Source organism: Lepidochelys olivacea (genome assembly GCF_965140295.1).
Source record: "Lepidochelys olivacea isolate rLepOli2 genome assembly, chromosome: 2".
Lineage (NCBI taxonomy): Eukaryota > Metazoa > Chordata > Testudines > Cheloniidae > Lepidochelys > Lepidochelys olivacea.
Genome location: NC_140412.1, coordinates 57407052 through 57470913, shown reverse-complemented (window position 1 = coordinate 57470913; position 63862 = coordinate 57407052). Strand labels below are relative to the sequence as shown.

Sequence of the window (63862 nt, the reverse complement as noted above, 5' to 3'; positions counted from 1 at the left end):
GGGATTTATGCTCCTAAGTGACTTTGCCTAAATCCTAATGGATCATAGACTCCTAAGTCACTTGGACGCTTCTGTAAATATTACCTGTGGTTCATATGCCAAAAGCACTGACAATCTGAAGGGTATACAGCAGGATAAAATGGAGAGATTCTTACAACTCTAACCTAAATCTGCTGGCTTATCAAGTTAGAAATAGAATGAGATGCTTAACAGATGGGTCTTGCTTTCAATCTTAGTATTAAGTTGATGTTTAAATTACAGCTGCATGGAGTTGGCATTGAACTCCATCTTTTTTGCCATTGTCATACATGTTTCTATCAGACATGGTCTAGATCACAGTTCTGTGCTCCATTTGTATTATTCCTCTGAGGATGTTAGGTTAACTTTACTATCTTTTTCATTCCCCACTGCAGCAAACCACCTGGCTTTGTTAGGAAATACGGCATTACTTGTGGCACTCATTCTCTGCTAGTCACGGCCATGTTTGTATGACACTGATTTAATACTGATTAAATACTGGATTAATTTACTGGATTAATTCACTAACATTTTTTTCAATTATTTTTCTTTGTATTTTCATACTAAATTCAGAGGTCAGAAAGAGTCTAATTTTAAACAAGAGCAATGCAATCTAAGGCATTTTTCCCTAGGGTGTTCATTATACATTTTTACCTTGCTTTGTGCTTCCCCTAATCTTCAAGACATTGTTCATTGTGGCCATGGAAGACTATCAACAACCACTCCTCACTTACCTGGAGAGGTTGATGTTGACCAGCCCAAGGCCCCGTCTTCTCACCAGCGCTGCATGAACCATCATCACAGCCCTTCTAGGAGGTATTTTAATCTTCTATATTAGCCTGATTTCCCTAATCTTATCTCAACAAACAGGAAATGATGTTATCCAGTCCTTGTTAGCTTCAGGGCAGGGAAGATGACCTTGGAGGAAGTGACTGATTGGAAGGGATAGGAAGAAGGGCATTTTCCTCAGTTCTGCTGTTTTTCCACGGGTAAACTAAGTATCTTATAGTCACATGAGTTTAAAATAATTTACTGTGTGTAAATTGGGCACATACAAACTGTTAAGAGCAGGTTAGTGTGTAGGACAATGAAGTTCGAGACACCAGACTATACAGTCAGAATGTAGAAAAGTGAATATACATTGTGGAGTGTGTGAAGGACTGTGTGTCCTGTTATATGCAGAAAAATGCATACAGAGTTTAGTAATGGCATAGCCAGACAAACTTTTTATACGTGGTGATCAAAGACTTTCTTCCAAAGGAAGAATAACAAAGGATTGGCCTTCCTGTTTTACCGAGTGGGTCCAGCTTTTCCAAAGGAAATTCTTGGTCTTCCTTGTGTATTTCCTCACCACTTCCTTCTAGCCCACACTGTTTTAAAAATGAAGTCTGTGGAACAAATTACCTACTTAATAATGAAATAAGTGCTTCACGGTTGAATAAGAAAGAGTTACATACTAGTGTCGGTGTGTATTTTAATTATGAATAGAACACCAATGTTTACCGTATGAGGTAGGGGTTGCTATGGTACGTATCCATGTTTATTAAATAGTAAATAGCTGAGCACTTTTTTGGAATTGTCTCCCTCTGGGAGATGCTTATTTTCGTAAAAGGTCAAACTGCACAGTGTTGAATGCATATATTAAAGTGTAATTACACGCCAGCTTCTGTGGAAAAGTATGTAATATTTATTCAGTAATAAAGAGGTAAGAAAAATTCCAAAATATTCTTAATAGAAATGGCATATATCCTTTTCATACTTTAACATCTGATTAACTCTGCGGAAGCTGGCCCCGAGCTCACAGGAAAAAGGAGGAGGCTTGGCTATAAGGTAGTCCCTCACTCTGTAAATTCAATTACTACCTAAATGATAGTGTGATGGTACATTAGTGTGATGGTACACCCATACAGGTGTAAAAGGGGTAAATCCCAAGTGTGAGCAGTGGAGGTGAGACCTCCAAGCAGCCTAGAGAGGCTGCATTGGGCACAACCAATCAGGGCCCATTGGACTCACATAAAACAAGCTGCTGGGATGGAAGTGGGCAGTGGCTGCTGGGAGCTCAGGAGTCAGGAATGTGTCTCTAGCAGGCTGAGAGTCCTGTGGCACCATGGACAGAGCAGTTGCTAGCAGGGGAGCAAGAGGGAGTTACTGGCTGGCTGCTAGGACTGACATGCTGAGGTCCTGAGGTAAGGGTGAAGAAGGTGCTGGGGATGTGGGGAAGTGGCTCAGGGAAACCTATTGAGCAGTTGGAGGGGACACAGCATGTGGTTGCCATCTACACGTCTGGGCTAAAACCCGGAGTAGTGGGTGGGCCTGGGTCTCCCCCATCACCACTGGAGAAGTGACTGGATTATTAGACTGCAATACTAACCCCCAGAAGGCGAGAACACAGATGTTGACACAGCTAGAGGGCTGAGTCGTGAAAAGGGCACTGCGGTTCCTGGTGCTGTGAGAGGGGCTGCAGTCAAACGCAGACAAGGAGTGACAGTGTGCAAGCTGCAGACAGGGGCACCAGACTCTAGCTAATCCCCAGACTGACCAGGAGGAGGTGCCAATCTGGTGGTGAGAGAGGTGCCCCGTGACAGATAGTGCTACGAGAAGCTGATCTGGGTTCGGACTAAGAGACTGTTATCTGACTGAATAAAGAAGAGCAAGCAAACCTGAAAAGAAGCTCTGTACTTAGGGTTTAATCCTGCAAATCCATACTCATGAATGTGTTCCCATGAGACTATCTGTGCAAGGGCTTACAGGGTTGGGCTCTGATGAAGTTAGTACTCGCTTCCAAGGAAAGAATGAGATCACGCTTCTGGATGGCTCTAGGGTTTGGTAATATGATACACAGCCTTTCACCTGTAGACCACTGCTTTGAATCTGTCACAGATGATTGAAAGTCTTTGCTATAAAAAATTTCATACAAAAAGTCCCAAACCATGTTGGAAGAACAGTTACGTACTTAAGTTAGGAAACGCCAAAATTAAGGTTAAAAGAAGTACTTGTGGCACCTTAGAGACTAACAATTTATTTGAGCATAAGCTTTTGTGAGCTACAGCTCACTTCATCGGATGCATTCAGTGAAAAATACAGTGGGGAGATTTATATACATAGAGAACATGAAACAATAGGTGTTACCATACACACTGCAACGAGAGTGATCACTTAAGGTGAGCTATTACCAGCAGGAAGGTAGGGGTGGGGTGGGGGAAAACCTTTTGTAGTGATAATCAAGGTGGGCCATTTCCAGCAGTTGACAAGAACGTCTGAGGAACAGTGGCGGGTGGAGCGGGGGAATAAACATGGGGAAATAATTTTACTTTGTGTAATGACCCATCCACTCCCAGTCTCTATTCAAGCCTAAATTAATTGTATCCAGTTTGCAAATTAATTCCAATTCAGCAGTCTCTCATTGGAGTCTGTTTTTGAAGTGTTTTTGTTGAAGAATTGTAACTTTTAGGTCTGTAATCGAGTGACCAGAGAGATTGAAAAATGTAGAGACTGTCCAGTTTGACAAATGTACATGGCAGAGGGGCATTGCTGGTACATGATGGCATATATCACATTGGTAGATGTGCAGGTGAACGAGCCTCTGATAGTGTGGCTGATGTGATTAGGTCCTATGATGGTGTCCCCTGAATAGATATGTGGACACAGTTGGCAACGGGTTTGTTGCAAGGATAGGTTCCTGGGTTAGTGGTTCTGTTGTGCGGTTGCTGGTGAGTATTTGCTTTAGGTTGGGGGTCTGTCTGTAGGCAAGGACTGGCCTGTCTCCCAAGATCGGAGAGAGTGGTGGGTCGTCCTTCAGGATAGGTTGTAGATCCTTGATGATGCATTGGAGAGGTTTTAGTTGGGGGCTGAAGGTGATGGCTAGTGGCGTTCTGTTATTTTCTTTGTTGGGCCTGTCCTGTAGTAGGTGACTTCTGGGTACTCTTCTGGCTCTGTCAATCTGTTTCTTCACTTCAGCAGGTGGGTACTGTAATTGTAAGAATGCTTGATAGAGATCTTGTAGGTGTTTGTCTCTGTCTGAGGGGTTGGAGCAAATGCGGTTGTATCGCAGAGCTTGGCTGTAGACGATGGATCATGTGGTGTGGTCAGGGTGAAAGCTGGAGGCATGTAGGTAGGAATAGCGGTCAGTAGGTTTCCGGTATAGGGTGGTGTTTATGTGACCATCGCTTATTAGCACTGTCGTGTCCAGGAAGTGGATCTCTTGTGTGGACTGGTCCAGGCTGAGGTTGATGGTGGGATGGAAATTGTTGAAATTGTGGTGGAATTCCTCAAGGGCTTCTTTTCCTTGGGTCCAGATGATGAAGATGTCATCAATGTAGCGCAACTAGAGTAGGGGCATTAGGGGATGAGAGCTGAGGAAGCGTTGTTCTAAGTCAGCCATAAAAATGTTGGCAGACTGTGGGGACACGCGGGTACCCATAGCAGTGCCGCTGATTTGAACGTATACGTTGTCCCCAAATGTGCAATAGTTATGGGTGAGGACAAAGTCTCAAAGTTCAGCCACCAGGTTTGCCATGACATTATCAGGGATACTGTTCCCAACGGCTTGTAGTCCATCTTTGCGTGGAATGTTGGTGTAGAGGGCTTCTACATCCGTAGTGGCCAGGATGGTGTTTTCAGGAAGATCACCGATGGATTGTAGTTTCCTCAGGAGTTTCTATGTAAAAGAATAAATGGACACAAATCAGATGTCAAGAATTAGAACATTCAAAAACCAGTTGGAGAACACTTCAATCTCTCTGGTCACTCAATTACAGACCTAAAAGTTGCAATTCTTCAATAAAAACACTTCAAAAACAGACTCCAAGGAGAGACTGCTGAATTGTAATTAATTTGCAAACTGGATACAATTAACCTAGGCTTGAATAGAGACTGGGAGTGGATGGGTCATTACACAAAGTAAAACTATTTCCCCATGTTTATTCCCCCTCCACCCCCGACTGTTCCTCAGACGTTCTTGTCAACTGCTGGAAATGGCCCACCTTGATTATCACTACAAAAGGTATTTCCCCCCCCCCCACTCTGCTGCTGGTAATAGCTCACCTTAAGTGATCACTCTGGTTACAGTGTGTATGGTAACACCTATTGTTTCATGTTCTGTATGTATATAAATCTCCCCACTGTATTTTTCACTGAATGCATCCGATGAAGTGAGGTGTAGCTCACGAAAGCTTATGCTCAAATAAATTTGTTAGTCTCTAAGGTGCCACAAGTACTCCCTTTTCTTTTTTGTGAATACAGACTAACACTGCTGCTACTGTGAAACCCAAAATTAAGGTTGTCGCTCAACTTTAATTCTGCCCCCTTGTGCCAATGCCTTACAATGAAGTCTTTAATTATGGGATCACATATTACTTCTCAAACAGTACAATATATCAAATGGCTTTTTCATCTGTGACAGGTTTCAGAGTGGGAGCGCTGTTAGTCTGTATCAGCAAAAAGAACGAGGAGTACTTTTGGCACCTTAGAGACTAACAAATTTATTTGAGCATAAGCTTTTGTGGGCTAAAACCCACTTTATCAGATTCATGCAGTGGAAAATACAGTAGGAAGATATATACACACACACAGAACATGAAAAAATGGGTGTTGCCATACACACTATAATGAGAGTGATCAATTAAGGTGAGCTATTATCAGCAGGAGAATGGCCCATTTCCAACAGTTGAAAAGAAGGTGTGAGTAACAGTAGGGGGGGGAAATAAGCATGGGGAAATAGTTTTACTTTGTGTAATGACCCATCCACTCCCAGTCTTTATTCAAGCCTAATTTAATGGTGTCCATTTTGCAAATTAATTCCAATTCAGCAGTCTCTCATTGGAGTCTGTTTTTGAAGTTTTTTTGTTGTAATATTGCAACTTTTAGGTCTGTAATTGAGTGACCAGGGACATTGAAGTGTTCTCCGACTGGTTTTTGAATGTTATAATTCTTGTGATCACATCAGCCACTCTATCAGAGGCTCGTTCACCTGCACAGCTACCAGTGTGATATATGCCCCCCTGCCATGTACACTGGCCAAACCGAACAGTCTCTACGTAAAAGAATAAATGGACAGAAATCAGATGTCAAGAATTATAACGATAATTATATATATCTTCATTGGATCCATGCAGTGGAAAATACATTAGGAAGTGGGTTTTAGCCCATGAAAGCTTATGCTCAAATACATTTGTTAGTCTCTAAGGTGCCACAAGTACTCCTCGTTCTTTTTTCATCTGCAGAAATCGTGCCTTGTTCCACAGGAATCCTATTTCAACCTCTGTGCACCTAAAAAGCTGCACAGGGACTAAGTCTAGGAACCCACAAGCTAAGCAAGTATTTGGCATAGCACATCATGTCATCATGATCAAAATTTAGCTCAGCTGAAAACATCTGTCATGAAACCTGATATATGTGAAAATACCAGACCAAAAAGAATCAGTTTGTATTTGAACTATGGAGAAATTTCAGTGCCTTAAGTAACCTAGAATGAGAATGTTAGTGAATGCTAGTGATGGATGAAACTGTTTAAAAAACAAATAGGCTTCAGAGTGCCATGGGATCAGCTAACCCCTTTCTTAGCATCTGGTGAGTCTTGCCTCAGTGTCCCCTCTTGGATGAATTCATATGCTTCCAGGCATTTCAAAATAACTTTCTCTCTCTTAGAGTCTCATTTATTACATCACAAAACAAATATACATTGACTATTCCTTTGGCTCTTACAGGCTGTGGTACTTCCCCCAATTCTCCCTGTAACACACAATTCCTTTCTGTTTTGCAGCACTGGACATAACAGAACACACTTCTGTCCCAAAGTCAGGTCCTAAAGCCTCCCCTGCAGGTATCTCCCCAGCTCTCTTCACTAGGAGCCACTTGAATCTTGGCAAGCTTCCTTAGCCTACCACTATCCTCGCTAATTTTAGATTCTTCCTGCTCCTTGTAGGTTTCCTCTTCTGAGTGAACAGACAGCCCCTGTACAAGCTGGGATGCTGTCATGTGACCTTGGTCACCTGACTTATGCATAGGCCTGAGTTTTGAAACAGGACACGGAAACATTCACATGAAACCTTGGTCCTTACACTAGTTATGAATAAACCATAAATAATGGATACTAATATACTGAACAAACAGCAGTCCAGTATGAGCCTTCTGTTGGACTAGTAAGGATTCAGGTAACAGATACACTTGTTCTCTGTAATAGTGTTGGATAATAAATAGTATTGGATAATAAAAAGTGTCAGTGAAGCCATATTGTGCGCTCTGAGAAAGAATGTATTTGTAGATTGAGGACAGCCTAAACATCCTATGATTACTTGGACTACAAAAAGCCAGCTAATAGCACCTAAAGCTTTTACAGAATTGTAGCATGTTGGATGGTTGTTTGCTGGCCAACATTTAGAATGGGTTCACCATCCAGTCAGGTTGTTCAGCAAGGAGAGATGACACCTGTAATTCTCTTTGATTAGTGACAGAAGCCCTGATTCAGCAATGTACCACTGAAGTCAATGGGACTGCATGCTTAAAGCTAGGTATGTTTTAAGTACCTTGCTGAACTGGGGCCAGACTGGCTAATGGGGAGAGCAGTGGAGATCCTGCAAAGAAGATTATAACTGAGTAGAGAAGAAGTTATAGAAGATCTAGATTATGTTATGATCTATCTATGATTATACTCATACACAACAGTCAAGAGAATATTAGTGATAGGTATGGAAATGAAAAGTCATCTGCTCCTAAAGATAAGCATGAAAATGTAAAAGGTGCTGAAGATGAGCTGCTCTGCACATGAGTCACTATAGACCCTGGAGCCAGGAGAGGAAACAATTATTCAGTGAAAAGAAAGTGAATAGCCTCCACTGCCTTGGAGCTATTGTTTCCATTTCTGGTAGGGCTGCTCAGGATAACAAAGAAAGCACTAGTAATTATTAAGACAAAAAATTACAAAGAATAATGTGTAGCAATCTAGTGTGCATACAGCGAGAAAGCTTAAGATAACCCAAAGCTGTTCTTGTTGTAAGGGCTAAAAGCTGAAAGAGGAATAAATAAATTGTACAATGGCCATTTAAAAATGAAACTTTAGCATGCAAAGCAATTCCTGTGTTGGAATTTGGAATAAGGCCACTGCTCAGACTGATGCATAAAACACCTGTGACCATAAAGGAGCACATTTTTTTTTTTTTTACCATGAAAGAACTGTAAATATGTCCTCCAGGGTTATGTCTGTGGGATATTATTTTTAAAAGCAACATTGAGTGCCATTCCCTTTTACAGACTATTACAGTAAAACCTCATATTCTCCAACACCTCAGGAATGGAGGTTGTTCGTAACTCTGAACAAAACATTGTGATTGTTCTTTTAAAAGTTTACAACCGAACCTTAATGCAGCTTTGAAACTTTACTATGCAGAAGAAAAATACTGCTTTTAACAATCTTAATTCAAATGAAACACGCACAGAAATGGTTTCCTTATCTTGTTTTAAAAAACTTTCCCTTTATATTTTTAGTAGTTTAAGTTTAATACAGTACTATACTGTATTTGCGGGTTGTTGGTTGTTTTTTTTTTTGGTCGGCTGCTGCTGCCTTATTGTGTACTTCCAGTTCTAAATGAGATGTGTGGCTGATCAGTTAGTTCTTAACTCTGGTGTTTGTAACTCTGAGGTTCTACTGTATTTTAAAAATTTTCCTGGTTTCTGCTGTTATCTTCAGTTACCACCTCCACACCACCTGCATGCCCTTTCACATATTTTTAATTTTTTTTTCAATATTAGCCACAGACTAGTCCTTGAAATGTTTGTCTCTTTAGGTTTTATTTAATACAGTTAAAATAAATTTCTTATACATACAGCTTTTTATGGCAGCTATGTTCATTATGTGTATAATCCTCTTCATCTCTACATTTGACAGATATCTCTATAAAGGAAAACAAAACAAAGCAGAATAAGGAAAAAGGAATTATCTGATCAAAAACATTTTATATGAGAAAACAATTACGTTCAAATAAGAATATTTAATCATGTAAGGTAAAATTCACCCTCTGTGCAGAAAGCCCACATCCGGCCATTTCCTTGTTCATGTGGACCTTCTACACAGGGGTGAATTTCACCCTTAAAGATTAGAGCTAATTTGGTCCTCTCCTAAGTTTCATAAACATGCACAGGGGAGCACCGAGTAGGAAAACAAAGGAAATACATTGGTCAAACTGGACAGTCTGTACGTAAAAGAGTAAATGGACACAAATCAGATGTCAAGAATTATAACATTCATAAACCAGTCGGAGAACACTTCAATGTCTCTGGTCACGCGATTACAGACATGAAAGTCGCTATTTTACAACAAAAAAACTTCAAATCCAGACTCCAGCGAGAAACTGCTGAATTGGAATTCATTTGCAAATTGGATACAATTAACTTAGGCTTGAATAGAGACTGGGAGTGGCTTAGTCATTATGCAAGGTAGCCTATTTCCCCTTGTTTTTTCCTCCCCCCCCCCCCCCCCCCGACGTTCTTGTTAAACCCTGGATTTGTGCTGGAAATGGCCCACCTTGATTATCATACACATTGTAAGGAGAGTGATCACTTTAGATAAGCTATTACCAGCAGGAGAGTGGGGTGGGAGGAGGTATTTTTTTCATGCTTTGTGTGTATATAATAAGATCTTCTAAACTTTCCACAGTATGCATCCGATGAAGTGACCTGTAGCTCACGAAAGCTTATGCTCAAATAAATTGGTTAGTCTCTAAGGTGCCACAAGTACTCCTTTTCTTTTTGCGAATACAGACTAACACGGCTGTTACTCTGAAACCAGTGGAATTAAGGTTACTTCTAATGGAGGACTGAGCATGCAGTGAGAGGTGCTAAGTATCCAGAATTCATAGTGACTGACTCTATTCATAGTGTACTGAAAAATCCTAAGAGCAGATGAAGTCAGTTTATTTTTATATGAACTTTATAGGTCTCAGGTTTTCTCAGAATCAGCCCTTAAGTCTTCTTTTACTGGACAATTGAAACAGCTAACCCTTTTCTAATGTAGTTGTTTTTACAGTTATTGGACAAATTCAGTTGATGACAGTGGGTACAAGTCCACTAATGTCATTTGGACCCATACTATCTTTATGGCTGAACTGTTCTTTCTAACTTGGCTTTTTTGTACAAGATATTTTGGATATGGTTTTTTTTTTTAAATTTGGAAGAGGAGTAAAAATTAATCTAAACTTGCACTAATGGAAAAAATAATCAAAACTGTAATAAAAGTACAACAGTAATAGAAGGGTTTAACTCCATATATTTGAAATACGAATCTCACACTTTTATCACTTGGATACATAATCTTTAATTAATTAACAGCTATAGGACTTCAGTGGAATCTTTTTGCCACTGGAGGATCTCCGTATTTCCCCATGAATGCAGTAGAAATAGTCAGAATGTATAAAATAGTCAGACTAAAATACCAGTTTAAAAATGAACATAAGAGAGGGCTAGAAAGTTCAAGCAGTATGCTTTTTGGGACTATATTCTTAGTCTTGAAATGGTAACTACTTGCCTTCATCACACAGCTCCTCCATAGCTACCAACAGACTTCTTTTTGGCCTTGGCCTATAAAACACCACAGAAGTCCATAACAGTGCCAAGAGCACAATGTAGGCCTGCCAGCCCCCCCGTTCTTCTCCTTTTGGCTGCCAAATGTAGAACCTCCCCATGCATATGTTCGCATGGAAGGCCTGGCCATACCCACCATGCCCAACAACTCACGGGGTTGGGCAGTAGATGAGCGAGCCCCTCTATCCCAGAACCATGGTTAGTTAGAGGATTGTAAGGAAATTTCACTCCTGACTTCCTGCTGCCAGGATTCCTCTCATTGGAAGAGGGGTCTATGGCTCCAGATAGGAGGGTCATCCCCCACTAAGTGAGTTCTTGGGATTGGTTAAAGGCCACCTGATTGACTTTGGGCCAATCAGCTGGCAGAGGGGTGACGCTGAGAGAAGATTATGGGTTTGGCCTAGGGTGATGCTGAGAAAAGATTATGGGATTGGCAGGCTATGCTGGGAGAACATGCTGCTGACATGTTAGTGGAGGGAGTATGCCTAAATGTAGGGTTAAGAGATTGACCCAGGAAGCAGGCTGTGGGTATAGCCTAGGCAGAGCAACCCATGGGTTTGGACACTTGGCTACACAGCAGAGACTGGGATCTGTGATTCTAAGTTCACACTGCATCCAAGCATTAGTGAGCACAGCAATAGCCAGGAGTTATACTGATTTGGGACAGGCCAGGGGGCCTTTGTACTCTTTTAGATAATATAGTATTGTGACAGAGCAAGATATGTCTTTATCAAATTGTGAACTCCATTTTATATTAACAGCTCTATTTTGTATTGTGTGTCGAAACTTGCCAAATGCAAGGTCACTGCACTGCATTCCAGGACAGGACCTTAACACCTCCATTGAAGGTCCTCTCAAAAAGGAAGCCAGAACAGACCAAACTGGGGCTATCCATGCTGAATGACTGTCAATTGCTGGTCCAGTGCCAAGAAACGTTGTTGTTATTCACTCCCCTCTACAGCTGGGGCAAGCCTGCCTTGGGGCTGCGAGGTGGGGAGGCTGGAGCTCACCAGCTGAGAACATGGCTAAAAGGAGACAGAGACTGTACTTAAGAAGGGGTGCTGCTCTGAATGGAGGTAGGAAGAGCAAATGTCACCATGTGGAAACAGGATGTGCAGAAGAAAAGAGAGTATGAGAAACTCTACCTGGCCCAAAATGCAGACAAACACAGAAGGGGTGTTCAGAAGCTCAGATTAAGGGAGGGTGTACCTCAGGACTTTTATTATGTCTCAAAAATTTGTAACTTTTTATGAGTAAAGTGACTGTGCTTAAGAAATTCCTTTGCTAAACCCGTGTTTCCTGCTTTCCTGCCATGTTGTCCCTGAAGGGATTAAACTAGAAGCTCAGAGCCCCCACAGAACAGGTGCAGTTCTGCGGGAGAGTGTGCTCTCAAGAGGTCTGAGGAACTGGTTTCATGATCTAGTGTAGCTGGACTGCAGAGTCCCATGTCCCAAGGAAGGGCATCAGACAAGTGGTCTGAGCTTGGAATTGTACCCTGGAAACAGTGACTAGACTACCCAGACTCACTTGGCTTGGCAACACATGGGACTTGGTGGTTATGAAAGTGCTGACTGTACAGAGGGGGACTGGGCCCCATTGTATGTATAAATATGGACACTCATTTTTGTACTCTTGCTCAGGTGGTATGTGTGGCTCCCTGAAGGAGCTCCTAAATGGTCCCTTTTACTAACTGAACCTTTTTGTCTCTGCATAGATGAAGTATTAGGCATATCTGAATACAGCATTTATATTTTGGAGTTATTTCCAGCCTCACCAAAGGCTGTGGAAAGAAAACAAGAATTTTAGGCCTAGTGGGAGGCACAAAGCTTGGAATTTGGGGATTGCTCAGTGAATGAGGTGTACTCTTCACACTGCTTCTGTGAGGGCTGGATTAGGCTAGGCAGGCCCAATTAGCCGGTTAAGCAGCAAATAAGTGAAATATAGGCTGAGTGGAGAGCCTTGATTAGAAGGAAGCTCACCTGAGCAGAGGTGGGCTGAGCTAGTATAAACCCAGGAGGATGGTTTGTGGTTTAGTAGAGAGAGAAGGTGGGAACCCAGGGAAGGGGTAGGGCCCTGGGGGAAGGGTGTACCCTGAAGAGAGCAGGGTGGTGTAGGGTTGCCAACTTTCTAATCGTACAAAACTGAACACCCCTGCCCTGCCCCGCCCCATCCTTGTGACCCTGCTTCTGCCCTGCCCCATCTCCAAGGCCCTGTCCCCACTCACTGCATCCCCTTTCCCTCTGTTGCTCACTCTCCCCTGCCCTCACTCACTTTGACCTAGCTGGGGCAGGAGGTTGGGGTGAGGGAGGGGAGTGAGGGCTCCAGATGGGGGTGTGGGCTCTGGGATGGAGCCGGGGATGAGGGATTTGGGGTGCAGGAGACGGCTCTGGGCTGGGGGAGGGGGTGAGGACTCAGGGCCTTAGTCCCGGGCCCCCGCTGCACCGCTGACCAGACTTTTAATGGCCCGGTTGGCGGTGCTGACCAGAGCTGCTAGGGTCCCTTTTTGACCGGATGTTTTCTGGTCGAAAACCGGATGCCTGGCAACCCTTGGGTGGAGAAGAGACCCTGCAGGATGCAGAGTAGGAAGCAGCCCAGGGAGTAAGCAGCAAGGTTGGGGACTGAACAGACCCTGGCTGTGTGTTGTAGGATCCCCAGGCTGGAACCCAGAGTCGGGGAACCCAAGCCTGTCCTCTATCAGCCACCGAGGAAGGGGCACCAAGGGGCAGTGAAAGGGAAGACTGCCTGAGGCTGCTGGTGAGAAGGGACTTTGTGTAAGGGGACTGTTGAGCCCTTACTGAAACTTAGTGTGGTTTTTTGGTTGGCCCTCTCCCAGTACCAAAAGAAAGGGTAAAGATGAGAAATCAAGACACTGAGACTGACAGTCCCCAGGGCCAATGGGGAGAGGCCAATGCTCCAAGTCAGCAAGACTGACAGGGCAGGCCGGCCAATGTGGGTGTCAGGAGCCTGGGGTCCCATCCTCCATGTCAGCTGGAGCTGCCTGGGCCACAGCAAGACCAAGATAAGGAGAGAGCAGCAGCCAGAGCCAGAGAGAACTAGAATAGCAGCCTGGGGAGCTGAGCTGGAGGCAGAGTGAAGCTGCGGCTGGAGCAGTCTGGCGTCGGGTGTGGTGAGTAGCTGGGGAAAGCGAGGGGGACCTGGGGCAGCAGGCCCAGCGCAGAGAGATGCCCCCAGCCAAGATACCTTGCAGGCCAGACTTGGAGGTGGATCATAACCCCGACGGGGCACGGGCGACGCTGGGAAGAGGGGTCCTTCCACCTAGAGCCTGAGGGCGTGTGGCCACCGCGAGAGCAAGTGTCCAACCTGCAGCATCCCTGCAGCACAGCCAGGCCCTGGGTAGGAGGCCTGGAACGTGAGGTGCAGACTGAACTTCCCTTACATTCCAGAGACAGCTGTTTGTGGTTCTGCCGTGGCCACAGAGCAGGGTTACATGTTTTCCTTTAACCTTCCCCATTTTTTAAATTGGTTGCTGTTTCATAAATTGTATTTGCTTTGAACTGTATGTAATGATCAGTGGGTCAGGGAAGTGTCCAGTGTGGAGAGAGTACCCTGGAGTGGGGACACCCTAGCCCCCGTCGTAAGTGACCATGACAAGACTGGGGGGTGGTGTTGAGCCCCCAGGAATCCTGGGCCCAACCTTGTTGGGGTTACAAGGACTGCAACACAGAAGAGTGGGAGGGCAGCCCTTGAGGTTAGGCGGGCCTCTGGGTAAAAGGGAGGGGGAAGCGAGGACTCGGATCCTTCTGCTAGCCAATTCCACCAGGGTAGTGGTAAAACACTGGAATGCGTTGCCTAGGGAGGTGGTGGAATCTCCTTCCTTAGAAGTTTTTAAGGTCAGGCTTGACAAAGCCCTGGCTGGGATGATTTAATTGGGTATGGGTCCTGCTTTTGAGCAGGGGGTTGGACTAGATGACCTCCTGAGGTCCCTTCCAACCCTGATATTCTATGATTCTAGTATATAAGCCAGGAATGTTCCCCACAATGGTGGAACCATTCCCCCACTTATATCGTATACACCCCTGGAAGGGGAAACTATGTAGTGACCTGGCCAGGGGGATGAGTCACAAAGAGAAGTGATGCTGTAGCTCACGAAAGCTTATGCTCAAATAAATGTTAGTCTCTAAGGTGCCACAAGTACTCCTTTTCTTAAAGAGAAGGCTGCAGTTCCTGGAACAAGAGAGAAGCTGCAGAGAGGGAAAGAGAGAGAGTGCGACCACCAGAAGGAGCATTGGTCTGGCAGAGCTAATCCCCTGAACTATCAGGAGGCAGTACTGTCCTGCGGTGAGTAGAGTGCCCCATGACCCTACCACACAGGATTTAGATTTATGGCAGCCATTTTACTGGCTCTATCAAAAGACTATATAGCAATGTTAATGCCTCAAAGTGAAACATTTAAAGCAACAAGTGAAGTAATGTTTTCAAAAGGTAGTTAACTGAAATGACATATGGCCAGTGCCTTTGGGGTAACACCTCAAGCACCCTATGGTATAGTTATTAACCAACAGTGGCTAGGATCTCAGTTTTACATCTTGCACAACTCCTCCCTAACACCATTCTGGTATATGGATTCAGTTCTGACTTGGAAGGCAGAGGTGCTGCTAACATTTGGCCTTCAGGTAAAGATGAATTCATTCACTAGGGGTCCTATTTTTCCTCTCATGCTGCTTTTCCACTCCTATGAACTCACTCATTTAAGTGGAGTTACTTATGATTTATGTAGGTTCAAGTGAGGGGACACAGTCAGGCCCATTGAGACCCTTTTAAAACGAAAACCACAACAAATAAGGTAGCTTCTGTCTGGTGTTGACTGAATTTAAATGTCTTCAAACTTCCTTTTGGAATTACAAGATACAAAATGGAACATAACATGATGTGTATCTCACGGAAGCATTTTAAAAAAGGTCCAGGGGCCCAATTTTACCCCCAGCTAGGTACATAGAACTTCCGTTGCTAGAAAAGGGCATTGTGCAATTGTAGATAAGGGAGGAACTGAGTCCTGAGTGAAACCAAAGAACACACACAAACTACTTCTGAAGTTTCTACTTTTTTTTCCCCTTGTTCCCTTTACTATAGGTTTCTTCACTAACAGAGCCATCTTATCAGCCACATAAGAATTGCTGTAAATTTGGACATTCCTTGATTTTCCCCCAACCCCCACATCAAGTGCACTTCATTAGTGTGGAGGTGGCAGTTTTGATTGGATTTGATAATTCCTTTTATGATAGTCTCTCTCCACCTATAATTCCAAGATTCCATCCTATTCAGAATGCAGTTGCTAGATTGAGAACTCTTTGTAATTTAGGCCCTTCAAGGGTAGGATTGAGGGGGCATGGGAAGTGAGAGGGTGGTACTCCTCCAGGCTATACCCACAACCCAAGTTTCACTTAGTTGTGACACCAAGATAGGCTATCATTCACAATAGATCGATCATCATATTATGGTTTTCACTTTTGCCTTGCAGCAATGAAGTATATCAACAATGAAATAACTTTAAATGTGGTCATTAGGCTTCAGAATTATCATCCTTTTGAGATGTACAAGAGCAGTTCACACTTCTTAGAATTATTGTTTTTACTTAGGTTTCCCATCATCATGGTATTAGTTTACACTTACTTTAAAAACAAACAAACAAAAAAACCATATCAGTTAGACTTGTTACAAAGTGAAATCCTGGACTCGACAATAAAAGGTGTCAGCCCATAGGAAAATGTACTAGTTTGAAGAATCAACATAAACTTATCCGCTTAGACCCCTCAATATGACATTGGATTGTTGAGCAGCAAAAGTGCTATTCCCAAGCTGGTCAACTTTCAGAAAGAAAATACATTAAACAACTTTCAGAAACTTGCAAACAAGTCTCTTTTCTCTATTATTTGTAGAGCTAGTCAGAATGGAGTTTAATTGGAAAATGCCGATTCACTGAAAGCACTTCAGGTTTGACTAACTTCCATTGAATTGTGGAAACCTTCCTACAGAGGTGAAAGTAAGCAGGTCCGGTCCAGTATGGCGTACCGGCAAGAGCCAGTACGCTGTGCTGGACCGGACCTGCTTCCCCAGGCGGGCGATTTAAAGGGCCCAGGGCTCTCTGCAGCAGCCGGAGCCCTGGGCCCTTTAAATCACCTCCTGAGCCCCGCTGCCAGAGCCCTGGGGTAGTGGCGGCAGAGCTCTGGCGGTGATTTAAACAGCCTGGAGCTCCGCTGTGATAGCAGCGGCCAGAGCCCCAGGCCCTTTAAATCACCCCTGAGCCCCGGGGCTCTCAGCCGCCTCTGCAGTTGGTAGCTCCAGGGGTGATTTAAAGGGACTGGGGCTCCCAGCCATAGCCTGAGCCCCAGGGCCTTTAAATCTTGATTTAAAGGGCCTGGGTATTTAAAGGCCCCACCTCTTCCAGATGAGGCCACACCTCTTCCGGTTGCAGCTCACGACTCCGGAGTACCAGTAAGTCCTTTAAGTTACTTTCACCCATGCCTTCCTGGTGGGCTGCTGAGGATCCCAGAGCTCCGAGGGTCTGTGGCTTGAGGGCAGTCCTGCCATGTGGACTACCCAGGGCCCTGGGACCTCGGGGCTTCCAGACTCACGGGCCAGCGGGCTCACCAGGTGCCAGAACTATTAAGAGGTGAGCACCTGTGACAGTGTCAAGCATCGTATCAATTTCACTCAGCAGCTGTTGGGTCCTGGAACTTTTGAAAACACCATGGATCAGTGTTCCAAATTTTCTCATTTCAGGAATCTCTGCTTTTGGAAAATTTTGAACCCAAACCAAATTTCAAAATGTTGGGGTTTCCTATTGTCATAAATATAAAGAGAAGGGTAAACACCTTTAAAATCCCTCCTGGCCAGAGGAAAAACCCTTTCACCTGTAAAGGGTTAAGAAGCTAGGATAACCTCGCTGGCACCTGATCAAAATGACCAATGAGGAGACAAGATACTTTCAAAAGCTGGGAGGAGGGAGAAAAACAAAGGGTTTGTGTCTGTCTGTGTGATGCTTTTGCCAGGGACAGAACAGGAATGGAGTCTTAGAACTTAGTAAGTAATCTAGCTAGATATGCGTTAGATTATGATTTCTTTAAATGGCTGAGAAATTAAGTTGTGCTGAATAGAATGAATATTCCTGTCTGTGTCTCTTTTTGTAACTTAAGGTTTTGCCTAGAGGGATTCTCTATGTTTTGAATCTAATTACCCTGTAAGGTATTTACCATCCTGATTTTACAGAGGTGATTCTTTTTTACTTTTTACTACTTCTATTAAAATCCTTCTTTTCAGAAACTGAATGCTTTTTTCATTGTTCTTAAGATCCAAGGGTTTTGGTCTGTGGTCACCTATGCAAATTTACCAAACCTTCCCCATGAAGCGGGGTGCAAGTGTTGGGAGGATTTTGGGGGGGAAAGACGTTTCCAAAGAACGCTTTCCTAATAAATAAACCCAGATAAACGTTTGGTGGTGGCAGTGGAAGTCCAAGGGCATAGGGTAAAATAGTTTGTACCTTGGGGAAGTTTTAACCTAAGCTGGTAAAAGTAAGCTTAGGAGGTTTTCATGCAGGTCCCCACATCTGTACCCTAGAGTTCAGAGTGGAGAAGGAACCTTGACACCTGTATACTAGAAATTCTGAGTCTTCGCAGCTCTAATGATTTGTATTGCTGTAGCACTATACACTCCAATCATTGGCCAGGGCCCCACTGGGCTAGCCCTGTACAAACACCCACACACACACACACTGCCCCTGCCCTGAGGAGCTTCCAGTCTCAATGAGGGCTTGTCTATACAAACAGTGCTACTGCACACTAAAAGTTCCCCAGTGTGTTCTATTACAGGAATGGGTGGATGAAGTTCTGTGGCGTGCAAGTGGTCAGACTAGATAATCATGGTCCCTTCTGGCCTTAAAGTCGGAGCCTGAGACTCACTCTCATTTAAAAGGGGAGTAGATCAAAGCGCTTAAGGCAGCTTTCAGCTTGTGGCAGCAGGGGCCACATGGACAGTGAGTGTGAGGCAGGCTAGTGGATGGTAGGTTTGCACCCCAGCATGCCATACATTAACTGTTTGTACAGACAAACCTTAAGATATTTGTCACAGCAGAGTGCTCTGCTTTATCTTCTCCAGGAGCTAATCTTGCATTATTCTTCCACATGGATATTCTGCTCTTATCTCTCGGGCTTTTCTGATCACTTTGATGTGATGAAGCAGTACAAAAATAGTACAGAGAAGAAAAAAGCAGATTGCCATATTTCTGCTTTTAAATGGAGAGTCACTTTAGTTACTAAAGAACTCTACTAAATGTAGACATAAGATCAATGTTCACATGTATGGCTTAAGTTATCTGTAAATCATTGGGGATTTAGGAATTTCCTAAAAATAAAAATACAGAAAATTACTGGCTTCTCAAATAGCTAAGAGTGCAAAATTTTTATTTCAAAAGTCTGGCTCTCATTTGAAAGGAAAAGGGTTTGCTCTTTCTGTTTTGTTGCTATAACTGTAGCTGTTAGCCAGTTTGCCTCAAAACAGGATCCTGTGTCAGGATCCTGGAAGAACAGGGTATTGAGGGAAGGTAGGGGTGCTTATAATGTTACCCATGTTTGTATATTTTGGATACAAATGCCTGATTTCAAATGGGAAGGCACTTTATTCTAGTTTTAATTTAGCTTTAGGAAACTTATTAATTGAAAGTACTATTCTAATCCCAAACCTTTTATCTCTTCCACAGGTCATGTGCTGCTGTATGCTTTTTTCACTCACTTCTTCCTTCCTTCTCTTCCTGAATGCTGTCCTTATCTAGGAAATTCCCCTTTGCAAAGCCAGACTACAATGCTTCCAGCATGCCATGCATATCTTACATACTGTCCCAAGAGTCAGCTGCAGAATTGCCATTTGTCTATTGTCCAGTCAATGAAAATAGATTTTCAGTCCTCCAAATATGAATAATATCAGTTCTTGAGCTGTGGTTGGCTTGATTAACCTGTTCTGCATGTGCCAGGAGAAAACTGAAGGGATGGAGCTTCAAAAATATGGCTGAAGAGTATGCTGCTGCTGTTAAATGAAATAAACCAGTTCTGAATCCATTCATGGGTTTCAGAGGAAAGCTATCTCTGCCACTGTTAAGCAGAGGCCAAATGCTCCAATTCTCTGCTGTTTAACAAGAATGTTCAGAAGACTGGATGGATGGAGGCATTTTGAGACCTAGCAGTTCTGGGTCTTTGATGGAAATGTCCATGAAGTAGTTGATAACTTCCTCTATTCTTTCCTATTTTCTTTACCGTTCTACTTATTGTAGCATGATGTGTGGCAGTCAGTGGCTCTGAGGATTGGGAAATTCTGGGAGCAGGCAGCAAAAACTCCCCTTCGCTTGCTGTTGCTGAGAAAATTGGTGATGCATTACAGTATGCCTTGTTGTGAAGTATCCTGGCCTTTAGAAATTGTTACCTAATTTAATGGAAAAAGTCAATAGCCATTCTCTGAAATGAAATTTGGTTCACTTTATGTCTTACAGACATTCATATTTAGCTAACTGTTGCTATTGTATTTATGTAAAGGTTATGCCAAGCCTGGAGGAGGGGAGAATGACTTAAGGAATATGGGTTGTAAGAGAAACTAGTAGCACTGTTATGCAAGATCAGTTGCTTAAAGGTATGCTAAATCCAACAGTTTTATATCTGTCACTGATATATAGTTCATGATGATCATATTGGTGTTGATTGTGGATTAATTCCACACTGACTCCTCATCTCCCTCCTTGCTTTTTATCGGCACCTTCTGTGGCTGTTCCTCTTTAACTTTATTCATTATTTGGCAGCGAACATTGTAGTGAAAATGTTGATATAGCTCAGGGGGCTCAAACACATGGCCCGCGGGGTTCTTCCCTGCAGCCTGCCAAGCTTCCCCGCCCCCCCAGTGCACCACGTCCCCAGCCTACCTCCAGGCCAGGGGTGGGCAAACTACGGCCCTGGGCCGCATCCGGCCCACGCATTTGCCAACCCCGTGGTGCTGAGGGCCCCGCACCACTTCCCTGCGGCCCCCGGGGGGGAGGGGGAGCAGAGAACTCCGTGAGCTGTTCTTACCTGTGGTTACCTCCCCTGAAGCTCCCACTGGCCGGGAACACGGGGAAGCATGGCCAATGGGAGCTTCGGGGGAGGTACCCACAGGCAAGAACAGCTCATGGGGCCAGGGCAAGCAGGGAGCCTACACTGGCCTCGATGCACACCCCTGCCACCCCGGAGCCACTCAAGGTAAGTGGTGCTAGGCCAGAAGGGGCGGAGTGATGTGGCCCTTGAGCTAACGTACGAGTCCTCATGTGGCCCTCCTGGGTGATTTGAGTTTGAGACCCCTGATATAGCTCTTGGTGCATTTTCTGCATGTTGCAATTTCTGCACTCACCAGTAAAATAGCATCTGTAGGAAGCAAATATGCAGCCCAATGATAAAAATGGTAACTTGTAGTAGCAAACAACCAACCCCTGGACAACAACCTATAAGGCAATTGATACTATGCATATTAGAGGAGCTTACGTTTACATTATACAGATCAACTGTTTCCAGCATTGTTTGGTGGGGGTGGATGTTCATTTGTCCTATTGCTTTGCTCCTCCTTTTCGTGTCAGATAGGCCCCTCTATATCAGTGATTGGGGCTGCCATGAAAACATTGTATGTGTCAGGGACCCACAGCTGAAACCAGATTCAGCCAATGAACCTGGCCTCCTGATTAGCTGAAGACTTCAGCAGGCACATTCTTAAACCCTGTGGCAGGTGTAGGTTCCTGGCTCCTCACTCGTGTTCCAAGGCTGTAGCTATGTTGCTGGTCTTGCTCTCAGCATGCTCCTGGTCCTTCCTCCTGTCTCTGGTTCCTGCTCCTGACTACTGTCCCTGCCCCTAATCTCCTACTTCTTGCTCCCAGTTCTTGGCTCCAGCTGATACCGTGGTTCTGACCTCTGACTGCTGGCTCACTCCTTGGACTTGGTATGCAGCTTCTGAGCCTGGGCTCTTGACTGTGGCTTGCTCCCTGGACTAAGTAACCCGCTTCTGCTTTGGGTTCTGGCCACTAGGCCTGGTCACTCCTGTTCCAACAATTAGATCAACTTCCTGTGCTAACCATTAGTGAAGGCCTCCCACAGTCTGGACCTTAACATTGTAGCAAAGCCTCACCAGTGCAGCGCCTCCTGCTGGTTATCTCAGAATTGGCTCTTTTTCAGCTCTGGAGTGCCTCCTTCTGGATGGTGTCTTGCCTGCTGCTGCCCCATGTCCCTCCTGGACCCTGGTGCCCTTTTACCTCAGGGTTCTGCCCCAACAGTACACCACAGTCTGGGTCTACCCTCCCAGGGGGAACCCCTAACCCTCTAAACCCACCTTGCCTCAGTGGGTGCTGCCAGTCATCATCTAGCCCCCACTCACTGGGGCAGACTATAGTGTAATGGCCGTTCATCATTGGCAAGCGGTTAGGACCTGCTGCCTTTACCTATCTCCAGGCTGTATCTCTGCAGCCCCAGTACCTTTGATAGGCCTTCAACAAGGCCTGCAGCCTGGGGGTTTACCACGCTGAAGCTTCCCAGGTCACTTTGCCTTCCCCCAGCACTGCTCTCCTTCAGGTACCTTACTCCCAGGCAGCTAGCCCTTCCCACTCTAGGGCTAGAGTGAGACTCACCTCAGCTCAAGGCTCACAGCCCCTTTATAGGGCCAGCTGTGGCCTGATTGAGCTGGCCACACCTGTGGTCTGCCACTCCCTCAGCTGCTTTCACTCTTCTTCCCAGCCCCATCCAGGGCTGCTTTTAACCCCTGTTATGTGGGAGTGGGGCAGCTGCCCCACTACAATCATAGTCTTGTACTCAGATTCTGAGAACATCTACAGCATCTGTTGACTCACAGAGCAAGAGCCCTGTTCATGCTGCTCCCTAATGCTGGGTCTCTGACATGGCAACACAGATTGTAAGTGGAAGCAATGAGTCAACCTATTACTCCAAACTTGTCATGAGCTGTCTCCCCTAAACTGACTCTGACAAAAATTACTTCATTTTCCTATTTACCATCTGATTTGTTTGATATTATTCTTATGAATAAAAGACGTTTTGCATTTTTTTAAACATTAGAACACATTTGTATCAGAATATATGGCTTCATGAAATCATATTTTCGGCATATTGTATATGGTCAAACTACAGCCATATTTAGCAGTTAGTCATTAGTGGGGTAATTCAACTTGGAAGTTAATATTTTAACTAAATTCAGAGTTATCAGAGGGTTTGCTCCTTTCCCCTAAAGTCAATGGAAGGCTTGCTTTTTTAAAAACTTGTTTTATTTTTAAATGTGGAGCAGAATGAGAGCCATAAAGTGGGGGCATATAGGCCAGAATCTTCAAGGGTAGAAAGCATTCTTATCTACCACTAAGAGCAGATGGTGCTTGGCACATTGTGGGGTTAGGCTATAAATCCCAGAACACACAGGAGGATCTTCCTTATTGGTCACATGATGTTGATTTTTTTCCCAGCAAGTAAATGGTTATGAAGAGCTAGTAAAGGCTTTATGGTGTCTGCGGCACAAAATAGCTAAAGTGGAATAAATGATTCACAGCCACTGATATATTTTGTGTATTTAGCTGCCTATTCTGCTCCTGGTATGTTCATAAGCAGAATGTAATTTTTTCAAATTGATTTATTATGCAAGTGTATTTAGGGCCAGATTCTTCCACTTGTATGTCCAGTAGGACCTTACTCTGAGCAGTCCCATTAAAGTCAGTGAGGATACTTCTGAGCATAAATGTGGCAAAATCTGACCCTCAGTGAATCTGTGCAATTTTGCTGCCCTTCTATGGATTGATCATAAACAGTTCACTGTGGTTATTCAGTGCTCAATATTTAGTATTTGAGCCATGTTGATTTGTTTTTTGTCATAGACCTCCAGTTGTCTGACAATCAGAAGGAGACCTGACTAATCATCTGGGGGCTTTGAATTTCTCTGGGGGAGGAAACGGATACGCACAATTTAGAGTACGTTATTTTAGAAAATGTTAAACTCTTTCTTTTCTGAACCAGGCAGGCTTTCCCCAAGGCATAATTCACAGCAAAATAAGACCTGAGTAATATGTATTAGCTGGATGCAGCTTATGTTGCATTCACATAACTTAATTGTATGTGTGGTCCTAGCTATGAAAATCATAGCCGTATCCTTGTCTGGCTAACAATTCCCTGGGTGCCATGGTATTGGCAAGGGCTTTTGAGAATTCTGTCCCCATGCTGCATTAATCAGTGTCTTAATTGAAGAGTGGGATTTTCAGAAGTGCCTAAGTCACTTAGGAATACATGTTCCATTGAACGTCAATGAAACGTACTCACTTTTGACCATCCCACCCAGTCCCTACATCAGAGCCCACCATCTATGAGAACAAAAACATACATGTCTAAAGATTCTTTTATGACCCCTATTACTACAGTATCTGAGCGCCTCAGTTTTTAGTGTATTTAGCCTCACAACATCCCTGTGAAAAAGGAAACTATTGTCCACATTTTACACCTGGAGAACTGCGACACAGAGACTAAGTGACTTGCCTGAAGTCTGTGGCTGAACAGGGAGTTGAACCCAGGTCTCTCAAGTCAGCACCCTCACTACTGGCCCAACCTTCCTCTTTACATGTGAGGGAGAAGCATGATTTATATAAAACATATACTTTTAAACCTCTATCTATGCATTTTGTTTTCTGCTCTCTCCTTTGGGCCCCCCATGCTTGAAATGGGAACTACACTTAGAACTACATAGAAAGATACCAACTAGAGGAAAGCTGAACACTGACTTCATGCTTCCACGTGAAAGCTGCAGAGCTGAGCCTTGAGCTCAGTCCCTCATACTTCAGGAGCAACACTGTGGTGTATGGTTTCAGAGTAACAGCCGTGTTAGTCTGTATTCGCAAAAAGAAAAGGAGTACTTGTGGCACCTTAGAGACTAACCAATTTATTTGAGCATAAGCTTTCGTGAGCTACAGCTCACTTCATCGGATGCACACTGTGGAAACTGCAGCAGACTTTATATATACACAGAGAATATGAAACAATACCTCCTCCCACCCCACTGTCCTGCTGGTGATCATCAGCTATCACCAGCAGGACAGTGGGGTGGGAGGAGGTATTGTTTCATATTCTCTGTGTATATATAAAGTCTGCTGCAGTTTCCACGATATGCATCCGATGAAGTGAGCTGTAGCTCACGAAAGCTTATGCTCAAATAAATTAGTTAGTCTCTAAGGTGCCACAAGTACTCCTTTTCTTACTGTGGTGTATGCCATGCTGCTGAGGAACCGAGAGAGTGATTTTTTTTTCTGCAGTAATGAACCCTGCTGACTTTCCCCTGGAGTGGAATTAGATTCAGGAGGAAGACTTGGGCTGTGGATGTGCTGCTGAGCATTTGCTAAAATCTCCCATGGTTGCTACCCTCAGTTTAGCATCGCTGGGAGTGCCAGTGCAGATAGGTCGGCAAGAAGCTCCCAACAGTCCTTAAAATATTGTTGGTCCCTTCTCTACACTAGTGCTCTCACTATTGCTGTAGCTGATAGGGAATTTTTTGCTAAAAAAGTAGACAAGGCCTTATTTCCATTCTTATTTGTGAGGGAGGGTGTCCTATATGGTGATGCAGAACCTATTTTAAATAAGGAACCAAGGCACGCCTGCTGGATGTCTTTATGCTGTTCCACCTCAGGCTGCAGGAATAAGTGGGAAAAGGGCTGTACTATTACTTTGTACTGCTATATATAGTATTAAATCATTTACAAATACAGGGAAATGTGTGTGGCTTTCACGAATGAGTGTGTGTGGATGAAGCTTTAGAACTGCTGGCAACGTCCTGATTGGATAAACTTTCACCATGGTGGGCAGGTCAAACGGAAGCCAGATAGCAGGCACTGTGGGGGGAGGAGGGGAAATGGGGCTGGTTACCAGAGTCTAAAGATTGAAAGTATCTTAATCAGATGCTTAAACAATTTCATTAAAATCTGAAACATTCTTTTTAATAAGGTTTTTGGGCTTTCTCGAGTGACAGGTAAAAGAAAAACTTACCATGTCCTCTATATGTTGTCCCCCATCTGCATGAGATTACACACCATGATGTCCTGTCAATCATGCAGTGTATGATTTGCGTTGCCAGTGGAATTGTTTGGACACAGATGGGAGATTTAATTAAAGAACAAAATTCCTCCAGGAAAAAAAATGCTCTATATTAGTGTCAAACTGTCTCTTCCCAGTACTACTAAGTATAGGGTGGGAATTAAATATTTAGTTTGATGGAACTGAGTTTATTAAAATCATACAAAAGTAGAGCTATTTAAATTTTTGCCTTCAGGCCCTATGAATTTTGCTCTCTCCTATAATTATATTTCCTCTATACATAATTTGCTTCTCCCTGCTTCTCTCTTGCTACCATCTGTTTCCTCCAACCCTCTAGGGGCTGGATCCTGCAAGCTCTCTCTTTCCCCCCTTTCCCTTCCCCATTAACTTCAGTGGGAGTGCAGGATTGGGTCCTGGAAGATGACATGCTAGGTGAAGACACTTAATTACAACCTTTAGCAAATACTGCATAACAACTGGTGCAAACAGTTACTAAACACCTACTTGTTGCACAGTGGCCCTGGATTCTCAAAAGCTGGTGCTAAAAAAAGATGTGTGGAATATGATCCTGTATGACACCGGAGAACTCAAACATAAGTGGAGTGAGTCTCCTTGCAATGGTCATAGTTAACACATTTGTACAATAAAAAGGAGGTAATGAGAGAAAGCGGATATGCATTTGATGCAGATAGAAACTGTGTGCCTATTTCATTGGCAATACTAGTCAAGAATGATTTGTCCATGGAAAAAACGACAATTGTAATGTAGCCAAGGCCTTTGCAAGCTACAGTGCCAGCTGTGTAGACCTGCCTGGGGCTATAAGGGGACCATCTGAGCAAGCTGCAAGGAAATAGCTGCAACCGTGTTTCATGAATATTAGGCGCTGTGTCTTCTGCCAGAACTCTTTTCATATCAACTATCTATATGATTTCTCATCAGAAGTACTTCGTCCCTCTTCACGCTGATGACCAATTTGTTAAAGATGGCAATACGGGGGAAAATGTCAGCTAGAGAGAGCAAGGGAGAGACTTTTGAAATCATGTCAAGGATGTTTTATCAATGTGAGTGCATCTAAAAACTGTATCAGTCACCATCTAGCCCTTGAGGATTTGGGTTCCCTTTCAACTCGAGGCATATACAAATGCTGGTAATGCTTCCTATTGTTAGAAATACTTCCAAGTTTGTTTAGATGGCAGGAACTTTTAAATTTATATTTGAACCCTCCCTGAAACCTGTGAACCATAATCAAAGGGGTAAGGTCCGGTAGGAAAATACATGAGAAGAAACACTGAAAGATTGTGGGATTCGTTTCACAGTTCAGCAACTTTAATGTCTGTGGTAAGTAGCCAACAGCCACTTCAGTTCAGCACTCTGTACTGTAATTAGCTTTAAAGAGCTCTGACAAGATCAATAATTCATCCATTGATCTTTCACATCCATTATTTTATATCTTGGGGTGCCTGGAATCTAGAATTAATGAGCAAATTACCTAGACTGTGTCCCAAGAGATCATCAGTTCCTTTCTTAAAAGGAAGGAGAACATGATGTCTGTCTTGTTCAGGTTTTAGATAAGTTACTTGTCACCCAACAGGCTGAGGTTGGTAGGGACCAGCTACAGGGAAGTGCGTGTCACCCTCATCACTATTAATTTTAGCCAGCTCTATGCTCTCTTTAGGTACCCACTGATCTGTATAAATCTCAGATGCTGACCTACTCTGTTCTCGGCTTAAAGGCTTTTGGCATGAGTGTGTCTTTCTGAAAGCTTTGTTTGCTGGACAGTGCAGATGAATTGGGGGTGCATGGTGAGGGAGGAGGGGATGGCATATCAATGCTTAATCAGGTCAAGTGAATGACAAAAGGTAGGTGGCAAATCAGACCATAGACTTTTTCTGTGGGAGTCACAGCTGGCTCTCCACACGGCAAAGGTCATAGCTATTGGGGATTTGTTCACACATGGGCAAGTGCACTGCCTCCCATCCAGAGTATGCCCATAGTTTCCTAGACTAGAGTATTTGTGCCATTTCACACAATCTGATCACCAAGCCAGGAGCTACCATTAGGTATATAAATATCTCAGAGTGTGTTAACAAACGGCCGGCTGCAGAAGATAAACAACAAGCCTGTCAGTTTGCCTTAAGGAACCTCAATCCCCTAAACTAACTAGTGCACACTATGGTACATGTTCACCGTGCTTTTAAAAATTTATAAGGCAGCCTCTGATATGGTATCAAGATGCCAATTAAACAATACAATAAGAATTTACCCCATTAGAGAAGTGATTAATATTACTCTTCTATACCAACTCCTACCATCCAGCATACCTCATGTCTTCCCTCAGCCTCCCCCACAAAACCTAAACTAGGGGAATAATTACCAAGAAGAAGAAAATACAAATGCTTTCTCTCTCCCTCCCTGCTCAGAAACACAGAGCCAACAACTAGGATTACTCAGGGCCAAATGCTAATAAATACATGCAGGCATACATGTCTGTAAACCTGAGGGAGTGAGTTTAATTTACACACTGGAATAGCAAATAGTGGATTGTAACAAGAAAAGCTATTACCAGGAGGGTATAAGATAAAGCAGGCCCCTTTTATCACCAGGGACTACTCTTTTACACACACAGGTGCTTTTCTAGTTACAACCCCATCCTTCTGCGTCATCGATGACTAAAGTGCACTCTCTGGACCTGATTCATGCTCTTGGGTGTAGAGTGGATGTAAACTTCCCACAGGGGGAATTTGTGGTAGGAAAAACAACCTACAGGGAGGGCAGTACTTTAAACTAACAAGAGCATATGTGCCTGGAAGCCTATTCCCATTTCCTTCCCAGCCAGCCCTGTCCACTCTCAGGCCTTTTGGGCTCCCTGATGGATGGGATTTATACATAGCTTGTACTGCCATGCTGCAGGTGGACATTCTGCTGCCAAAGGCCCACAGTCTAGTTTCCACCAGCTTCTCTGGGCCATGCTGCAGTCATTTACCAGTGTCACCTTTGAATTTTTCACCCCTGCCCCTTGCACTTCACACTGGAGCTTAACTGCAGAAGCACTTGCCTGTGACACTCTACATCTATGTCTAGCAAAAGATGCCAGACAGGGTATTCATAGGAATCAAATGTCTGTTGTGGAATCTACACTGAAAATTCCTCTCTGAGTTAGATCACAAAGCTTAATCTGAGAAACAGCTTCCTGATTTTGTTACAGAGATGACATCAGTCTATTGTCCATTTCAAGTTTTTCTTTATTCCACTCTTAGGACGACTGGTGAAGTGACATTTCAGTATCTGTTAATATAAGCCCACACAGGTAAAAATAATGTGTGATAACTTAGTATTGAAATAGTTCCTTAAAATGTTCATATATCTGTTTGCTTATGAGGTGGAAAGAACCTAGCTCTACCCCGTGAGGGCGACTACAAAATAACAAACAAAAAATTGTTAATTTTTCCAATGAACTTAATTTGACTGCGTTGGTGTCCCTTCTGTGCTCACTTTCAATAATTTTCTTACAAACCAATTCACTGGCAGCAATATTCATATGGGTGAACATAAAAGGACAGGATTTCTGAAAGGCTAATCTTGCAGGATACTTTTCACACAGGAAATTTCAAACTGATAATCACAAGTACTTGCACTGGAAACTTGATTCTCATATCATGCAAAACTTGGGTTTGGAAATTTTCTACCCAAAGCTACAAAATACCCCTGGTTCACCTGAAAGTTGAGTCAGGTTCACCTATGCTCCAGTTAAAACTGCTCCGACTTTCAGCTAGGAGGGGAGATGTGACATAGTGCGGATTTTCCCTTGTTAATGTTGTATGTGAGTCTTACTGTTTTGCATAAATGCTGTGTGTGCCTCAGTTTCCCTGTGTATTGAACCAGTGTCTAGGTGGTGGGAATAAAGGTGTGTGACTCTTGTGGGGGCTGCTCCAGCTGCCTGCATGGATACAATGGCTGCCCCTTTGTAACCTGGGATGCGACCAGGTGACTCTTGGCCCGGGAAGTGAGACAAAGGCTGGAGGAGGAGCAAGAGGCAGGGAAGGGGCCAGGCAGCTGGAAGCGAGTCTGTCTTGGCTGGCGTGAGGTGCAGGGAGAGGTCCAGAGCCCTGGCTCTGGGCTCCACTCTCCCCAAGATGGGCTTGGTTAAAAGTCACTGATTTCTGTGCTAACAAGTTCTGTCCTATGCTGTGTTCCTGTTGACCAATAAACCTTCTGTTTTACCGGCTGGCTGAGAGTCACATCTGACTGTGGAGTTGGGGTGCAGGGCCCTCTGGCTTCCCCAGGAGGGCTCACTGAGGGAAGCGCACGGTGTGGAAGGGGATGCTGAATGCTCCGAGGTCAGACCCAGTAAGTTCGAAGCTGTGTAAGTTTCTTGCCTTGGAGACAGTATGCTCAGAGAGAGGAGGCATGGTCTCCCAGAGTCCTGGCTGGCTTCGTATGGAGTAGTTTCAGAGCATCACCCTGGTGATTCCGTGACAACTGCTGGTAAAGGTGGGATAAACTACACCATGTGGACAGAGCATCCTGCAGTAAGCAACTGGGGAACAGTAAAACAAAGGGGGATTAGCGAGAGATGGGAGTGCTGAAGGCTCCAAGAAGTGCTGTTCCAGGAGGTGGGGGAGCCTATGTCTTAACCCTGAGAGAGGTGGACCCCCGAGAAGGACTGTCACACTGAGGAGTTTCCTCTCAGGGATCGCGTGGAGTTGAGAAAGCACAGGCCTATGAGTCCATGACCATTTGGGATCAGCCTATAACCATCTCCTTAAGAAGGACATTGTAGAACTGTGCAGAGAGAGAGGGCTGTGCATTGGAAAGTTCACTAAGGCGCAGCTGATTGCTCTGTTGGAAGAGGAGGATCACTCTAAGGAGCTGGTTCCTGACACAGCTGGGGGCGTGAGAAAGCCTGGGAACAGCCAGGCAGCCCCAGAGCCCGCATTGGCTCCTGACCCAGCAGGGGGTGCGAGAGAGGCTGGGAGCAGCCGGGTGTCCCAGTGACCTGGGTCAGCAACCAGGAGGAAGTCTCCACCATGTTCCCTGTTGGTGGATCTGAGACAGATGGAATTGGAGCTGAGATTTAAGGAGTTAGAGGACCATGAGAGACAGGGAAGGCATTAAGCAGAACAGTAGGAGAGATAGAGGCAACATGAACTGGCGATGGCTGAGTTGAGAGGCAGAAGGACCCATCCAGGGGTGAGTGGGGATGGACCCTGGGGTACCAATTCTGCTGGGAACTTCGACACTAAATTGCTGCCCCAGGTTAAGGAGAGGGGAGATATAGATGCCTGTCTTGAGGCCTCTGGGAAGGCTGGCAACTGGAACCAGGCTGGCCAGGCAGAAAGGCTCCGGTGTCTAGCCCCTTTCCTGGGTCCCAAGGCCACAGAGCTCTTTAGCCAGATGGGTGGGGTGGCAGACCGGCTCCCATTCCTGGCCCCAGCATATATGTCTGCCTGGACTCTCCTGGGCTCAGGCCCCTCAGACCCTCAGTGGGAGCAGAAGGTGATGGTCAATGGGGAGACATTCCTGGGATGGCGAGATCCTGGGACAGAGAGAACTGTTGTCAGGCCCCAGGTGGTGCAGCCTCACCAGATGCTAAGGGGCTGTGTGACCTGGGTGAAGGTCCCAGGGATGAAGCCCCTCACTCTGCCTATGGCCCAAATCCCTGTGCAGACACAGGAGGGGTCGGTCTGGCGGGTAGTTGGGGTTTTCCAAGATATCAGCTGTGACCTCCTGTTGGGGAATGACTGTGTCTATTTGGGACAGGATCCAGGCCCTGCTCCTGTAATGGCCAAGAATTTGAATTTGAATCCAGGGAACCACTGGCTGAGACTGAAGTGGTCAGTGAAAATGCAAATGACCTGGCTGGCAGGGGGGAGGAGCTGCTAAGCTCAGGATACCTGTCTGTCTGTAACCAGAGCCCTAGAGCTGAGTGGGACAGAAAGATACTTCCCACCCCCTGGCACACAGGGAAGGCGGCTCACACTGGCTCTGATGCTGTGAGCAAAGCCACAGGTTTGCTGCCTGCCCTCACTGGGACAGCAGGGGCAAAGCTGAGCCCAGGTGGATCGGAGACCCCAGCTGATTGTGGGGAACCACAGCCAGGGTGGGACAGCTGTCAACCAGGGCTACCTTGTCCAGAGGTGCAAAAGGCCCAGGACAAGGGTAAATCAGCCTTGAGACACCTGCCTGTCATAGAGGAGCCTTTTCAGAAGGTAGCCCTGGACTTAGTGAGGGACGAATGGGACAGGAAGGCCTTTCCCAATGGAGAATCAGTGGTGGAGTACGTACTGACTTTCTGGGAAAAGCTCGCTGAGCTCATGGGTCCAGCCATGGAGAACCTAGTCAGGGCCCAAGGGAGGCGGAAAGTCTGGTACGACTGTTCAGCCTATGGCTCTGGGGACCAGGTGAGGGGTCTCAGCCGGGTGAGGAAGAATAAGTTGCAAGCTGCCTGGGTTGAGCCCTTCAAGGTCATCAAGCAGCTGAATGAGGAGAACGATTGGTGGAACTGCCCAACTGGGCTCTCAGCCACCAAGGAGACCAGATCAACATGATGGAGTTGTACTGTGACGGGGAGAGGCTGGTGTGGCCAGTGGGAGAAGTGGGAAGATCCCCTGCGGGGGTCTCTTCTCTAAGACAGGAGACGGCCCCTTGCTGGAATCAATTCCCCTCTATGACCAGTTAACTCCTGCCCAGCAGGCAGAGATCAGAGAGATTCATTCATACCAACAGCTGTTTTCCAACTGGCCTGGGCTCACTAACCGAGCTGTCCACTGGGTAGAGACAGGAGCCGGCCCTCTCATCAGGTGTTCCCCATTCAGATTAACTGGGAACACAGCCCAAGCCCTGGAGGGAGAGGTCAGAGACATGCTGGTTTTCGGGGTGATCCAGCCATCCACCAGCCCCAGGGGCGTCTCCCATGGTGCTGGTCCCCAGGAAGGATGGGTTGATTTGATTGTGTGTGGCCTATCAGAAGCTCAGTGCCATCAACATGTCTGCTGCCTGCCCATGCTTAGGCCTGATGGGATTGTGGATGGGTTGGGAGGGACTCGGTACCCCATGACCAGGGATCTCACCAAAGGCTACTGGCAGGTGCCTTTGGATACAGATGCCAGTTTGAAACCTGCTTTTGTCATCCCTGTAGGGCTGTACAAATCCCTGGTCCTACCTTCCGGCCTCAAGGAGGCACCGGTCAACTGCCAGCGCCAGTGGGATCAGTTACTGAGGGGGAAGGAGAATTTTACCCTAGCCTACATTGATGATATTTGTGCCATTAGCCAGACCTGGGAGGACCATGTGTCCCAGTTGAAGAGGGGGCTGAGTTGCCTCCACAATGCAAGGCTGACTGTAAAAGCTGGGACGTGCAAGGTGGGGATGGCAGAGGTGTCGTACCTGGGCCACAAGGTGGTGAGTGGCTGCCTAAAGCCAGAGCCGGCCAAGGTGGGGATGATCAGAGACTGGCCTGCTCCGCAGACTAAGAAACAGGCCCAGGCCTTTATTGGGATGGCAGTAGTGCCCCACTTTAGTTCTGTACCAGCTCCCGTCACTAAGCTATGGAAGAAGGGTAAGCCAGACAAGCTGGTCTGCACTGGGCAGTGCCAGAGAGCTTTCTGCATGCTGAAGGAGGATCTGGTCAAGTGCCCGGTGCTGGGAAACACACACTTTGACAAGACCTTTATGGTGTTCACCGATGCCCCAGACACAGGGCTGGGCATGCTGCCGAGGCAGGCCAATGCAAAGGGTGAGAAACACCCCATCATGTAACATCATGAGCAGGAAGTTGCTGCCCTGGGAGCAGGGCTTTGCAGCCATAGAGCCATAGCCAGGGGTATGCAGCCATGGAGTGGACTCTTAAAAGGCTGCAGTCAGATCTATTTGGGCAGCGCTTCACTGTGTACACGGACCACTGGCCCTGCTGTGGCTGCACCAGATGAGAGGGGCCAATGCCAGGCTGCACCAGATGAGAGGGGCCAATGCCAAGCTCCTGGAGTCTGTTCTTCCTGGATTGTGAGATGGAGGTGGCCCACGTTAAGGGGAGTGAAAATGTTATAGCTGATGCTATGTTCCAGAGAGGGAGGCCTGAACTTCCCCAGGTCACTGGCTAAAGTGACCCTGCTCAGTTAGATCTCTCAGGGGGGAGAGATGTGACATAATGGGGATGTTCCCTTATTATTTTGTATGCAAGTCTATGTGAGTCTTACTGTTTTGCATGAATGCTGTGTGTCCTTCAGTTTCCCTGTGTATTACACCAACGTCTAGGTGGTGGGAAGAAGAGTGTGTGACTTTTGCAGGGGCTGCTCCAGCTGCCTGCACGGATGCTATGGCTGCCCCCTTGTAATCTGAGATGCAGGAGAGGGATGCGACCAGGTGACTCTTGGCCCAGGAAGCAAGACAAAGGCTGGAGGAGGAGCAAGGGACAGGGCAGGGGCCAGGCAGCTAGAAGTGAGTCTTTCTCTGCTGGCTTGGGGCACTGTGGGAGGCCAGAGCCCTGGCTCTGGGCTCCCCTTCCCTCAAGGTGGATTTGGCTGAAAGTAACTGATTTCTGTGCTAACGCTGTGTTTTTGTCAACAAACAAACTTTCTGTTTTACCAGCTGGCTGAGAGTCACATCTGACTGCAGAGTTGGGGGGGAGGGCCCACTAGCTTCACCAGGAGCCCCCCCGGGAGTACTCGCTGAGGGAAGTGCATGGTGTGGAAGGAGATGCTGAATACTCCAAGGTCAGACCCAGGAAGGTCGAAGCTGTGTAAGCTTCTTGCCTGGGAGACAGCATGCTCAGAGAGAGGAGACGTTCCCCCAGAATCCTCACTGGCTTAGTATGGAGTAGTTCCAGAGTATTTTCCTGGTGACTCCATGACAGGAGAATTGTGATGCTCCTTATTTGAAGTCCAGAATATCCCCTCCTCTCCCTTCATACAACCTGACAGTTCCACTGGCCGGAATATGAGGGATGGAGCCATGAATCTGCCTACTCCTTGCGTCTCTCCTACCCATTCATGCCCTCCCAGCACTCAGATCTGGGTAGCCTTATTGTGCTGTGCCAGGGGTGGGAATCCTTAGTCCTGACTTCTCTCCAATGCTACTGCTTTAAGACTAGTCACAACCTCTCGTTGTGGTTTAAGTGTAATGACGAATCATTATAACTAAACTTGTGGCCAGCTACATTTAAATGCCACTAGATCCAGAATGGACAGATATTTCACCAGTCTCTTACACACTCATGGTCCTGTGACAGTTCATTGTGAGGAGAGTGATCACTTTAGATAAGCTATTACCAGCAGGAGAGTAGGGTGGGGGGGAGAGAAAACCTTTTGTAGTGATAAACACCCATTTTTTCATGGTTTGTGTGTATAAAAACATCTTCTGTATTTTCCACAGTATGCATCCGATGAAGTGAGCTGTAGCTCACGAAAGCTTATGCTCAAATAAATTGGTTAGTCGCTAAGGTACCACAAGTACTCCTTTTCTTTTTGACAGTTCATTGTATCACATTGCTACATAGTAGTAGATAAGCAGTATGCAAATTAGGGTCTTAGAACTGCCCTTAGAGATTAAATTTAATCTTCAATTAGATAGTGGTTAATGAGAAATTGTTCATTATCAATGTTAGAATAAACTGTTTTAATGGGACGAGCAAAATAAACCCTCCATCTTACACACAATGAGAAAGAAGATTTGCAGTGACATGTTTAAGCCATTATTTGCTGTGTGTGTGGAGGTGGAAGTAATTTGGCAGGAACACCTGCAGTTCAAGGATGGTTTTTAGAGTGTTTAAGCATGAAATGACAGAAAGGCCTTGAAGCTAGTAACCTGTGACTCGGCTGAACTCTGTGAAATAACAATGTTTATTTTCCAGCCACTGTTTTCTACAGGAAACAGCAAAAATCTTAGGGTAACCGTCTAATCTACAGTGGCTGCCTCTCCCTGGGTGTAGCTTAAGTCTTTCAGAAAATAAAGCACAGGTTTCACAGAAGTAAAAGGTTGGCTTCTGTCCAAGCACACGGCCTTTTATTTGTTTTACAGAGTCCACTGCTGTGTGGAGTTTAGAGAAGGAAAAAAGTAACAGGGTTCATTCACTCAGCTGTTTGTATTTTGTGCAATGAAAAAGAAAATATTTAAAATAATATACCTCATTAACTACATGTGGGAAGTTATTTCAGGTCTATTTAGGGCAGGGGTGGGCAAACTTTTTGGCCTGAGGGCCACATCTGGGCATGGAAATTGTATGTTGGGCCATGAATGCTCACAAAATTGGGGGTTGGGGTGCTGGAGGGGGCAAGGGCTCCAGCTGGGGGTGAAAGCTCTGGGGTGGGGCTGGGGATGAGGGGTTTGGGAGGGTGCTATGGGCTGGGATGGAGGGGATTGGAGGGCGAGAGGGAGATCAGGGCTGGGGCAGTGGGTTGGGATGAGGTCAGGGGTGCAGGCTCTGGGTGGCGCTTACCTCAAGCAGCTCCCAGAAGCAGCAGCAGCAGCATGTCCCCCTCTGGCTCCTACACAGAGGCACTGTGCTGGCCAGGCAGCTCTGCCCCATCTGCAGGTGCCACCCCTGCAGCTCCCATTGGCCACGGTTCCCGGCCAGTGGGAGCTGCAGCGCCAGTGCTTGGGGCAGGGGCAGAGTACAGAGCCCCCTGGCTGCCCCTATGCATAGGAGCCGGATGGAGGATATGCTGCTGCTTCTGGGAGCTGCGTGGAGCCATAGCACGGGCGGAGTGGGGCAAACCCCCAACCGTGCTCCCTGGCAGGAGCTCGAGGGCCCAATTAAAAGGTCTGATGGGCTGGACGCAGCCCATGGGCCATAGTTTGCCCACCCCTGATTTAGGTCCAACAGTTAGACATTACAAAAACCTAATATGAGAGGAGGTGCTTCCATGACTGTCTTTTAAATGCTGATTAAACAGTCTGTGGTTTATCTTAAAACATTCCCTTGCCGCCTATATAAGCTCAACATTGCAGCATTGTACTGCCACATGCAAAAGACAGCAAAACTGAGAAAAACAAAAGTGAAACTGAGTTACCTGATTTGAATGAAACATGAAAAGGAAACAAATGGCATGAATCAGAAGATTAGATTTTAAAATACTTTCATTACTAATAAACTAAGGTGTTCTAAATGCAGGTAATTTAAAGCATCTTATACTCCTCCCAACAGTCTGTCTGTTTATTGTCTCTTGTCTTACACTTAGACTGTAAACTCTGAGATAGGGACAATCTCTTATTCTCTGTCTGTAGAGCATCTAGCACAATACGGTCATGGTCCGTGACTGAGGCTACTAGGCATTACAGTAACACTACTACTGATAAATTTACACAACACTGTAGGAAATGTGTATACAGAAAGACAAAGTCCCTTCCTTATACGAGCTACTTACAGAATCACTCAGATTACCAGGGTACTTGAAACTAGCAATTCAAACATAATAAGAGACAGAAGCAATTTCAGTGGTGAGATCTGTGTTGGAAATCTTTGCAGAAGAAGGGCATTTTAAGGAAGGCTATGTGTAACAGAGTGGCTTGCCCCATTGGCTGAAGAGCCTGGGCTGAGCCAACCTGATTACAGAATGAGCATCACCTGAAGGGAATCAGGCAATTATCCATGAAGAGCAGAAGGTGGCTGCAGTAAAGGGGGGAAAAGTCAAGTTTATGTGGTGACAAGGCTCAGCTGGGGAAAGAATGTGAGTGCCAGGCAGAAAGCTGAGAGAGTAAGGAAAAGCTCTCCAGGCAGGGAGGCTTGGGAGATCTTGATGGAAACAACAAAGAGACTGAGACCCGAGAAGAACTTAAGAGGCTGGGTAGGAAGTGGCCCAGGGAAAACTGAAGTACAGGTAAAGAAGTGACCTTGCTGTTCTCTATAGAGCTCTGGGCCAGGAATCAGAGTGTTGAATGAGGCTTCCCTACTGGCCCCAAGGAAAGAGGTGTACAAGCCTATCACAAGGGTTATTGAGCCTATCCAGGGAGCGACAGACTCAATAAAAGCCCCAGAGAGGGGGAAGAATCCTTTTAAGGACATTTTTAGAACTTTTAGTTTGGACAATTGTGACCTGAAGGGGGTGGACTCCAGAGGGTGACCCTGCCAGAGGCACAAGTCCCTGGAAGAGAGGACACCCCATTGTCAGAGGGACTATTGGTGGGTGGTGCCTGAGAACCAAGAACTAATATGCCATGTGTGGCCATGAGGGGGTGCCTAGCAATGAGCTGACTCTTACACTATGATAGAACAGGGGGAAAAAGAGGTAAGGCTTGTCACGTGGAAGTGGGAGGTTATTTACAGAAGGAGCAATGTAGAAGGAGGTGCAAAGTCAGAGCTAACTAATGACATGGAAGAGAGGGAGTGGTTGTGAGAGAGGCTATGGTGGTATACACAATGTGAGGGGGTGTAAGAAGAAATAAGTGCATAGACTGACGTGAGGGTGATATTTTATATAGAGCATGTGGTCTTGACACAGAGAATTGGGGAGCTTGAACTTGATGCAGAAGGAAAGGGGAACCCGTGAATTCGAGGAAGGTGATCTTAGCAGCAATATTTGGGAGCCACTGCGTAGGAGAAGTATAGTGGCGGTATGCCAGAGAGCTGAAATGGATGATGTTTAAGGCATGCTGCACAAATAATGTTGTAAAGTCCTAAAGAATCAGTAATATAACTTTAGTGTCCTCATGGCCAAGATGGAGTCTGTTCTGGCCAAGAGATTGCGCGTACAGGAATGCAGCAGGGAAAGTCCCTTCCACCCCAGGGGCACCTGTTCCAAACCCCCCAGAGTGAACACACCCACCCACAGGAAAAGTACAATGGGTATAACAAAGGGAGATATTTATTTACAGAGGGGTGAGAGGAGAAAAACAACAAGGGGAAGAATAGGGGGAGCAGTAGAACACGGTTGCATCCAAACCAAGGCCCCACAGGCCCAATGGTAGCACAGTCTGAAAGGGCAGACGCTGAGCGATGTGTCTGCACACAGAGTTCAGGAGGCCTAAGCAAAGTTCCAGTCCAGTGGTGAGTCTTGGGTGCTCCTGGTCGTCTTAAGCACCAGTGAACTTTTCCCCAACAAACCCCTCCGGTGCCCTCTTCCGCCGCTCTCTGCAAAGCCACACAGAGCGACCGCCTCCTCACTTAACTAGCTAGCAGCCTCCCTCCTTATTCCCAATGCAGAGTCACAAGCCCCAGTACTCACAGCTCTGGGCAGCAGTGATACTGGGTCCAGCACTGGCCTGTCCCTGGCACAGTGCTCCTCCTGTCCTGGGGTGTCCTTGAGCGGCCGCCCTGTTCTTCCCAGGCTTCAGGCAGGTTCTCTGCTGCTTCACTTTGTCCAGGGCCTCCAGGCTGCAGCCCTTCTCACCCCACAGCTCCAGACCCCACCCCCAAGTTTCCCTCTTTACTCTCACTGCTCCCCCTCCCTCCCAGGAAAAAGATTTAAAGGGGCCATGTTCTCTAACCCCCAAAGGGGTTACATACAAATCTGATTTTCTTGTATTTATGTGTATTCCCCACACTGGCAGAGAGGAAGTTAACTGAAGCCAGAGAGCAGTTAGTGCATCTGGAGGGTGGGCCAGGCCCAACTGGGTGGTTGAATTAAGGATGAATTCTCACTGTGAGGAATGGGAGTGACTAATAAAGGAAGGCATTCAGTGCACAGAAGAGGCAAGAGGCCCAGGGGGGAGTAGTCTTGGGGATAGTTTCCCAAGAAAAGATCTCTGGTAAAGGGCCAGGAGAGATGCTGGGAAATGGCAGGAGTGGAGTGAGCATCTGTAGTGAGCCTTGACAAAGAGGTAGCTCGAGGGTTGGGGTTTTGGGAAGGAAAAATGTATAGACAGTTAGTCAGTCATAGTCAGCCTTGGGAGCGGCAGAAAAGGAGCCAGACCGCCATGGAGAAAACTCTTGGATGTGTCTCTCTTTACAAGAACAGGCAAGGGCTCTGCAGAGCCCAGGGGAAGGGCTGAAGAGTCTGCAGATGAATGAGCTGAGGCAGGGACTGGGGAAAAGGGCTTAGAGACAGGCCAAAGTAGGAAGTAGTCGGGGAGTACACCTTAGCTGCTTGTTAGAGGGTCCCTGGACTGAAGGCCAGAGCAAAAAGAGGACCTGGTTTCCCTTACCTACTCTTGAGGAAGTTGGTGGGAAAGCCCTTTGATAAGGGGGCAAAGACCATTAAGCCTAAGTCAGGCTGATGACATGATGTAAGGTCATGGGACTCTATTACTCTGGAAGGGGTCGGACTGAATGTTACATGGGCTGAGTCATGAAAAGAAGCAGATGGGTGCTGGGCCGGAGTAGCTGTTGGCAGTAGGGTGCAAGAGGAGGACAGCCTAGCCATAAGGGGGCATGCTGGCTGGTGAGTCACTCATACTCCATGACATAACAATATAGAGCTACCTGGGACTTTCATGGCTGTCACTGGCACTTAGATACCCTTCAGATGGGTACTTTAGAAATACTGAGAGGCTATAATTTATACTGCGGGCACTTGGGAACTTCAGGGGAAGAGTTTGCATAGAACTGACTCTTCTATACCAAAAACTCCAGTGTTAGTAAAGGAACCAGATCCTCAGCTGGTATAATTGGGCAAAACTGCACTGAAGTCAGTGGAGCTGTATCCATTTACAGAAGGTGAGAATCTCTGTTATATCTTAGGAGTATAGGGCCTAGAACACAGTTATAACAGATCTGATTTGATCCAATAGAGGGCAGTAGTACACAAGCACACTAACCTTACATTGCTGTTGACTCTGTCTTGTTGGAAATAGAGATACTAATACACTTAGTTAGCTTCGGGTTTTAAAAAGCATATTTTTTAATTTAGCCAACTTATTTTCTGCTTCACTGGTAAAAGCAAACAGCAGGAGATTTTTTTTGTAATGTTTAAGGCTGGCCTCCTCCAGACATCCTGTATTTCTTAAAATAACTACTGGAGTACCTTGGTTAAGGAAGTTTCCCTTGTTCAGATCCTGTCACATTCTGTTCTGTGTAACCAAACCCAAAAACATATAATATTACGCTTTACCAAATATGGGTTGTTATTTTTTAAACTGTACTATAGCCTGTCTTTATATCAAGTTATAATTCATATTTTGCAAATTAAAGAAACGGCCACCATAGTAACAAGCCAACAAGCCTAGTAAATGAGAAAATGATGGAAAAACTGATAGAAATGTCAGATATTTCAGTTCTCTTAGCAAGATCCATTTAAATTCCAATGACTTGTCAATGAAACAGTACCTCTATATCACTGAAACACGCAGCCTCAACTTTATACCTTAGAATGCTTGGGTAGCAATAAAATATTGTAGACTTCAGAAGTAAAAACCATCTGTTAGATACAGTAATTTTTCTGAGGTCAGAGTTAAGGTTGTATTTGTGTGACTGGGGGGGACTGATGTGTGCATTTGGGTAGACTTGACAGAATTTAGTTTTTCTTATAATTTTGAAGAGAAATCAGTGTTTGTGCTTTTTGTTTTTTTCAGTTATCACTTTACAGTTTCACAGTTGTGGAAAAGTATGGAGGGTCATGATAATTTAGTGACCATATATGTTAAGATTCAAAAAGTTAAAGCCTTGTAACTGTTAAAACACAAATTGTCAACATCACATGTCAAAAATACACAAAGTAAATATCCTTAAATTGAATTCTTTAAGTTCTCAAGCAGCATTTTTCTTTGGCTATCTGTAAATGTTGATTATTGATGGAAACACCTTCTGTTTTGTGTGTATTGTAAAATTGAAATTTACTGACATTTACCGATTAAAAAAAAAAAATCTAATGCTTCCCAGCCTAATGATGCGTGGCTGTATGTTGGGAATGAAAGGGAATTGTGGTGCTGAGGAGTCTGTGAATATGTTTGGGGATTATGGTTTTTGGATGGCATGGGCTATGAATCGAGGTTGGCGGGGATGTTAGTCACCTTAGCTGGTTATCTCTTTGGTGTGATAGAGGTGTGTTTTTTGTTTTGTTTTTGTTTTTTTAAATTGCATTGACGGGAAAGATACTTGAACAACATCAACTCTAAAATAATGAAATTTTTCATCTGGGACAAGAAAGCAAATCCTTCTTATTTATCCTTTTCTGGCTTTCTTCATGAACTTGTACTTTCATGTATGAACATGATGTAACAGCATAAACTGATTATTAGAGCGATTCATAATATGTCCATGAAAAGTACATGAAGTATAGTAGCAAAGCCACCCAACAGAGGTAGTGTTGTTTAGTGGCTGGAGCAAGGGCCTTGGAATCAGTTTATAGTCTTGGTTTTGCCACAGATTTAGTGTATCTTTGGCAAGTCATTTTAAGATGTCTATGTTTCAGTTCACCAGTTAGCTAATGCTAAGTATACCCATTTTACAATCTAATGGACTTGTTATGTGAGGCATATAAATCAATGTCTGCAAAGTGTTTAGAGATTCTCAGGGGGAAGTTCCTCTGTAAATAGAAGATGGTAATGACAAATCCATCAGGATTTCCTTCAATCTAGATCATTTTGGGCCTTTATATATATTTTTGACTTCTTACTATGGAATTTAGAAGACCTCTTAAAAAGGGAACACAGTAAAAGACAACGTCAAAGCATTTCTTTCACTTTTACCAGACTCCAGGGATACAAACCTGTACTGGGAAATGTTGTACTTTCCAAAATATAAGTTCCAATTATCACGTAAATGTTTATTTGCTTCAGTGGTTAAGTCATGATGACTTGGAGGGATCACTCTGCTTAGTTATAGTTTACTGTACCACAGTAACTAGAAAAATATTATTCAGTTTGTTTCATAGTAAAGTGACAAATTCACCTACATAGAATCTGACTATTTTCAAATGGTAAACTTAGTCCTCATCAAACCCCTGAGTTTCTTTCAAGGCAAACTGAAGACACACTTGTCCAAAAAGAGTCAATAGAATAACAGTAACATGCATGGAAAGACTCCACATCTAAATGGCTGTTTGCTTGCATGATTTATACTGAAGGAAACTTACTTCACATAGCTGGTACATGTTGGTCAATCACTATACCTAGGCACTCCCACTTGTGCTTCCTGAGAGAGAAAAAAGAATTTTGCTACTTTTATACACTATATATCACTTGCTTATTTAGCCTAAAGCTTCATTCCTTACCATCTGGGAGGCTGCATATGTCTAAGGCCACGTAGGGGAACTCGGTTCCTTATTAATGAGAACTGTGTCTTAAAATAAGCCCCAAATGAGTAAATAAATGATTCAAGCAAGGCTATATAATCTTGAAATGGGTATTCTTCCTTTTCTCACAGGAAAACATCTTATAAATAAGCTTTTCCTCATGGCATTTTAGGCATCAAAGCATAAACACCCCAATTAAGTCCACACTCTCCTGTATAGGTGAATAGCTGTATCTTCAAATGACGTACATCACCAAGCAACTCAGCACTCTCCCGATTTAATTCTGACAGGCAAGAACAGGTGGATGCCATGCAGCTTAAACTTGGAAAGATGACCCCAAATGACTTTTAACTTACCTTATCTTACAACCATCAGATGTAAGGGTTAATTAAGGATCTTCCAGAGGGGACATAGGATGTTCAGGTGAAAGGTAAAGGGAAGAATGTGCTGACACAGAAACAGGTCAGATGCTTTTTCTAAGGCTCAAAAATGATGTTAAGCTCAGTATACAGTGAAGAGCACTCCACTATTCTTAACATGAGAATGTGTGTCTTCATCTCCAATAAATTAAAATAACAGTCTATGGCTGATGTGCTCGTGTAAATCTGCATATTGCTTCATCCATGCAGAGCAGGGATCGTGTTAGGTAGTCACAGTATATGAGTGATGAGCTTGGAGATGGCTTGCTCAGTGTCAAACTTGAGATGAAGTGTCTTTCAAATGGCAGGAATTGTATACAAGATGGATGGGACAAACAACGATTTAAAACTAGGGCTGTCAAGCAATTTAAAAAAATTAATCATGCAATTAATCGTACTGTTAAACAGAAGAGAATACCATTTACTTAAATATTTTTGGATGTTTCTATATTTTTAAATATATTGATTATGATTATAACAGAATACAAAGTGTATGGTACTCACTTTATATTTTTGATTACAAATATTTGCATTGTAAAAAAGAAACAAAAGAAATAGTATTTTTCAATTCACCTAATACAAGTACTGAAATGCAATCTCTTTATCATGAAAGTTGAACTTACAAATGTAGAATTACAAAAATAAACTGCATTCAAAAATAAAACAATGTAAAACTTTAGAGCCTGTAAATGTAAACAAACTTATTTGTCTTAGTGATTGGCTGAACAAGAAGTAGGACTATGTGGACTTGTAGCCTCTAAAGTTTTAAACTGTTTTAGTTTTGAGTGCAGTTATTTAACAAAGAACACATTTGTAAATTGCACTTTCACAATAAAGAGATTGCACTACCGTACTTGTATGAGGTGAATTGCAAAATACTGTTTTGTTCTTTACAGTGCAAATATTTGTAACAAAAAATAATGTAAAGTGAGCACTGTATACTTTGTACTCTGTGTTGTAATTGGAATCAATATATTTGAAAATGTAGAAAAACATCCACAATATTTAATTATTTTCAATTGATATTCTATTGTTTAGCAATGTGATTAATTGTGATTGGTTTTTTTGTTAATCATGTGAGTTAACTGTGATTAATTGAAAGCCCTATTTAAGGCCTTTATTTCCCTCACCTGTATAATTTCCTGTGTTGACTCCATGTGTCAGTAGTCATCCATAGACCTTTCCTTGCACCAGACTCTTACAAGGTCAAATAATAGAACTTTCTTCCCTGAACAACCTTTCATAACCGCCATTCAGAGGAAATGGTGCATTTATCTCCAAGCTCACAGCCCTGAGCTGTCAGCACACAACTTAAACTGGGCCTAATCAAGCAAGGTGTGGAGCTCCACTCCCATTCTTAACACCTACTTGGCAGTGCTCAGCACCTTGAAGAATCAGACCTTTAGGAACCAATGTGAAGGCTTTGGCCTAAATGCTGGGGTAGAACCAGTAGAGCAGAGAGCGGATTTGGCCCACAATTTATCTAATATTACCGTCTGTCGAGAGGCTGTAGGCGAGATTCTCCTCTTGGCTACATAGGTGTCATGCCATTTCATTCCAGTCAGTGGGATTGAATTAATATATCTAAGAGGAGAACTCTTAAACCTAATACTAGTATTTCAAATAATTTTCAAAGCTGCGTCAATATTCGCTGTGGAAAGATCCAGGATAGTCTACTTGCATTTTCTGGTAAATTTATCCCCATATTTATAATTTGGTCTCAAACTAAAGAAGAAAGTAGCACTCTGACCCACCAAATGGTAAAGGAAAGAAGTAAAATTTAGCTTTACACACTTGCAACGGGGGGACTAGCATTTGCTATAGGTTCTGTGCTATGTAACTGATACTCCATAGTTAGGGCCCTTCATTTTCAGTTTTTATTTTATTTTTTTCTGGGAATTTCAGTGTTTGTTATCACAACAACAAAACCAGGGGAAAATCAGTGCAAAAACATTTTCTGGGTAAATATTGGGGTTTATTTTGGTGGACAGAAAGATGTGGGAATATATTCAATAGATTAATGCTTTGAATTCTGTTCATCGGTGTAGTTTGCTGTAGAGCTAAAACAGAACTCAAAACACAGTGCCATCTCTGAGTTTAAGAAAACAATACATCTCTAATCCCCAAATAAAACTCTTCATTTGAATAAACAGTTTACTGTTGTAGACTGTGATAAATGAAGGGGGAGGTAGCTCCCTTTTACGGACACCCAGCCAGTTAGCTGTTGGTAGCTGTTCTCTACTTGCTTTACTGTAAAGGGTTAACAAGTCCACAAATAAAAGGAAGGGGAGTGGACACCTGACCAAAAGAGCCAATGGGAGGACTAGAACTTTTTACAATTGGGGGGGGGAGGGGAAACATTCCCTTTGTCTTTCCCTCTGCTCTCCAGGGAGAGGAGACACATAGCAGCAATGTTATAAGAAGCTTTAAGTCAGGTATGGAAAATCATCAGATCATACATCAGACAGAGGATGTGGAAAAAGCTAATGTACTCAATGCTTTTTTTGCCTCTGTTTTCCCTAACAAGGTCAGCTCCCAGACTGCTGCGCTGGGCATCACAAAATGCGGAAGAGATGGCCAGCCCTCTGTGGAGATAGAGGCGGTTAGGGACTATTTAGAAAAGCTGGATGTGCACAAGTCCATGGGGCCGGACGAGTTGCATCCGAGAGTGCTGAAGGAATTGGCGGCTGTGATTGCAGAGCCACTGGCCATTATCTTTGAAAACTCGTGGTGAACCGGGGAAGTCCCGGATGACTGGAAAAAGGCTAATGTAGTGCCAATCTTTAAAAAAGGGAAGAAGGAAGATCCTGGGAACTACAGGCCAGTCAGCCTCACCTCAGTCCCTGGAAAAATCATGGAGCAGGTCCTCAAAGAATCAATCCTGAAGCACTTGCATGAGAGGAAAGTGATCAGGAACAGCCAGCATGGATTCACCAAGGGAAGGTCATGCCTGACTAATCTAATCGCCTTTTATGATGAGATCACTGGTTCTGTGGATGAAGGGAAAGCAGTGGATGTATTGTTTCTTGACTTTAGCAAAGCTTTTGACACGGTCTCCCATAGTATTCTTGTCAGCAAGTTAAGGAAGTATGGGCTGGATGAATGCACTATAAGGTGGGTAGAAAGCTGGCTAAATTGTCGGGCTCAACGGGTAGTGATCAATGGCTCCATGTCTAGTTGGCAGCCGGTATCAAGTGGAGTGCCCCAAGGGTCGGTCCTGGGGCCGGTTTTATTCAATATCTTCATAAATGATCTGGAGGATGGTGTGGATTGCACTCTCAGCAAATTTGCGGATGATACTAAACTGGGAGGAGTGGTAGATACGCTGGAGGGGAGGGATAGGATACAGAAGGACCTAGACCAATTGGAAGATTGGGCCAAAAGGAATCTGATGAGGTTCAATAAGGATAAGTGCAGGGTCCTGCACTTAGGACGGAAGAACCCAATGCACAGCTACAGACTAGGGACCGAATGGCTAGGCAGCAGTTCTGCAGAAAAGGACCTAGGGGTGACAGTGGACGAGAAGCTGGATATGAGTCAGCAGTGTGCCCTTGTTGCCAAGAAGGCCAATGGCATTTTGGGATGTATAAGTAGGGGCATAGCGAGCAGATCGAGGGACGTGATCGTTCCCCTCTATTCGACATTGGTGAGGCCTCATCTGGAGTACTGTGTCCAGTTTTGGGCCCCACACTTCAAGAAGGATGTGGAAAAATTGGAGAGAGTCCAGCGAAGGGCAACAAAAATGATTAGGGGACTGGAACACATGAGTTATGAGGAGAGGCTGAGGGAGCTGGGATTGTTTAGCCTGCAGAAGAGAAGAATGAGGGGGGATTTGATAGCTGCTTTCAACTACCTGAAAGGGGGTTCCAAAGAGGATGGCTCTAGACTGTTCTCAATGGTAGCAGATGACAGAACGAGGAGTAATGGTCTCAAGTTGCAGTGGGGGAGGTTTAGATTGGATATTAGGAAAAACTTTTTCACTAAGAGGGTGGTGAAACACTGGAATGCGTTACCTAGGGAGGTGGTAGAATCTCCTTCCTTAGAGGTTTTTAAGGTCAGGCTTGACAAAGCCCTGGCTGGGATGATTTAACTGGGAATTGGTCCTGCTTTGAGCAGGGGGTTGGACTAGATGACCTTCTGGGGTCCCTTCCAACCCTGATATTCTATGATACCTAGAACTACTTATTTGAAACCCCAGATATGTAAGTAGATCAGGAAGTGTCTAGAAAGATGCAATTAAGTTTATTTCTGTTTATTTCTTATTGGCTTGTGGACTCCTCTGTGCTAATCCCAAATGCTTTTGTTTTGCTTGCAACCTTTAAGCTGTATCTCAAGGAGGTTATTCTTGATGTTTATTTTTTGTAAGTCTAGCAAAAGCCTAAGTTCCAAATGTATTTTCCTTCTTTCTTTCTTTTTTTCTTTTCTGTTTTTGTTTTTAATAAAATTTACCTTTTTTAAGAACAGGATTGGATTGTTGTGTCCCTAAGACGATTGTGCCTATGATGTTTAATTAGCTGGTGGCAACTGCTGATTTTCTTTGTTTTTTCTCCGCTCTTCCCTGGAAGGGGGTGGTGAAAGGGCTTGAGGGTGGTGGGCGTGAGCTTCATCAGATGCGCATGCACTTCAGTACGTGTGTGTGTGTTTGTTTGTTTGTGTGTATCTTCTAAACTAATACACAGCCTTACTTTAACAAGCAGCTTTGCATATACACACAGACTAATGTATTATCATAATACATAGTTTCATGCAATGTATTTTCCTAATAAAAAGTTATTTTTTATATATTATTCATACAAAAAAGGGTGAAAATCAGAAAAAAATGAATAATACTTTTTGTAAAAATCAGCTTAAACTGAAAACAAAGGGGCTTATCCGTAATGGATTCATTTCATATTTAGGAAGCAGTATTATCTAGTCGGTGGAGACTTGAGTTCTGTGTTTAACTCTTCCACTGACTTTGTGGTCTTTAATAAGTCATTTACTGCCCTTTCTGCATTGGTCTTTCAATCTGGAAAAATATTACAGTAGCCCCATCTGTACAGTGCTTTGAGTAACTTTGATGAAGACTACCATTCAGTCCTGAGAAAAGACGACTGAAGGGGAACGTGACAAATCTTCAGATAAGTTAAAGGCTGTTAAAAAAAGGATGGTGATCAATTGTTCTCCATGTCCATTGAAGGCAGGCCAAGAAAGAATGGCCTTAATCTGCAGCAAGTCAGATTTAGGTTAAATGTTAGGAAAAACTTTCTAACTATAAGGATAGTTAAGCACTGGCATAGGCATCCAAAGAACATTGTCAGGGATTCCATATTGGAGGTTTTTAGGGACAGGTTAGACAAGCACCTCTCAGGGTTGGTCTATGGTACATTGATCATGGGTAGTGATCAATTGCTCCATGTCTCGTTGTCAGCCAGTATGAAGCAGAGTGCCCCAAGGGTCGGTCCTGGGGCTGGTTTTGTTCAATATCTTCATTAATGATCAAGAGGATGGTGTGGATTGCAAGTTTGCGGATGACACTAAACTGGGAAGAGTGGTAGATATGCTGGAGGGTAGGGATAGGATACAGAGGGACCTAGACAAATTAGAGGATTGTGCTAAAAGAAATCTGATGAGGTTCAACAACGACAAGTACAGAGTCCTGCACTTAGGATGGAAGAATCCCATTAACTGCTACAGACAAGGGACTGAGTGGCTAGGCAGCAGTTTTGTAGAAAAGGACCTGGGGGTTACAGTGGATGAGAAACTGGATATGAGTCAACAGTGTGCCCTTGTTGCCAAGAAGGCTAACGGCATTTTGGGCTGTATAAGTAGGAGCATTGCCAGCAGATTGAGGGACGTGATCATTCCCCTCTATTCAGCGTTGGTGAGACCTCATCTGGAGTACTGTGTCCAGTTTTGGGCCCCACACTACAAGAAGGATATGGAAAAATTGGAAAGAGTCCAGTGGAGGGCAACAAAAATTATTAGGGGGCTGGAGCACATGATTTATGAGGAGAAGCTGAGGGAACTGGGATTATTTAGTCTACAGAAGAGAGAGCTGCTTTCAACAACCTGAAAGGGAGTTCCAAAGAGGACGGATCTAGACTGTTCTCAGTGGTAGCAGATGACAGAACAAGGAGTAATGGTCTCAATTTGTATTGGGGAAGGTTTAGGTTGGATATTAGGAAAAACTTTTTCACTAGGAGGGTAGTGAAGCACTGGAATGGGTTACCTAGGGAGGTGGTGGAATCTCCTTCCTTAGAGGTTCCAAGGTCAGGCTTGACCAAGCCCTGGCTGGGATGATTTAGTTGAGGATTGGTCCTGCTTTGAGCAGGGGGTTGGACTAGATGACCTCCTGAGGTCCCTTCCTACCCTGATATTCTATGTATATTTGGCCCTGCCTCCGCACAAGGGGCTGGCTTAGATGATTTCTTGAGGTCCCTTCCAGCCTGATGTTTCTATGATAGCAATCTCCTTGGTATTACTGTAGCTGTGCAGGATAACAACTCACATGCTGGTTCAACCTGAAAGAACAGATATTTTGATGGTATGTTCTGTTGTGAATGATAATCCTTACAAGAAAAGAGATATCGGATTTCGAATCCTTTACCAAGGCACTATCATCCCTATTTTGCAGATGGAGAAACTGAAGCACAGAGGAATTAGTCACTTCTTCCACATTAAACACTGAGTGTGTGACTCTGCCACAGACTATCTACTCCTTCTACCCTCCATTCACATTGTCATTTTAGACGCTAAGATCTTGGAGGCAGAAATTGTTTTGCATTGGTTTGTACAGTGCCCGTTACAATGGGGCCCGGATCCTGATTGGGAGGTGTTGGATGCTATTGTAATGTAAATACTTAACTTCCCCAAAGTTTGTTTGTGCTCAGAATTAGTGTTATGCTTTGGTCGTTCTGTAGTAATAGGTTTTAGTTGTGAATTCAGATCTAAATCTAAATCTAGATTCCCCAGACGGGCTGGTTTGGGCCTGTCTCTATTTCCAGCCCAATTCAGATGCCCAAGAAGCTTGGAAAGGCTCTGGATAAACATCTGAACTACTCGGTGTTTGTCAGCATCAAATCGGCACTTACTTTATTAGTATGAACATTTTTGTTGCCAAGGTTTACAGCTAATTTGATGAGAGCAGTGATAATGCAAGTATGTGAACTGTTACCCCACCCAGTTACCTCACCCCACCTTAAGGAAATAGAATGTTGCTTGTGCAAGGGGATTTTGGTGACTCAGTACTAGTCATTCATTAACAGAAACTCAGTGGTGTGAGCATTGGAGCAATTCCATAGTCAACTACAAAGGCAAACAACTTTATTCACGTATGCCTTTATTGTAAACTAGACTATGAAACATTATTTTTTTGGTCCATTTGCATTGCTGGTAAATCTTGAATTTATCTGTTGGCTTGTGACAGCCTGTGAGGAAAACGCTTCACTTACCCCAGTCATATCATTTTTGAACATCAGTAGTGCTAAATCTTGAACAGTAACTGAGCTGTGAAAGGAGAGGGCTGTGAAAACAAGTTGTGTTTTCCAGCAGGATTTTGAGCAGAATGAAAACCATGAACAGAATTAACTTTCAGAACTTCACCTTTTCAGATGGAAGCATGCCCCCTTCTGTCAATGTTCTTTAGTTTGTCCTTGAAATGCTCTGGACCTGAAATGCTAGGTGGCAAAGGCCATGAGGAATGGGAATAGAGAGATAGTCTTCATTGGTTCAAACTCAGCTAATTTGGTAGTGACATTGGCAGGGGACTATATTATGAGTCTGAGGAACAATTCTGCCATTGTAAATCTAGAGCAGGGGTTGCCAAACTTACTGACCCTCTGAGCCACATGCGACAATACATGGGAGGCACCTGCCAGGGCCCTGCTCCTCCTGAGCCCTGGCAGGCACACTCAAGGGGGTTGAAGCCCCGAGGCCCTCCGCCCCGCTGGGCAGAAACCCCTACTCCACCACCCTACTGCAAGGCAGAGGTCCCAAGCTCCCCAGTCTGATAGTTGGTGAATGGGGAGGGCAATTTTTCCCTCCCCATATTTCATCTGTTTGCATGCGTCTCAGTTCTATACACTGGCACTGTAAACACTGTGATACATATTAATGGCAGTAAGAGATGCTGTCATAGTTACCAGGTGAACTGTGCTTTATACCCCTTCTTGTCCCTCTCAAATACACAAGCCTGGCTTCCTTCATCTTTCTCAAAGGTGGAACCTACAGTCCAACTGCTCTGGGGCTGGATCTCTGTGTGGCATTCCCCTGCATCTCCCAACCCCATTAACATAACAGGTCCAGCTGTGCTTGACATCTGAAAGTCCTTTTCCTCTGGGGCCTGTTACTGGAGTGTAATTAAAATGACTCGCACATCATCTTCAGCACAAAGCATTATTTATGTATACTGGGTCTGAGTGAGCTCTTCCTTGACATCTTGTGATGAACTGGCGGGGGGTGGGGGGATTTCAGGAATGGTATTTGCATAAATACCTACATTGCCTTGGCAAAGCAGCTCCATCATACTGCACACCTATGTGATGAATTTTGGTTGGTGTTGGGTTACAAATCATCTTAGTATTCAGTGCAGGGATAATGAAATATTTTCCTTGTTCTAAGGGCAGCAGAACTGTACTTAGCCTGCCATGATTGAGGGAGTCACCCTAAATTGAACCTCACCATCTAAGCAGGGGACAAGTATGCCAAATCCTAGTGGAGGGAGTGGTGGTGGTGAGCTCTGCTTAAGGAGTCCTAGATACCATTTGACTTGAACCTCCCTTCTCCACTGTTTGTTTTAAAGACAGAGCTGATTAGACTCAATTGAGAGTCCTTGTTTTGTTCAGTGATCACTAGAGCTGAAATCACAGATAACCAGGTGCTGAGCCTTAGACCTGCTGTGGGACACTGTTGCAGTGAAAGACTGCACAGCCTGCACTAGAAGTGAGGTTCCTACCCACCTGCTGAAATCACTGACAGCTAATGTAAGTGGTGGAGCCTCAGAACATGATGTCGCAGGAGAAAGACAATGGTAGTGGAGTGCAGGGGCAGTAGCAGTGGTGGTGGCGGCTACAGCAGCTGAGGTGTTGCTGGACTCCTCTGCCCCTGCAGAGTGGGAGATAAACTCACCTCTGAACACTGGGTCTCTGCTGACCAAGGACAGCAACTGTGAGTGGGATGCAGTGGAGGGAGAGGGGAGTTCTGTGTTAAAGGAACTTTTAGTTGTCTGACTTTCACACCACAAGGTGAGAAACTGACCCAGAGGACTCTGCCCAACGTACTCGTGGCCATATGCTTTTGACTAATGGTTTTGGTGTTTTCCCAAATTAATGCTGAGTTCCTTTTCCCTTTTTAAGTGTTTTTTGCTATGCACAGACTCTGTGCTTGCAAGAGGGAAAATATTGCCTCTTATAGGTGCACAGAAGTGGTGTTTAATATTCCCAGATTACGGGGGGGCTCGAGCCAGTTCTGTTTTGTTTTGTTAAGAGGAATCCCTAGTGAGTAATCAAACAAATGGCTTTCCTATTTACTTTTTTGGCCCTTTCCTTATCCAGTGGCCTCTCCTTATGCCTACCTCATTTGGGCAGGGTCTGGTTGAGTTAAATATACCTCACCAGTTCATAGGCTGCATTCTAGTCCCAGGTCAGCTTTTGAGACGGTGGAGTTATCTGCTGCCCTTACTCTGTGACTTTGCCACAAGCCCTATCTAACCCTTCATGCAAAATATATATTAGAGTAGCACCATATATGTATCAAAGGAAAACGGCAGGTAAAACACACTCCTAAAATATGTGATTCTATTAGAGTAACAAATTCAATAGAAAGGAGTAATTACACTAATATTGTGGAAGCACCTGAGCCTGAAGTGCACTTGATTTTAGTGCATATTTTTGCCTGAGCAAGGACTGCAGGATCAGGTCTTCCCTATGTATTTGGCTGTTTGGAGTTGTTCAGGCAAATTTTGATTATTTTAGTTTCACTAGCTAGTAGTATTGAAAGCATCTTGAGTTTGAGCCATAGCTCCCGGAGGTGGACTCTAGACATAACATACCTCCCAAGGTTTCAAGTGGCTACAGTGGGATGCAACTGGTCACCACCAATCCCTGTGAAGCTATCCCCACTGCAGCAGCTGGTCCCGGTGCCTCACATACTGAGTCTGCGCCATGCTCCGCCCCCACCTTCCAGCCCAGTCCACCTCCATGCACTGCCACTCCCCATCCCTGAGCTCCCCTGAAGCCACTGAGTATGCCTGAGGGGTCTGAGCATGCTCAGGAGCAGCTGAAGCCACTGCACTCCTAGCTCTGCTGTTGGCAATGGTATGAACCCTGTGTAATGAGCGTACAGCTGCGAACGTCATTGAATGTGGGAAGTATTCTACTTCAACCAGGACAAGTCTGTGGGGGTTAAAGTGAGACAGTCTCGCAAAACCCAGGACTGGTGGGAGATACGCTTCAATGCTGATGAGTTGTTCAAAGGTTTAGGGTTGGCTTCCCTGACTGGGACTGCTCACAGAATAAGGTGGTAGTTTCATATTATTTAGAGAGTGAAGGTGTCAGAATCTGGCCCTTTGAGAATGTGAAAAGAGAAATGAAAAATGCTTATGGTCCAACTAAGCCAGAACACTCAGGTGTCTGACCCTCTAGAACAATGAATGCCCTTTCTCTGGATATAATATGCAACAATTAGGCTTTCAGTTGTTTTAAATGCCATTTAAAAAGTTTCAAGTTGTGTATGACATAGCTAAAACATGGAGGGCCCAATCCTAGAAGGTGTTGAGTACCCACAACTCCCACTGAAGTCAGTTAAGGGCACTCGGTATCCATGCAAGGTGCTTAGCAGTTCATGACAACGAGTCTGAAAGCATGAAAATTTGAGCCCCTGTGCCACAGTTTTGGAACAAAAATAAGAAGCTCTTTGGGGCCTGAATCCCCATGTTTGTACAGTATCCTGCACAATGGGGCTTCTTTTTGATGAGTGGGTACTACTGCTCTCTCTCTCTCTGCCCACCCCCTGCCATTTTGGGCCAGCTGAGGTGGGACAGCTGCAGCCAGTGTAGTCTGAGGCTATTTGGACAGAGTAGTCTTGCCCCCCTCCACTAATCAGCTGTTTGAATGATGGCTTCAGGCTGCAGTTGCAATCCCTTGCCTCTAGTGGCCACTATGTCCCCTCCCAGGGAGGTAGAAGGCTGCACCCTGTTACAGGCTCAGCTCAGGCCTATCCCCTGATGGCTCTGAGACAGTGCATCAGTTTCTTTCTGTTTCCCACAGTGGGGCAGTGTTTGCAGTAAGGGCAGTGTTATCCACCAGTCATGATTTTTATGTAGGTTTTTTGGGGGGGGGGAAGGGAGATTGGTGGGGGACAAGAGAGAAGAGGCAGCTCAAGAATGTTTTGCTTAAGCTTTATAAAGGAGAGGAATGCCCCTTTGGCTGCTACAGGCAATGTGTGCTGCAGACTGCCCTAGCAGCTGTCTGCAATACAAGGGGTGCCCCTGTGTGCAATCAGCGGGGGGCCTGGGTTCAGCACAGCAGAGAAGCCCCCCCCTTCCTACCCTACTTAGCAGAAGTGGCCTCAAGCCTAGGGAAAGCCCCTTCAGGAAGCTGGTGATCAGGGTGGGGGATGCTACTGCTGGAGTCTGCCAGGGCAGTGGAGTGTAGGGGGCCTAAGGTTGCCACCTTCCAGGACTGTCCTGGAGTCTGCAGGAGTTGAAGATTATGTCATCTGATGAAACCTTCAGGAATATGTCCAACCAAAATTGGCAACGCTAGGAGGCTTAGGTAATGGGTGGGAGGGCTGCAGGAGTCTGCTGGCATCTGAGGAGGGCTCAGGAGCACCATGGCCTGTATTTTTTGTGTGTACACTGGATATATTTAAGGTTGCATTCTCACACATCTTGGGAGAGGGGCTGCCCGGGCAAGTTCTCACACCAGAGAGTGAAAACATGATTTATTCCTTTTTGCTTTAAAAGAGAATTCCAAAAGTATATTTTTTTCTCAAGAAGTTTTAACCTTTGGGGTTGGCAACAGGAACGGTACAAATAGGAGCATCAACGGAGACAGAGGGTCAGCTATAGGGCTGGGGAGGAAACCACTATGGGGGGAGAGACCAAAGAGGAGGACAGCAGTGGGGGAGGAAATAGCTAGCTATAGGAGGAGACCTCAAGAAGTGCTGGGGCCTTTATTTATTTTTTCTTAAAATGAGAGGTTCTAGCACAGCAAATTCCTTATTGGGGCTGGGCGTAGGTTGCCTACTCTCCAGGATTGGTCTGGAGTCTCCGAGAATTAAAGATTATGTCATGTGATGAAATCTCCAGGAATACATCTAACCAAAATTGGCAACCCTAGGATGGGGGCAGAAAGGGCTGGTCATGTGGTGCTATTTCTAATTCACTGGCAGAGAAAGGTCACCTTAGATGTCTGAGTGGGGGTGGAGAGACACGTGGACAGGGGGTGCAAGGACAGATCGGGGTGCAGGAACACATGGGGACAGGGGCAGATGTGCCTGACTGAATGGGAGAGGCTAGGGATCAGCCAGCATCTGCATGGGGGAAGCTCCTTAAACATCCCTCCCCGCCCTCCCCAAAAACCTGTTCCATACTTTTCTACCCATACCCAACAACCCTCCAACTTAACACCTAGGCTCCTTCCCAGCAATTTACTTTCCTCTCCCTCAGAGCTCCTCCGTTACCCCTGACTCCCCCAAGCCTTTGCACTGCTACTGAGGGGTGCAGGAAATACGCTTCTGTATCGTAGTTTAAATGAATTATTATTCAGAGTTCTGTATTAATATGCCTATAGCGGGGTGGTCACCCCGCTCCGGCCCTGAAGGGGGTTAAAAGCAGCCCTTGCTAATGATGAATGGCGATTACACTGCAGCCTGCCCCAGTGAGCAGGGGCTAGATGATGACTGGCAATAGCCACTGAGGCAAGGTGGGTTTAGAGGGTTGGGGGTTCCCCTGGGAGGGGAGACCCAGAGCGTGGGGGTCCTGCTGGGGCAGAACCCTGAGGTAAAAGGGCACTGGGGTCCAGGAGGTGAGACACCAGCTTGCAAAGGGCACTCCGTAAGCTGGAAAGAGCTAATTCCTAGACGATCAGCAGGAGGCGCCACACCAGTGAGTCTTCGCATCTCTACAATGCCTAGTAAGGAATCTATTTGTCAAAAACATTTCCGGAATCTTTTTTGTTGTCTCTATTGTAACAGACATACTTGCTTACAGGTATTTTGAAATAAATGACCAAAAATAATTGAAACTGGTACGATTATATTGTGGTGTTTTGACAAAATTTGCAGAATTTTAAAATATTGTGTGCAGAAGTTTTAATTTTTTTTGGCACAGAATTCCCCCCAGGAGTAGCCCATATTAGGGCTGTCAAGCGATTTTAAAAAAAAATCACGATTAATCGCACGATTAAACAATAATACAATACCATTTAAATATTTTTGAATGTTTTCTACATTTTAAAATCTGTTGATTTCTATTACAATACAGAAGACTGTGTACACTGCTCACTTTCTATTTATTTTTAATTATAAATATTTGCACTGTGAAAAACAAGACTTTTTCAATTCACCTAATACAAGTACTGTAGTGCAATCTTTGTCATGAATGGTTTCAGAGTAACAGCCGTGTTAGTCTGTATTTGCAAAAAGAAAAGGAGTACTTGTGGCACCTTAGAGACTAACCAATTTATTAGAGCATAAGCTTTCGTGAGCTACAGCTCACTTCCTCAGATGCATATCATGGAAACTGCAGCAGGCTTTATATATACACAGAGAATATGAAACAATACCTACTCCCACCCCACTGTCCTGCTGGTAATAGCTTATCTAAAGTGATCATCAGGTGGGCCATTTCCAGCACAAATCCAGGTTTTCTCACCCTCCACCCCCCCACACAAATTCACTCTCCTGCTGGTGATAGCCCATCCAAAGTGACAACTCTTTACACAATGTGCATGACAATCAAGTTGGGCTATTTCCTGCACAAATCCAGGTTTTCTCACATCCCCCCCACCCCCATACACACACAAACTCACTCTCCTGCTGGTAATAGCTCATCCAAAGTGACCACTCTTCAAGTTTAAATCCAAGTTAAACCAGAACATCTGGGGGGGGCGGTAGGAAAAAACAAGAGGAAACAGGCTACCTTGCATAATGACTTAGCCACTCCCAGTCTCTATTTAAGCCTAAATTAATAGTATCCAATTTGCAAATGAATTCCAATTCAGCAGTTTCTCGCTGGAGTCTGGATTTGAAGTTTTTTTGTTGTAAGATAGCGACCTTCATGTCTGTGATTGCGTGACCAGAGAGATTGAAGTGTTCTCCGACTAGTTTATGAATGTTATAATTCTTGACATCCCAGCTACCTTCGAGACACCACTGACTTCCTGAGGAAACTTCAATCCATCGGTGATCTTCCTGATAACACCATCCTGGCCACTATGGATGTAGAAGCCCTCTACACCAACATTCCACACAAAGATGGACTACAAGCCGTCAAGAACACTATCCCCGATACTGTCACGGCTAACCTGGTAGCTGAACTTTGTGACTTTGTCCTTACCCATAACTACTTCACATTTGGGGACAATGTATACCTTCAGATCAGCGGCACTGCTATGGGTACCCACATGGCCCCACAGTATGCCAACATTTTTATGGCTGATTTAGAACAACGCTTCCTCAGCTCTCGTCCCCTAAAGCCCCTACTCTACTTGCGCTATATTGATGACATCTTCATCATCTGGACCCATGGAAAAGAAGCCCTTGAGGAATTCCACCATGATTTCAACAATTTCCATCCCACCAGCAACCTCAGCCTGGTCCAGTCCACACAAGAGATCCACTTCCTGGACACTACAGTGCTAATAAACAATGGTCACATAAACACCACCCTATACCGGAAACCTACTGACCGCTATTCCTACCTGCATGCCTCCAGCTTTCACCCTGACCACACCACACGATCCATCATCTACAGCCAAGCTCTGCGATACAACCGCATTTGCTCCAACCCCTCAGACAGAGACCAACACCTACAAGATCTCTGTCAAGCTTTCTTACAACTACAATACCCACCTGCAGAAGTAAAGAAACAGATTGATAGAGCCAGAAGAGTTCCCAGAAGTTACCTACTACAGGACAGGCCTAACAAAGAAAATAACAGAACGCCGCTAGCCGTCACCTTCAGCCCCCAACTAAAACCCCTCCAACGCATTATTAAGGATCTACAACCTATCCTAAAGGATGACCCAACACTCTCACAAATCTTGGGAGACAGGCCAGTCCTTGCCTACAGACAGCCCCGCAACCTGAAGCAAATACTCACCAACAACCACATACCACACAACAGAACCACTAACCCAGGAACTTATCCTTGCAACAAAGCCCGTTGCCAATTGTGCCCACATATCTATTCAGGGGACACCATCACAGGGCCTAATAACATCAGCCACACTATCAGAGGCTCGTTCACCTGCACATCCACCAATGTGATATATGCCATCATGTGCCAGCAATGCCCCTCTGCCATATACATTGGTCAAACTGGACAGTCTCTACGTAAAAGAATAAATGGACACAAATCAGATGTCAAGAATTATAACATTCATAAACCAGTCGGAGAACACTTCAATCTCTCTGGTCACGCAATCACAGACATGAAGGTCGCTATCTTAAAACAAAAAAACTTCAAATCCAGACTCCAGCGAGAAACTGCTGAATTGGAATTCATTTGCAAATTGGATACTATTAATTTAGGCTTAAATAGAGACTGGGAGTGGCTAAGTCATTATGCAAGGTAGCCTGTTTCCTCTTGTTTTTTCCTACCCCCCCCCCCCCAGATGTTCTGGTTTAACTTGGATTTAAACTTGAAGAGTGGTCAGTTTGGATGAGCTACTACCAGCAGGAGAGTGAGTTTGTGTGTGTATGGGGGTGGGGGGATGTGAGAACCTGGATTTGTGCAGGAAATAGCCCAACTTGATTGTCATGCACATTGTGTAAAGAGTTGTCACTTTGGATGGGCTATCACCAGCAGGAGAGTGAATTTGTGTGTGTGGGGGTGGAGGGTGAGAAAACCTGGATTTGTGCTGGAAATGGCCCACCTGATGATCACTTTAGATAAGCTATTACCAGCAGGACAGTGGGGTGGGAGTAGGTATTGTTTCATATTCTCTGTGTATATATAAAGCCTGCTGCAGTTTCCATGATATGCATCTGAGGAAGTGAGCTGTAGCTCACGAAAGCTTATGCTCTAATAAATTGGTTAGTCTCTAAGGTGCCACAAGTACTCCTTTTCTTTGTCATGAATGTTGAACTTACAAATATAGAATTATGTACAAAAATAACTGCCTTCAAAAATAAAACAATGTAAAACTTTAGCCTACAAATCTACTCAGTCCTATTTCTTGTTCAGCCAGTCACTCAGACAAACACATTTGCAGGGGATAATGTTGTCCGCTTCTTGTTTACAATGTCAACTGAAAGTGAGAACAGGCATTCGCATGGCACTTTTGAACAGACATGGCAAACTATTTACATGCCAGATATGCTAAACATTTATATGCCCCTTCATGCTTCGGCCACCAATCCAGAGGACATGCTTCCATGCCGATGACACTCATTAAAAAATGTGGTAATTAAATTTGTGACTGAACTCCTTGGGGGAGAATTGTATGTCTCCTGCTCTCTTTTACCTGCATTCTGCCATATATTTTGTGGTATAACAGTCTCAGATGATGATCCAGCACATTTTGTTCATTTTAAGAACACTTTCACTGCAGATTTGACCAAACAAAAAGAGGGTACCAATGTGAGATTTCTAAAAATAGTTACAGGACCTGACCCATGGTTTAAGAATCTGAAGTGCCTTCCAAAATCTGAGAGGGATGAGGTATGGAGCATGCTTTCAGAAATCTTAAAAGAGCAACAGGTTGATGCAGAAACTACAGAACCCGAACCACCAAAAAAGAAAATCAATCTTCTGCTGGTGGCATCTGACTCAGATGATGAAAATGAACGTGTGTTCGTCCATACTGCTTTGGATCATTATTGAGCAAAACCCGTCATCAACATGGATGCGTGACCCCTGGAATGGTGATTAAAGCATGAGGGGAGATATGAATCTTTAGCGCATCTGGCATGTAAATATCTTGCAATGCCGGCTACAACAGTGCCATGCGAACAGCTGTTCTCACAAGTATGGGAAGCACAAAAGCTTGTCTCTTTCACCACCAGAAGTTCGTTCTATAAAAGATGCTACTTCACCCACCTTGACTGTCTTCTATGCAGCAGCCCTTGTTTTGGGGAGAAATAGGGGATGATAGAGCATTCTTGATCCATGAAAACCTAATGGTCTGACTCAAAGCCAATGAAGTCAGTGGAGAGAAACCCATGTACACTGGATCAGACCACACTGGCCAAATTTTCCTAAAAGCTCAGCACCCCACACAATGAGCTCTTTTGAAAATTTGGCCAGTTAAGTTCTTAAATGGGAGCTGTGTTCTTGAAATCTGTCCCTAAATGTTTAATTTCTAAGATGGGGAATATACTTGCCCTTCTCTTCCCACTCCCCGGTGTGGCTTGCATTATCCTTTGGTAAATGTATGCCACTAGTGTGTTTATCTTGCTTTGCCCATTTTCAAGATAGTTGTGGTTTTCCCCAACTCCTTAATTTCCCCAATGTATCAGTGATTGAGGTTACTACAGAAGATAATTCAACAAGGCAATCTGATTTTACAGGCTTATAATAGAGCTTTACTTAGTGCTTGGAAAGGTAGGACCACAAGCTACCATATGCTCAGTGGTGGAGAGGAGACCAAAATGTAGCAGAAACCCCAGCCAAACCCACAAAAGAGAGCGAGAGAGCAGTGGCCCTGCTCTCATCTCCCCTTGCTTGCATGCTGCAAAAGTCCCTCCTAATAGGAGCTCTATTGGTCTTAGAGGGTACAGCTGGGGTGGAGGTGGACAGCAGTTGTTGGATGCGGCGTGCTTCATAGGAGGCTGAGCAGATTTCTGCCTGGAAATCTGCCTATGAGTTACTACTGGTTAGATCAGTGGTAACTGCACCTGTATCTCTGTCGTCCCCCATGTTTTTTTTGGTGATGGGACCACATAGTAGCATGGAGCAGAACTTCCAGAAGGGAGTGGGGACTGAGAAAGGTAGAGGGAGCAATGAATAATGCTGAGGTCTGGGGCCTCATTCATATGTTTCTCCTCCTGGTAGGTGCTTGGAGATTCATATTAATTTTGGAGTATCTGCTGTATAAAGCACTGAAACAGTTTCACATTCCATGGGCCTAATCCTGGCCTCCCATGTGACAGGCTCATTGATTTTCACTCTTCAAGCTTCCTCCCACAGTATTTCCTAGACCTTCTACAAGGAAACGTGCATGGTGATAGCATGAGGACCATAATTGCATCTGAATATGGATGGATATTGAGTAAGCTTACACCAAGCTTTTAATCATAAAGCTTGCTGATTAATTTCTAGTGAATCAGGAGAACTAAATCCAGCTGCGAAAGATTATTTAACTCAGGGCTATGAAAATGTGAGTGAACAAAGTGTCAGGCCTGCAGATAATTAAAATAAAAAGCTGTCCTGGAAGATTAAACTCATCCTGCAGCAGATGAAATGAAGCAAATATACCTGAGATACCAGGAGAATAACCCCAAATATATATCTGGGAAATACTATTTTTTAATAAATACTGGATGTTTTAACAAAACCCCTGTAACCATGACTTTTTTCATGAGCATGTTCAGTATTACTGTGCCACTAGCTAGCTTTTTCATGGAGTGCTAAAGTTTGAAGAACTTGGTTCCTATTTCAGAATTGCACACTTTAGTCCTAGATTTAATTTAATTTATTTTTTGAAACGGTCAGTGTTGGTCTAGCTGAATCTATATGGTGCCTTTAAAACCTTAGAAAAGAGATGCAAAATTCAAGATTAGAAGATTTAAAACCTTCTAATGTAGGATAAGGCATAACCATTTAAAGCTCATTCTATTAATTCAGATCCCAGTTCAGCAAAGCAGTTCTGTAAATGTTTAAGTCCATCTGTAGTCAGTAAAGCAGTGAGGCGCCCGGTTATCTTTAAGAATGTGTCTAAAGCTGAGAGTTTTGCTGTAGAGGTATGGACTGCTGAATTGGTGCCTAAATTTCTCCAAATGAATACGATATTGATAATGCTGAAAATCATTTTTTCTCCTTGGAAAATGATAGCAATCAGGATAATATAAAACACGTACAGAGTAAATTGGAGAAAGAACATTTTGACAAAGGCTGGAAGACTCTTCGTAAACTACTTTTAACTTAGTTTATGCTGCACCTAGAAAACTTGGTCAACTCCTCTAGTGAAATGCATTAAAGATTTAAAATAGGCAGTTAGTTAAACATGAAAAGATAATAGTCCCAATCCTGCATTCCCTGTGCACCCAAACTCCCTCTGAAATAATTGGCTCTTGGGCCTGAATTCCTTACACACCATTGGTCAGCATGGAATATCACACTGTATGTTTTGTTTGAATTGTGAGAGCCAGAGGTTCCAAACATAGGAAGAGAGACAGACTTATCCTTTGTAGAGCAGACTACTTTTGACATAAAATAAAGCAGGGGGAATTCTAGACATCTGCCTGGTAAGCAAGCTCACTTTCCTAATTTTTTACTTTATCAGACTTGTGAAAGGAGGGGCCAATTCTGGGAGGGGTTGAATGTGCAACTACCTCTGAAGCCAATAAATTCCATGAGTTTAGTGGGCTCTCGGCACCTTGCAGGGTCAGGTCACATGAGTGTAATTAAAGCCAGCACAGACTTTACAGGGAGGGAAAAGAATTAAGGCATCAAAATGTATTACTACAGTAAGAGTGGATCATTACAAAGCAGCCTAGGAGAAGCCTGAGGGAGCTGATGTGAGTGATTATTGATTCCAGGGAAAGGATATCTCAAGGGCAGGGGTTGTCATGTGGGAGCTGCAGTGAGGTAACAATGCACCCCCCTCTCCCCCTGGCAAATGAATCATAGCTGTAGAGAGTACGGTATGCTTAACTAGACACTTGCAACTTGATATTATTGGCCACTGTGTTGTTCCCTCTGGTCCCTAAGTCAGCCGGAGTCATCACTTTCCTTAGTGGTGTTATACTGACGACCTTGGCAACCCCTACCTTTCTCTCTCAATTTTCCACCACGGTATATTCAGTACTGCTCCTCAAGAGTTCAAAAATCAAGAGTGGCCCCAGAATCATTAGACTGAAAAATGCATCTTGATGATTTTTTAAATCTGTCTTTTGACTCTGCTGCCAAGGTGTTTGTGATAATTGAAGGTTGAAAAGCCAACCTTTAATGTACACAAATGCCTCTCCCTGAGTGCTAATAGTGAAACTACCCTTACCCTTTCCTCAACTCTAAGATAGGGGAACTGCCATCCCTTGTCTTGACTCTCTCCCCTCCTAGTTCATTTCCTTTGATTAAAGAAGGTTTGTATAGTAAATAGTTTGAGAACCTCTGCCCTAATTAATGGGTCATGATTCACACTCTCACATTGAACTGATACCAAATTTTAGTTGGTAAATTACAGATATATCTATTAAAGGACTTTACACTAACTCCTGCTTTCTGAATTTAGCTTAACAGGGTGCAGAGGAATATATCAGGACAGGGTCACAGACAAAAATGAGTATTGTACATTGTAAGCAA

At 44.5% G+C, this 63862-nt stretch overlaps 1 long non-coding RNA gene across 1 annotated transcript; it reads right to left on the bottom strand.

Moving 5' to 3' along the window:
* Positions 1–4242: 4242 nt before the first annotated feature.
* Positions 4243–38920, bottom strand: LOC311517307. The gene is made up of 3 exons (XR_014710656.1): positions 38831–38920; positions 8839–8905; positions 4243–4675 (listed from the first exon to the last, which is right to left on the bottom strand). It is a non-coding gene; the product is annotated as an uncharacterized lncRNA (long non-coding RNA).
* Between the last annotated feature and the right edge of the window lie 24942 nt (positions 38921–63862).